This window comes from Nycticebus coucang, chromosome 10 (genome assembly GCF_027406575.1).
Source record: "Nycticebus coucang isolate mNycCou1 chromosome 10, mNycCou1.pri, whole genome shotgun sequence".
NCBI lineage: Eukaryota > Metazoa > Chordata > Mammalia > Primates > Lorisidae > Nycticebus > Nycticebus coucang.
In genome coordinates, this window is record NC_069789.1 from 56282625 (window position 1) to 56353771 (window position 71147).

At 45.7% G+C, this 71147-nt stretch overlaps 2 protein-coding genes across 2 annotated transcripts; both read left to right on the top strand.

The window, feature by feature from the left end:
* The first annotated feature begins 9942 nt into the window (after positions 1–9942).
* Positions 9943–22231, top strand: CTSE (cathepsin E). The gene is made up of 9 exons (XM_053605278.1): positions 9943–10010; positions 10662–10818; positions 11415–11532; positions 12487–12608; positions 16209–16408; positions 18464–18586; positions 19585–19729; positions 19841–19965; positions 21683–22231. The coding sequence occupies exons 1-9, from the start codon at positions 9943–9945 to the stop codon at positions 21816–21818; spliced, it is 1194 nt and encodes a 397-aa protein (XP_053461253.1). The 3' UTR covers positions 21819–22231.
* Positions 22232–27315: 5084 nt separating this feature from the next.
* RAB7B (RAB7B, member RAS oncogene family) lies at positions 27316–60175 on the top strand. Its single transcript, XM_053605280.1, has 6 exons — positions 27316–27485; positions 40826–40894; positions 41405–41531; positions 42236–42451; positions 49825–49950; positions 58152–60175. The coding sequence occupies exons 2-6, from the start codon at positions 40842–40844 to the stop codon at positions 58227–58229; spliced, it is 600 nt and encodes a 199-aa protein (XP_053461255.1). The 5' UTR covers positions 27316–27485; positions 40826–40841; the 3' UTR covers positions 58230–60175.
* The last annotated feature ends 10972 nt before the right edge of the window (positions 60176–71147 follow it).

Here is a 71147-nt window from a genome sequence, read left to right on the forward strand (position 1 = left end):
GACTGAATCATCCAGGGTCTCCTTAAGGAGCACCTTCCATGGGCAGGCATAATAGAACATACAAGTGAGTGGGCGAATCCCTGGAGACTCATCCCAAATGACACGAAAATGAAGCCACATGCTACTGGTGGGGGAAAACTTTGACCTTGGAGTCAGGCACACCAGGTCTCAAGCCCTGACCTTGCACTTCCTACGAGGGGCATGATTTGGGGCAAGTTATCAGAGCTTTAAGTCTCAGTTTCTTCATCTGAAAAAAATAAATAAATAAAAACAGAGGAAACAATGCCTATACCAGGCTGTGGTAAAAATAAACTTAAGATAAAATTTGTAAATTTTAGGTGTTCAATTAAAGTTAGTTCCTCTCTTATTTGCTGCTGCCTGAATTTTTTTTACCCTAGAAAAAAAGATGCAATTATAGAAAAGGCTTAAATAACATGAGCAATGCCTTTGTTAAGGCGTTATAATCACTGATTGAACAAACATAAAGGAGATCTTAGTCTGGCCAATAAAAGATTGTGAAGGCTTTAGATACCCAGGGAGAAGGGTGTCTCCAGTCTGGTAGAGGTTAAGGGCAGCAAGAAAGGGCAGGCAAGGGGAGGCCAGGGAAATAAAGACCAGAAATGTTCAATAGAAATATCATGTAAGCCACAAGAGTAATTTAAAATGTTTTAGTAGTCACATTTTAATAAGAAGAAACATGAAACAATCTTAATGGGAAATTTTATTTAACCCAATGTATCAAAATATTATTATTTCAACTTACACTCAATAGAAAAATTATTAGGCATTTTCTGTTCTTTTTTCCTAGTAAGTCTTCAAAGTCAGGGTGTATTTTATGCTCGGTGCACTTCTCAATTCAAGTGCTATACAGCCAGGTGTAGACAAATCTTCGTGTCCAACAGCTGTGCTGAGTGTTAGGGTACCAAAAACTCTAGCCTAGAGCCTGGGTCCTGCCCTTAAGGGATTCAGGATCTAGTTTGAGATCTAGAACAGATGGGGGAAATTCACAACAGTATACATTTGCCTGTAAGTTTTCAAACTGTTTAGCCTAAGGCACTAAAGCAATAGCTCAATCCTTTCCCTAACAGCCTTAGCCATACTCCAACCACAATATTCTTTCCATTGTCTACGTAAGGAGTTGTCCGACTGTATATTTGATTTGGGGGGTTGGGGATATACAGCACGCTAGAAAACAGTTCAAAGAAAGGGGAGATGCCCACCCCCCTTGGGCCACATGGTATTCCCTTTATACTAACTGAGCCCCAATTCCCCACAAGTATGCAGGGAACCGAAAGAAAGTCTCAGCCCTACCCAGTACTCTTTACCTGTTCATGGCAGAGCAGTAGCAGCAGAAGGAGCCATCCAAGTTGAAGAGGCGGCTGCTGTCACGGCCTGCTACACCCGCACTGCCTTCTTTCCCCTGCCCCTCCCTTGAGGGCCTCTTCATTTCCTCCACTGCCTGGCTCAGCTCGCAGGGAGACTTGTATCACCCTGAAATGAAAAGCCAGTGACTGATATTGCTTGCAGAGCAGTCTTCATGCTATGAAGGCATGAGCCTCGAGCAAAACCAGGAATCGAGATTTGCTTTAGATTTCTCAGAATTTGGCGGAAACCCTTTTCCCCTTTGGGCAACCCCAACCTTACCCCTACCCTAAGACTCTTCCTTAACTATTTCTGTTGAGAAACTAATTCATACTAAATGTTTAATGTCTGCATGGGCCATTTTTTCCCAGGGATATTTGCATTTTTAAAAGACTGAATACTAATAAAAAGAAGAGCTAAAATGTATTGAGTGTTTACTGGCTGCTAGGCACTGTGCTAAGAAGGTAAGGCCTCACTCTAGGAAATGATGGGATAGAGGTATCTTCCTGGTGCTTTGAAGATGCTCAGTAGACAATTCCTGTGCAAGCCTGCCTATGGGGAATAGTTGGTGGTGTATATAAGAGAGTTGTGCTCCCCGCCCCCATGACTTATCAATTTTAGAGACATTTTCTTTGTTTATGGATTGAGGGTAAAGGGATCAAATTTGTCTTCATCTATTCATTCATGCACTCATTCATTCAACAAACGTTTATTGAGTGCCTATGCTGAGCAGGGCACTGAACTAGGTGCTGGGGATATAGCTGTGATCAAGCCAGGCAAAGCTCTGCTCTCATGAGACTTACAAAACGGTAAAGAGAGACAGGCAATAAAAAAACCAATACAAACAGAGGAATTACACATTGTGATCATCCCATGAACCAAATGAACAAAGGGGCATAGGCTGGAAGCTCTTCAAATTTGCTCTGCAGGGGGAGTCCTCCTGGAGGAGGCAGTGTGGTTTCCCTGCATCCCCACTGGTGCTCCTTCCTGGCCTCCTTTGCTTCTTTCTCCTTTCTCTACCTGTGGGCTTCACAGCATCATCCTGGGGCTTCTTTTTTTTTCCCCTGGGGCTTCTTTTCTTCTTAATCCAAGAACTCTCCCTGAGTGCTCTTGGCCAATTCTGCAGTTTTAATCACTTCCTATATGCTGATACTCCCAAATTTATATCTTCAGACCCAGTTAATCTGATGAGCACCAACCCACAAACTCAAGGGTCAAGCTGATATCATCCCTGAAAACTCCACTGGTGCCTCAAACCTAATAAACCCAAACAGACTATTTCTCCCCACCTGTTTCTGCTCCCTTGATCCCTGTTTTTGGTAAACATGCTACTACCCAGAGGCTCAAATCAAAAGTTTGAGACGCACTATTCTTTCATTGTATTTTAAATTGTTTTTGAGTTGATAACTATGGTAGGCAGAATAATGACCCCCAATGATGTCCATATCTAGTCTCTGAAATTTGTTAATAGATTGTTGTCTTACATGGCAAAAGGGACTTGGCACATGTTAAATTAAGGACATAGAGATAGGAAAATTATCTTGGATTATCTGGGTAAATTGAATCTATTCATGGGAGTCTTTCAAAGCAGGTAATCTTTCCCAGGCTGTGCTCAGAAGGAAACATAACTTCAGAAGAAGGAAGGGGCCATGAGCCAAGGCATGCGGGCAGCCTCTAGAAACTAGAAAAAGCAAGGAAGCACATTTTCCTTTAAAGCCTCTGGAAAGGAACACAGCACACCCATCCCTTTATGTTAGTCCTGTGAGACCTATGTCAACCTTCTAACCTACACAACTTCTAACATCACACAATGATAAATGTGTATGGCTTTAAGCCATTACATTTGGGATCACTTGTCAAGACTGCAATAGAAAACTAATAAAGTAATACAGCCCCATAATTCAAAATTCAAACAAGTGCAAAATGACATACAAGCCTCCTCCTCACCCAGCTCTCCTGAAATTGACCTAATGCTGTCAATTTCTTGGGATATTCCCCTAGAGATATTCTATGCATATATAAGCAAATGGGGCTATGTATATTTTCACCTTTTGTTTTATACAAATGATATATGCTATACACACCACTCTACATTTTCAACCCAACAGAATATTCTAAAGGCTTTTCTTTAGAGCTTGTCCATTGTTTTATGATGGAACCACAGTATTCCATTACATAGATATAATTATTCTATTTAGTTAACTCTTATTGTTGCCTGTTTTCAAGTTTTCCAAGCACAATCGATGCTCCATGTATGAATGACCTTGAGTCTGCAGGATTTCACACAGGACTAAGTGTGTCAGTGAGACAAATCCAGGCATCACCCTGTCTTTCATCCCTATCTGATCCATTAGCCTGCCCCATGGGTTCTACTTCCAAAATAAGCCTCAGCCCACCGCTTTTTTCCTTGTCCACCATCCCTACTCCATTCCAAGTTACCACCATCTCTCACCTGGGCCATTGCAGAGGACATGTCCACATTGAGAGTTAGGTCAGGAAGACTCTGAGTGTCCTACACTAGCATCTTGCCCTTTTGAGGGAGCACTCTCTTGGGGCCTCAGATTTGCCAAGACTTCAGCCATGGGGCCCCCTTCGGAGGCTCTCCTATAAAAGAAACTTGTTAAACCTGAAAGGAAAATCCAAGGGATATCTCAGTGCCTTGAAATAGACAAAATCTTAATTGCATCTTTAATATGTGTTTTCCTCCTGTAGGCTTACCAGGGCACTTAATGGACTGGGGACAAGACAAGAGTTTTTAGGAACAGAGATAAATGCACCTTATGCAACCCCCTGAGGTTAAACATCTTGCCTTTATCTTACTTAGCCCTACTCTAAGTCCTTCCCTGAGGGCTCTTAAGAAACTTCCAGGATGGAAACTGATTCCAAAAGACCAGCAGGAAGTAAAACATTAGAGAAAAGAACACTGTGGAGGGAGCCCCTGTCACTCTAAATTTAAAATGAGACTCATGAAGGGGAGGAACCAGGTTTATGACACCTTTGCCTAGCATACTCTCTCCTCTTATGATAAAATTTTAATCAATCATTTCTGAGCACTTACTACATATTATACATTCTTACACATGATTTTAATTTTCCTAAAAACCTCATGTTACAGATAAGGAAACTAAGGGTCAGAGAGTATTTTTGTTATCTAGCCTTCTAATGGTTAAGCCCTTGATTACAGATGAGAACTGAGGAAAGGGAGAAGCCTTAGTAATGTTCCCGAGCAATTAAAATGGACATAAGAATGAATGACCTTCAGAATGTATTTCAGTGCATTAATGTATACAGTAACATCTATGTAAGTATACATGGGAGAAGTCACTCATCCTGAGGATGGTCTTATGAAATCCTAACACCATTCTGGAGGAAATCAACCTTCCCTTTCTATTGTGGAGGAATCTGAGGCTCCCAAACACCCCTGATGTCACACAATTCTCTATTAAATGGCAAAGTTGGAAGTCAGACCTTGCTTTTTTTTTTTTTTTTTGCTTTCAAAGCTGGACTCAATAATGAGTGCAGAAGTTGGTGTTGGTAGTGTGTAGTCCTGCTCTCTGGCAAGCCTGAGGCATGAACCACTCTTCCTTATAGGTATGGACAGGGACACACACACACACACACACACACACACACACACACACACACACACAATATTTAGGTGAGACACTTCCCCCAGTGCCTGCGCCCTCTGCTGACTGTGCTGTGGCAATTTCTCGTCTGAAAGGTAATTTTCTAGAATAGAATTGCTAGTGGTTTTGGAAATGACTCAAACTAATTGAATTCTTGACATGGTAAGATGCTAGGGACTTCGGAATCCTTCTTATTTGCAGTTGCATGAAAAAAAGAGGCTTTGACAAACCAAAGCAGATCAAGACATGGAAAAATAAGCATTTCATGCCAAGTGCTCTCTTTTAACAATAAACAAACGGTTTGCTCACTTTAAACTTTAAAATTTTTCATAATTCAGTGTGTGTGAGGGACTAGTCAGGGAGCGCATGGGGTTTTTTGCACCTGTCAGCAATACAGTAATGATCCTTGTGGAGGCTTCTTAAAGGCAGAATAGAAAATGTTTGCAAAAATCATGACATGCGATTTCTCATTGCATCTTCACATCTCCACATCCCCCACTGCACACACTCTTCTCTTCTTACAATAAAAAGGCCTCACATTTTTCACTATGCAGGAAATTCTTCTCTCTCTCTCCTCGTTTCCCTCTTTCCCTTGCCCCTAACTTTCTCTTCCAGGAAGAAATTCTAGTTGTCAGGCCCTAGAGATCATCCAGCACAGTGCGATGGTTAGAACACCCACCTCAAAGTTGGGCAAACCTGGGTGTGAATCCTGCAGAGTATACTTCAACCCTCTGCGCCTCAGTTACCTCATCTGTAAAATGAGCTTAAAAATAATACCTACTAGTATTCCATGGTGTACATATACTACAGCTTGTTAATCCATTCCTGGACTATTCAGCCATTAAAAAAAAAAATGGAGACTTTACATCCTTCGTATTAACCTGGATGAAAGTGGAAGACATTATTCTTAGTAAAGCATCACAAGAATGGAGAAGCATGAATCCCATGTACTCAATTTTGATATGAGGATAATTAATGACAATTAAGGTCACGGTGGGGGTGGGAGAAGGGGAGAGCAGAGAGAGGGAAGGAGGCAGGGGGGTTGGGCCTTGGTGTGTGCCACACCTTTTTGGGGCAAGACCTATTGCAAGAGGGACTTTACCTAACAAATGCAATCAGTGTAACCTGGCTTATTTTGCCCTCAATGAATCCCCAACAATAAAAAATAATAATAATAATACCTACTAGATAGGATTGGAATGAGATTTGAATCTAAGTCCCTTAGCTCCAAGCCTGGTGCATGGTTTATGCCTCTAACATGTTCCTTGTTGTTATCCCCCATCTCAACATCTTCATTACATTAGACAAAGAGACTGGATTCAGAGAGAAGTGATTTATCTGCAGTCATATGGCCAGTTAGTGGCGGAGCCAAAACTAGATCCAGACATCCCATCTCAGTTCTCTTTCTGCTGTACCATAGGTATCATGGATCTTCCCTCTCTTATTAACTTTCAGCAAAAAGAGGTTGGAATATGTTCCAGTTGGTCAGGTCTGTGCTGAGCCAGTGATGTTGCCAGGGACGGGCACACCGGAGTGTGCCGTGGAGCACGGGTTTCTCTCCATCAGGACCCAGCTGTGTCTCACAGTGACACACTCAGTCCTGGGAGCTATGAAATCCTGATCAAGCCGATTTCCACACAGCACTGAGCAACTGTGCTCTCACTATCAATTTGCCTTCTGGAAGTCAAAGCTCCAAAAAGGAGAAGTTGATTTGGGTATTGTCACCACCAAGAGCTTTCCAATGTCCCAGAAACTGACAAAACCTCTGCATCCAGCCAACTCCCAACCGCATTCCTGAGGGTCTCCTCTCCCCAAAGACCCTCTCCCATGGCTGAGAGACCAGATGGTTGCCTACCTTATGCCTCATTTTTGCCTACAATTACTTGAGACTACTTTACCCCCAATGTTCCTCCCTCTCCCTTTTCTCACAGGACCCACACACATGCCCGAGTGTTCTAATGCATTCAAAAAGCTGGACAAATCTAAGAGATTGTTAATACTGCTGTAGACAAGCAGTTCTCAACTGAGACAAGCCAGGATCCTCCTCATTTTTTATATTCTCATCACACTGGCTTTTTTTTTTTTTTCCTTTTCCTGACATACACCAAGCTTTCTTGGGTCTCACCCACCATGCACCTTTTGCCCACCTCTGTCTCAAATTCTCTGGCCCTAAATCTCTGGTTGGCTCCTTCTCCTCCTATATATTAGCAGCATATATATAAGCAGCTATACCCTTATAAAATGTATTTCTTAAATAAGACCTGAAAGCTAAAATTATTCTTTGATCCCTGGGCTTGAGAATGGATGTTATGTTAGCAGGCATGAAAATAATAGCAGTTACATACCAATGCCAATATGGTATCTGATGAGCACCACGGGTCGGGGGGAGGTTAGTCACTGACCCAGAATAATCATTTGTATATTCACTGGAGTTGCACTTTTAATCTTTCAAGAACTTTTCCTTTGCATTCACAACTTGGCTAACCATTTGGCACAAGAGGCCTAGCTCAGCTTTTGACACACATTCCTCACTAAGCTTACCATTTCTAGGTTTTGATTTAACATGAGAGATGTGTGAAAATGTGTGACTCTTCCTCTCACTTGAGTGCTTAGAGGCCAATGTAGGGCTATTAATTAGCCTAATTCCAAAACTCTTGTTTCTCAAGCAATAGGAAGGCCAGAGGAGAGAGAGAGAGTTGGGAGAATGGTTGGTCAGCGGAGCAGTCAGAACTCACACAACTCTTAGCAATTAAGTTTGCTGTCTTATATAGATGAGGCTCTTGATGCCCCAAGACAATTATGATGGTTGCATCCAAGATCATCAATTACAGATCATCATAATGAATAAAATAATAATGAAAAAGTTTGAAATTTTGTCAGAATGACCAAAACGTGATGCAGAGATGTGAAGTGAACACATGTTGTTGGGAAAATGGCACTGACCAATTTGCTTGACATAGAGTGGCCATAAACCTTCAATTTGTTAAAAATGCAGTATCTGCCAAGCACAATAAAGTCGAGTACAATAAAATCAGACATATCTATACCTTATTTTGTAGACTTAGTCCTCCTTAAAATCCACTGACGTGGGTAGGGTATTTGGCAGATAACAAAAAGAAGGTATCTGGTGATTTTGCAATTATGGGCAAAGCATGGCAGAGCTTAATGCTGAAGCAAATTAGTTCAACTTCAAGCTCCTTCTGACTCAGGCTGCCTTTCAGGGGGTGGACCTTTCCCTCCAGTGAAAGTTCAAGAGACAGGCTCCTAGGAAATGGTTAAATACTAATGGGGCTTTGTTGCCTTGGGATCAGAGGTCAAAGGTTGAAGTTGTTCCTCAAGTCTTTTTCAGATCTTTTTCAAATTTTTGGACTCAAGGAAGAGTTTGCCTTAGCTCCACATTCCAAGTTTGCTTGTTTCTTGACCTTCAGAGATGAAAGTCAGAGCCCACAGCTGTTAAGAGATTTGCCAGAATACTGGCTTGTCAGGACGGAGCTAAACCCAGGCCACCTACTTCCCACTTCAGAGCGAGTGCCCTCCAGGAGCGTTGACATGTGTAACAGTGGTGATGGCCTCTGCTACCCTGGCTCAAAGGGTCTAATCACCTTGAATCTGGGTCAGAAAGGCTTTACTTGCTGTCACCCCTCCATCCCACCCAAGTCGCCCTCTGTTTAGTAGGCAGATACCCACCGAAATGGGTTGATGGTGAGGGGGTTTCCTGTGCTGGGATGACTAAAGCCTGAGCCCCACCCCTCCCTACCCCTGTCCTTAGTCCCACTTGACAGACTGAAAATCCTATGTCCCTGGGCACTGTTAAGGGATGAACTGTGTCTCCCAAAATTTATATGTTGAAGTCCTCTCCCTCAGGACCTCAGAATGTGACTGTATTTGGAGATAGGGGCTTTTAAAGAGGTATTAGAGTTAAATGAGGTCATTAAGGTGGGCCCACTCCAATGTGGCTTGTATCCTTATAAGAAGAGAAAGTTTGGACACAGTCATGAGAGTTCTGGACCCAGTCAGAGAAGAAAGAGGAATGTGAAGACGCAGAGAGAGGGTGGCTATCTACAAGCCAAAGAGCAAGGCCTCAGAAGAACCAACCCTGGCAACACCTTGATCTTGGACTTCCTGCCTCCAGAATCACGAGAAAATAAGTTTTTGTTGTTCAAGCCAGCCACTTGGTGGCACTTTGCTATGGCAGCCCTAGGACACTAATATGGACACCTGTTCCACACCCTGTCCCCACCTTGACCCTCTATGGCCACCTCTGTGTTCTCCTCCATACACACATGCACACACATGCATACACAATACACACCCAGCCCCTGGTTCATTAAGTCCTTGGGATCAGGAGAACTGGCTCCACAAATCCACTGCCAAATATCCCCATTTCTGGGCCTTTGAGAGTGCCGATTTCTGTTTTAAACTCCTCCCCAAAGGAGGATAAACTGCTTTTGGGTATCTGAGGGAAAGACCAGGAAATGCTGAGAAAAGGGACCGATAACTATTTTGAGTTGGAATCCTACCACATATGTATCAGTTCAGCTTCTGCCCCTTCAGAGTCTTCAACTAGACCATGGTGAGAACAGTGCAGTAGCGTGGTTCCCAGTGTCCAAGGATTGCAGTTGCTCTCAGTTAATTGCAGACATTCTTGGGTGCAGGTAGGCTGCAAAGGCCCTGGTAGAAGCTGAACCTCAGAGGGTGCACTGACCCCCAAGTTCTCACCCCAGACTCACACTCCCCTTGCAGGATGGAAAGAGACTGAGGGGTGGAGAGGAACGCCCCATTCCACAGGTTGTGTTTACTCTGGGCATGGCTAATGACTCCGGAGCCTTTTCATTGGGTCCTCGGACTGGGCTGGGCAGGGCAGGTGTGAGATTTAGGGACAGCCAGTTCCCACTGCCCCGTGAGAGAGAAGAAAGAGCAGCTGAGGAAGAAGCCACTGGTTAGAACCACAATGAAGATGCATCTTCTTTTGCTGCTGGTGCTCCTGGACTTGGGGCAGGCCCAAGGATCACTTCACAGGTGAGACCACATTCCCAGCATTGTGTCTCCCAGCCCCCAACTCAGGCTGCTGTAGAAGAGGTAAACTGATTGGAGAACGAGGAGAAGAGACTGAGGGCTTGTGGGAATCCCTGGAAGAGGGTCACCGAGCAGCCCCCTTGTGCACAGCCTTAATATCCAGTCCACAACAAGGCATCCCCCTGCCTCTGCCTCCAATGAGGTGCCTGCTCAAGCCCCAAGGAGCTTCTCATGTTGCTACAGAGCAGGAACCTGCAGCTGTGGCTTATAGCTCAAAGCACCCAAGTACTTCTGTAAGGGACTTACCATTGCTGTCCCCAAGAGTTTTTCTGTTCCTCTAAATCAGCCCTTCAAGGGGTTCAAGTAAAACTGAAGACCACCCTACATCTCCCATTTTCCTAGAGATCTCAAAGAACGAGTTTCCAGGAGGGACAGCCATTTCCTTTCTGAGATTCTAGGAGTCCATAGGCAGAAATGAGGCCAGGCAGGTGAGGATGCAGAGGCTGCTGATTCCAGCAGGACCCCAGCATGCTGCCTTGCAAGTCCCCTCCTGTTCCATTTCTAGTTAATCCCTGAAGAAATGGGATGGAAGGAGGGGAGGGAGGAAGAGGGAGGCACAAGTGCAACCCTCCCTCACCTGGGCTCTGTCTTCAGGGTGCCCCTCAGGAGGTATCCATCCCTCCGGAAGAAGCTGCAGGCACAGAACCAACTCTCTGAGTTCTGCAAATCCCTGGATTTGGAAATGACCCAACAGAACACGTCCTGCTTAATGGCCCTGGCTGTCAAGGAGCCCCTCACCAACTACCTGGATGTGAGGCATCCTGGGGCAGGGGCTGGGGAGGTGGAGAGGGAGGAATGCTCAGCCTTGGGATGTAGCCAGTGCCACCTCAGCAGCTTGGTGGCTGTGGTGCATTTCTTAGCTTGGATGACTCATATGAACTGATTCCGAGGGTCCTTGTGGACTTGGCTAAACAGGCCCCAAGGTGTCCACATCTGTAGAGCTCTCTGTGGGAGGAAAGCTGAAGGTGACAAACATCCCACACTATAGGTCCGGCTTCTGCTCTTAGCTAGGCAGATGGCTAGCTCTGTGACCCGAGGCAAGACATTTAGCCTCTCCCAGCCCGGGTCCCCTGATCTGTAAACCAGAGATGTTACTTCACCCTCTGCCTTGCTGACAATGTAGTTAGGAGATCAGGATAATGCAAGTAAAATCAAATGAAGAAGCCAGGGGGCTTGATTGGATTTCCTCCTTCATGGTCCTCCCTCTGCCTTTTACCTTTTATTTCCCACTCTTGCCGCTTCCAGACTCTGTAAGGTTCAGTCTGTTACACTCCAGCCTCTGGTCCCCTGGGGAGCATGCTTATCCCACCCTACCACCCAAACCCTCCTTCCTTCTCTTCCTTACAGGTTGAATACTTTGGCAAAATCTCCATTGGCTCTCCACCACAGAACTTCACTGTCATCTTTGACACTGGCTCCTCTGATTTCTGGGTCCCTTCTGTGTATTGCAAGAGCAAAGGCTGCCGTAAGTGGGGCCAGAAGGCCCAGCAGGGAACAGGTCCAGCACAGCCTGGTACTCTAGGGGAGGGGAGCTGGGGTTCTCAAAGGCTAGCCATCCCTACCACGCCAGCTTCCCTTTTTCATCTCTGAGTCTGCCCTGGAACAGCTTCCAGCAGAAATAGGGCTAGGCTAAGGCCAAGGAGAGAGAGCTAAAATTTGGCAGCTATCCAAGATAGCAACTTTCATCATGATCAAAATTAATAGGGTGAAACTCAGCCACTGAAAAGAGAAATCTTTGACATGATGATTCACATCTTTTGGAACACCCAAAGGAATGTGGGGGAAAGTTCCATTTGACTGGCTATTTCTGGGCAGCTGAGGGGGAAGGATTGGGGTCTAAAGCAGATTGTCTACTTGCCTCAAGAAGATTGGTAGCCTCTTTCTCAGTGTACCAAAGGAGGGACTGGTGAGGCATGATGGCTTGGGTGGGTCCATTTAACTCAGAGGTAATGGTAAGGATTGAAAAAGAAGACCTTGGTTGATACAGAACAAGTTCCAGAGACACTGTGTCTCTGAAAACCTCAAGGCTAGGTGTCCATGGATTCAGTGAAGAGTTGGGAGTAATTTCCTGGGGTGGCAATGGTTTATCCATGAGTTTCCTTTGAGAACCAAACTCTGACCCACACTTGGTGGCAGAAATCATGCTCGTGCCTAATAAATGGTCTTTATCTTGGTGTACTTCATGGGGTCATTGTGGACAATGACTATCCAGGGATAGCTATTTGGTTCCCAATTAGGCCACACCTATGACTAATGAGGTAAATGTAGCTGCTCACTAGGGAGGGTCATAGCTGGCCTTTCTAAAGGTTCTTACTCAGCTGATGGAAGAGCCCCTGCAGCTCTGGGGCAGTAGGGTTTAGGGGCAGAGATAAAGGCAATGAGCCAAAAGCCTAGGTAAGAGTTGTACCTTGTTTTCCAGGGAAACATGCCAAGTTCTGCCCTTCCCGGTCCAACACTTACACTCGATTAGAAGGGAAACATTTCTCCATTAAGTATGGAACCGGTAGCTGTTCTGGGATCATTGGAGCTGACCGAGTCTCTGTGAGTGCAAGTCTTCATCTTTTCTCTCTTGGCCAGAAACTTGAAGGACAGAACATTAATCAGAGGTCTTAGGTTTTAGGTCGGTCTCAGGAATAGATGGAAATAGGGTGGGAGGAAGTTTCTGGCAGAAAGAGGGAGAACTCTCCCCACCTGAGATGGTATCAGTGGGTGAATCTGCTTAGCATGCTGGGCCCTAGAGGGGCATCTCCTGGGGACTCCTTCAGGAAGCAGTGCCCAGTGCACAAGGTGTGGGGCAGGGTCTACAGCTGGAGCACCAGTGCCCAGGCCTCTGAGACAAGACCAGGCCTCCATCTTGAAGAATGAAGAAGTCCAAGCCAGGAGGCAAGGTGGGACTCAGTTACCAATATAAAGGGAAAGGTGTGAAATGAGAGTCCAATCACAGAGACAAGGCAGGATCCCTTTGTTTGTCAAAACAAAGGCCAAGGTCAGTGCTGAGCTCCTGAGCTACTCCCTGGGTACTTTATGCTGGTTAATAGGCAGCAATATATGCCTAGGCCTGGTGGATTGAACATCTCAAATCTGAAAATCTGAAACACTCTAATGAGCATTTCCATTAAGCATCATGTTGGCATTCAAAAAGCTTTGGATTGTGGAGCAGTTCAGGTTGTGGATTTTCAGATTTGGGATGCTCAACCTGTAGCAGAAAAAAAAAATGGAAAAAAAATTTTCTTTGGAACAGAGTCTCTCTTTGATACCCTCGAGCATCATGAGTGTCATGCATCACAGCTCATGGCAACCTCAAACTCTTGGGCTCAAGTGATTCTCTTGCCTCATCCTCCTATTCAGCTGGGATTACAGGTGCCCACCACAACTCCTGGCTATTTTTAGAGATGGGGTCTCACTCTTGCTCAGGCTGAAAAATAAAATTTTTTAAGGAAACATTTTTAAAAAATCTTTTTAAAATTTCTGCTTAATAAAAGTTTCACACAATTAGGTTATATTGTTTGTGTTTGTTAGGTAGCATCTGAGTTGAAGTTGAGTCCTTCACCCAGGAAGTGGGCCATATACCTCTACATTGTACCTGTTAGCTGGGAGCTTACTAAGCCCTTCTCCCCTTCCCCTCTTCTCTCTACTTGAATTTAACTGTGTTTTTCTCTTGTGTGGTCCTATACTTGTTCACCTACTAGTTTCAATTAGTGTTCGGTATATGGGGTATTTGCTTTTCCACTCTTGAAATACTTTACTAAGGAGAATATTCTACAACTACATCCAAGTAATACAAAGGATGTAAAGTTTCCATCTTTTTATGGCTGAATAGTGTGCCATGACATATAGACCACAGTTTATTAATCCATTGTGGGTTGATGGGCACTTGGGTTGTTTCCACATCTTAGCAATTGTGAATTGACCTCCTATAAACATTCAAGCACAAATGTTCTTATGATAAAATGACTTTCTTTTCTTCTGAGTAGATACCTAGTAATGGGATTGCGGGATCAAATGGAAGGTCTACTTTTAGTTCTTTGAGGAGTCTCCATTCTTCTTTTCAAAAAGGCTGTACTAGTTTGCAATTCCACCAACAGTGTATAAGGGTTCCCTTCTCTCCACACCCACGTCAGCATCTGCAGCTTTGGGACTTTGTGGGGTGGGCTATTATTACTGGGGTTAGGTGATATCTCAAGGTGGCTTTGATTTGCATTTCTGTGATGACTGAAGATGACGAGCATTTTTTCATGTTTTTTGGCCATTTGTCTGTCTTCTTGGGAGAAGGTTCTATTTGTCCCTGTCCAGTAATTAATGGTGTTGTTTGTTCTTTTCTTACTGATTTGCTTGAGTTCTTTGCAGATTCTGGTTATTAGTCCTTTGTCAGATTTGTAACATGTGAATATCTTTTTCCATTCTGAATGTTGCCTATTTTGATTTTTTTTTTATTGTGTTCTTAGCAGCTGTACAGAAGCTGTTAAGCTTGATCAGATCTTATTTATTTATTTTTGTTGTTGCTGCAATTGCCAGTGGGGTCTTCTTCGAACTCTTTCCCAAGGCCAATATCGTTAAGAGTTTTTCCCATACTTTCTTCCAGAGTTTTTATAGTTTCATGCCTTTGATTTAAATCTTTTATCCAGCATGAGTTAATTTTTATAAGTGATGAGAAGTACAGATCCAGTTTCAATCTTTTACATGTGGCCACCCATTTCTCCCAGCACCATTTATTAAGTAGGGGTTCTTTTCCCCAGTGTAAGCTTTTGGTTGGTTTGTCAAAGATCAGATAATGATCTGAGGCTAGTTTAATTTCTAGATTCTATATTCTGTTCCATAGATCTATATTTCTATTTTTATGCCAATATCATGCTGTTTAGATCACTATAGACTTATAATATTTTTAGTAACTGTTTTTAATACCATCAAAACCATCAACTACTTGGAAGTAAATTTAACAAAAAATGTGCAAGGCTTCTACTCCAAAACTTGCAAAACATTATTGAATGAAATTAAAAAAGACCTGCATAAACCGAAACACAAACTATGCTTGTAGAGTGAATGACTCGGTTTTATTAAAAAGCCAAATATTTTCAAATTGATTTCTGGATCTAATGTTACCCCAAACAAAACAATAGCAATTTTTGTTAGAAATTAATAAGCTAATTCTAACATTTATATAGATATGTAATGCATCAAGACAATCTTGTTGAAGACAAATACTATCAAATATTAAGACTTACTATAAAACTACAGTAATTTAGACAGTGTGGTATTGTCATAGGATTTTAAAAGTTGACAAATGGGACAGAACAGAAAATTCAGAAACCATCCAGTCTCCTGTCTTACATTGAACATGATATTGTGGAGTGTGGAAGAAATAATGATGTATTTATTAAATAGTAGTAGGCCATCTGGATATCCATGCAGAAAAACAGAATCTTGATTTTCACTTCACATATTATCAAACTTTAGATAGATTTGTAGATCTCATTGTGAAAGTAAACAATAAAGCTTTTAGAAGGAAACATGGAGGCCGAGAATGGTGACTCATGCCTATAATCCTAGCCTCTGGGAGGCCAAGGCAGGTAGATTGCCTGAGCTCATAGGTTTAAGACCAGCCTGAGCCAGAGTAAGACCCCATCTCTAAAAATAACCAGGTGATGTGGAAGGCACCTGCAGTCCCAGATACTTGGAAGGCTGAGGCAAGAGAATCACTTAAGCCCAAGAGTTTGAGGTTGCTGTAAACTGTAACACCATGGCATTCTACGCAGAGCAACAAGTAAGATTCTGTTTCAAAAAAAAGAAAAAGAAAAGAAAAAAAGAAAGAAGGAGACATGGAAAAAATGTCTTTATGTCCTTAGAATAGGCAAAATTTCCCAAAAGAAGTTACAAAATCCATTAATAATAAGGGGGACATTTTTATAAATTTGATAATTTTAAAATTCATATATTCTGTTCATTAGATTGGCAGGGTGCATGAAGAGGCTTCTGGGGTTTTGAGATATCCTGTTTGTTGAGAATATGGCAAAAATCTTTGTGTCCCTTTAATCAAGGGCACAAAGGAAAAGAATTGGCTTCTGTTCAGAGGAAAATTGAGGAATGCAAGACCCTTTGCCAGCAATTCCCTGTGCAATTCTCCTGCGGGCTTTCTCCTGCCAGGTGGGAGGACTGACGGTGGCTAACCAGCAGCTTGGAGAAGTTCTCGAAGAGCCAGACATGGTCTTTGACCATGTGGAGTTTGATGGCATTATGGGCCTGGCATACCCTTCCTTGGCTGAGAAAGGGGTGACCCCTGTGTTTGACAACATGATAAGTCAGAATCTGGTGGATCTACCAATATTTTCCATCTACATGAGCAGGTAAGGCCTGTCACACCTGCCAGTCTAAGGTCCCCTAAGACTAGAGGAAAACAATATGGTATACTGGATTGAACAGTCAAAAGACTTGGCTTGGCTCTCTTGCTTGACCTATGGCCAGCTGGGTGATCTTAGAAAAAAACACTTAACCTCTCTGAATATTGAGGAAATGAGATTTGCCTCCTAAAGTAGTTGTGAAAAGCACTTTGTAAATTCTACCATACTGGGTTTAATTTAAAAAACTCTGGGATTTGGTTGATAATTTATTTGGTGTCAATAAATATCAACAAATATCAAGCTCCTATTAAATGCTAGGCATGATGCTGGACAAGGGGGGACAAAAATGGAACAAAAAAGACAGTCGCTCTAGTGAGTGAGGGGGCCTGGGGAGAAGCAGAAAAAATTAAAAATTAAGCTAACAATAAAATAATTCCAAGTTAAAGAGAACGTGGTATATTCAAACAATGGAATATCATTTCCTTCATAAAAAATGAAGGAAATTCTGATGCACACTTACAACATAGGTAAAATTTGAGGACATATGCATGAAATAACCCAGTAACAAAAAGACACATGCTGTGTATTTCCACTTATAAGAGGTATCGAGAGAAGTAAAATTCATAGACAGAAAGTAGAATGGTGATTGCCAGAGCCTGGGGATTAGGAGGTCAGAGGGGAGTTCTTGTTGAATGGGGATAGAGACTTTCACTTCAGCAAACCGGAAAAGTGCTGGAAATTGGCTGTAGAACAATGTGGATGTACTTACTACTGACTATAGACTCAAAAATGGGTACGATGGTAAATTATGCCATGCCCATTTTAACTCATTGTTTAAAAAAATTGCATATTGTAGTTGGAAAAGATCATAGGCTCACCTGAGTCTAGGCACTCTTGCCTGGAGCCCTATCATCTTATCCTCCTACAGAGGAATGAGATTTCTGACCTCTCTGACTTCTTCCTGGCCAGAACTGGCCTGAGCTCATCCACTTTGGCACAGTCCTGCTCCCTTGGGTCCCCTGACCTCCAAGGAGGGGTCCTGAGTTTCCTCTGTCACACTGTGCTTCCTCTCCAGCATGACTGCACTTGGGACCAGGCTCGTGCAGAACTGTGCATAAGAGAGGCAGGTCATCTGGACACCTCTACTTCCCTTCAGAAAGGGTCCTTTGCCCTGGCCTGGGAGAAGTGGGCTGTGAAGGGAACAGCAGGGGCTTTGCAGTCAGACTGGCCTGGATTTAAATCCTACCATTTGGATCACATCATCTCACTGAGGCTCAGTTTCCTCGGATGGACAATAGATCGATGCTAACTAGGTTTAAGTAGGTAAAATGCCTAGCACAGTGCCGTGCACAGGGGTCATCAACAAATGTTATTTCCTGTCCCTGCTGCCTCTCTAAAACCACTTTCCTAAAATTCCTGCAATACTCAGTTCCCTCCTCACTTTACTCCTCTGCCTTGCAGTGCCTTGCAGTTTTGTATGTTTCTAATCCTTTTCCTCCTGATAATGAGCCTGTTTTATGTCCTGTTTCTTCAGAGTCCTGCTAAGTGCCAGAGCACAATCTGAGAAATCAATATGAATGAAAATGAATAAATACTCAAGCTGTAGTAAGTCGTTATAAATTCAAATTAGCTTCTTTGCCTTAACACAAAAGATTGAATAACACAGAAACTCCAGACACTGCCACACCCTAGTTAGGAAGGTACTTTAGGAAAAAAAAATATCTTTTGGGGGGAGATTTATATGCACCCAGAATGGTCCTGGCCTTGGTTCCGAATGACCAGACCTGTTGTCCCCATATCCCACCTTTACGACCTTTTTTGTTCAAGAAGCAGAAGGACATTCAAAAAATTTTGGATGGAACTGTTTCATTGTGCCAAAAGGCCCAGACCAATCAACTTGCAGTAGTCACAAGTCCTGGTCTCAAAGCCCAGGCTGCTATTTCTGCCGACTTCAATACTCAGTACGAGTGACCAAACCAAGAAGCAAAGGGTCCAAGCAGGGGTTCACCCTAGGGCTTACCAGTGGCCCTTCCTTGACAACTTGCCTTTCTTTCCATGTAGTAACCAAAAAGGTGGTAAAGGGAGCGAGCTGATTTTCGGAGGCTATGACCGCTCCCATTTCTCTGGGAGCCTGAATTGGGTCCCGGTCTCCAAGAAAGAATACTGGCAGATCACAGTGGACAAGTGAGTATCCTCTATGAAGTAGTCACAGGATGAGGGATGAATTCATAACAGACACCACTCCAGTGGAAACCAACTCAATGGGACTGCTGGTCACCAGAAGAGAATGCAGGGAGCCGGTGGTGTGAGTTGGGGGTCTGGGGTCCTGAGCAAAGGTGCAGAAAGGAGAGGCGGGCACAACTTCCTTCCTTGTACTGCAGTGGGCCTTCAACCCACAGGCAGTGAACACCATACACAGCCTGCTGCCCTCTGTTCTTTAACAGTCGCACGCAAGACAAGGGCTGAGGGACGTGGGGAACGCAAAGGCGAACTGGACTCGGATTTTACCCTCATGAAGCTTATACAGAAGATGAGACACACACAAATTGCTATCATGTAAACTGGAAGGTGGTCAATGCTCCAAGAAAGATGCCACCAAAATGGCCCAGCAGACAGGGCAAGATAGCTCTTAGCCAAAGAACTTTCAAGTGTTTCATGGAGGGGGTGGCATTGAAACTGAACCTGGAACCACCTACAGTATCTGGGCCTGGAACAATTGGGGAAGTGGGACCAGATACCTGCTACTTACTAAGTGTTGTACTGGGCAGTGCAGGGACTCAGGGAAGTGTATTTCAAGTTTCAGTTCAACTGAGACTGAGTTCCTGTGGGGTGCCAGGTGTTAGGAATATAAAAGTTTAAAAAGCCTGAATGCTTTCTGTCTACTGGGGGATTTTCCAACTGTAGGGCTTTACCTATTTATGGGTCATGACATCATTTTGGAAGATCATGATCTACATTTTTAAAGGAAACAGAATACAATATTATCATGCACTTCAACTGTGGTTAGGTGTGTGCATCTACTAGTTCAAGAAGGAACTGTATTTCTTTCTAAAGATATCAGTTCCCCCAAATTGAGGAACACTCAGGTGGTTGGAAATGGGTTCCATATACTAAAGAATCCAATGGGGAGCAGGAGTTGCCTGGGAGCAGGAGGTGGGCTCACCACGACCCTTTGCCCTCAGCATCCGGGTGGGTCGCTCTGTGATGTTGTGCTCCAAGGGCTGCCAGGCCGTTGTGGACACCGGGACCTCCTCCATCACTGGCCCTTCTGACGACATCAGGCAACTGCAAAAGGCCATCAGGGCAGTACGCAGGAAAAATGGAGAAGTGAGTGCCTGCCTGGGGTGAGGAAGGGCGGGAAGGGGAAGGGGCAGGAGATCCAGGCCTGCTCTTGGGAGATAGGAAGCCTCTAAATGGAGCCTCCATGTTGTGTTTTAGTATGCTGTGAGGTGTACCAACCTCAACGTCATGCCGGATGTCACCTTTGTCATCAAAGGAGTCCCCTACACCCTCAAACCAACTGCCTACACCCTGCGGGTAAGAACACTTTCCTTATTCTGCAAGTCATGGGGCCGACCATGTGCTCGCAGCTTCCCCTTTTTTAAAGGTAGCCACCTGCATTTAGGCTGCATCCACCCCAAACCCCTCCCAGCTCATACTGCTCTGACGTGGCAGTCCCTCTGGGAGGGACACAGCTTCCCGTGGTGGAAAGACCCCTGGGCTAGTTCAAGTTTCCAGTTGTGCCAGGAAATAGCAGCACATTTTGGGCAAGCCACTTAAGGAGGCCTTCTGATACTGCCACGTAGCATTTCTCAACTGACAAGTCACATGGGCAATGTTATGGACCCATTTTGCAGACGAGGCTATTGAGACTCAGAGAGATAAATAAATGGTTCAAGATATGAACTGTCTAGGGAAGGATAGAGAATAAGATCATACTTCTTCTAATATTCAAATTAGCTTTTCTCCTCAAGCAAGAAAACATCTTTTGTGGCAGTCAATTCTTAAGTTTATAGGGTAAGGTAGAAAGGGAACTCCCAGGCGTTTTGGACACCTATGAGCACGTCATGCCACAGTTGGCCTGGATTTTCAATATTACAGTTCTTTGGCTGCACATTTGAATACACTAATTTTGTCAAAGTCCCCCTCTCCCGCCGGCGTCTGGGCGACTGTGTCAGAATAGAGGTACAAAGGTGTAGACTAAGGAAGGGCTCCTCCGTGCCTTGATCTCCATTAACTCCTTCACCTAACCACCAAATAGAAATAGACACTCCAAAGAAAACTGTTTGCTTTCAAATAGAGCTTCAGGGTAAGCCCCCACCTCCCACACCGTAGGAATTCCAGAGCTGCCCCTGGGCACACCACGCAGAGGACCAGCTGGATGTTTAGACAGAGCCCTGTTCATCAGTCTGCACACCCCTCACAACCCCAGCACCCCACACTGTCCTACCTTCACCCCCCTGAGTCCCCACAACCTTCCCTGTGCCCAATACAGTGCAGTGCTAGGTCTTTCCCTTCCAGCAGATTTCAAACCACCTCACTCCATCAAGGATGCTGCAATAACTTTGACTTTTTATTCCCTTCCTCTCAAGAAGGCTCCTGAGGCCTCTGCAGACTTTCCTATACCATCATCAGCAACCTCAAATTTCAAATAGTTGTTGGAAAAAACCACACCTACCTGGGAGAGTACGAGTCTTTGCCAAACTAAAAGTTAAAGTTGAGGGAGGTTACACTCTTCTCCTCGAGCAAGGAATGCCAACTGCCTTTTATTTAAAAGGGGTTACTCAAATGTTTCTTCTCAGAACATCAAAAAGAAAATAGCCATGGCTAGCCACTTATAGAGCAATTTCTTTCCTTTAAAAAAAAAAAATGAGTATTGCTAGAAACCAGAAAAAAAAAACAAAAAAAACAGAATTTAAACCAAGGTCTCCTAGCACCAAACCTTTTGCTTTTCCTGCCAGCAATACAGTTTCAGTTTTCCCATGGTGTGGGGGGATATGGAGTGTGTAAGAGATGAACAGTTCTCAAAATTGTAGAACATCGATGCCCAAAACCCACATGGATGAACTTGAGCAAACTGGAGTTGTGGGATATGAAGCAGGAAGAAGAACCCACCTACCAAAATGATAGGACCCAACAGCTGTCTAAGACCATTCAATGTGGCCACGACGACCACACAGGACAGCCTCTAGGCCACACTACTTCCTTCTCCCCCCTGTATGTCATTTACACATTTCTTTCTTCTCAACCCCAGGAAAATTATAAAAAGAAGCTCTGCAGAAGTGGCTTTGAAGAATTTGATTTCTCGGATGGAATGGATCCCCTCTGGATCCTGGGGGATGTCTTCATTCGACAGTTTTACTCAGTCTTTGACCGTGGGAATAACCGTGTGGGCCTGGCCCGTGCAGTTCCCTAAGTAGGGGTCTGTGTCTGCGCCTGCTGCCTGACACCCCTGGGGGCTCTTGGATTGGGGGATTCTTTACACCTGTCCAAAAGTTGTTTTCCACAGAATGCTCTTATTCCCAGAGTTGCTACTTTAATTTCCACAGTGCAGTGCTGCGCTGACACACGCCCTGACATCCACACATACACATGTTCACAGTGTCACACACACTTCACATGTACATACCACCATCACGATGGAAGAATAAGTTATGTGTCCATATTTTTAATTGATTTTTGTTAACTTTTTGTTACAGAAATCTCCAAACATGCACAAGAAAAGGGCTATGTGCCCCCACCTAGCATTGCTGACCTATCCACTTATAGCCAGACCTGTTTAATCTACACTGTCACCTGCCCCTCTCCCCAGCTCCACATACTATAACTGGATTATTTTGATGCAAATTTCAGGCATCACATCATTTAGTCCCTAAATACTCCAAATATCTTTTAATATGCTATCAAAATTCAAATAAATCTCATTGCCTCACATATGTGTGGCTGGGTTTGTTTGTTTGTTATATCCATATGTAAATAATGTCCACGAATTGCATTTATTAGAAATGGCTCTTAACTCTTTTCATCTATAGAGTTTACCACATTTGGAATTTTGCTGGTTGAAATCCAGAGGTGTTATCTAACATGGCTCTCTGAGCCCATCTTTCCTATCAAATGGTACTTAGATTTAGAGGGCTTGTTTTACGATGAAAACACTTTATAGTGGTGCTGGATACTTCCTACTGTGTTGGGGCAGATAATTCCTGGTGCCCTTCTTTCACTATTGTTAAGACCGGTGAGTGGGTTTGGAATTGTCAGCCTTAATCACCTGTTACAAAGTTCCCTTCAGCATTTCACCTAACGAATTCAGCAGCCACAGATGAGCCTTACTGAGACCCACCTTAGCATTAGGGGCTGCAGACCAGGGGTCTGTTTCTAATTCTGTGTTTGTTAGTTGGAATTCTATGAAACATAACCTTTCCTCATCAACTATTTGCTTAGAAAAGAAGAAAACTACTTGGGGTTTTATTTCCCTCTACTTACCAGTTTTCAGAATGTGTTGGTGCTATAGAAAATCCCAGTGGATTTTAAACCTGTTTGTCTGTTTCAATTCACTGTAGTTTTTTTTTTTTAATGCTCAACTACCCCGTCTTTAGGCAGTGGGTGAGCTTGTGAACTTTTCCAGCCCATCTTACACACTGCTGGCCCCATGTGTGGCATCCGCTATTGTTTCAAGGAGTCCTGGTTCCCTATAGTGTGTGCACATGTTTGTTATAAGCACAAATATTTCATAGTACATAGGGGAAGGGGAGAGAAAGAGAACAAGGTGGCTGGGGACACCTTTGGGATTATAGGATCCATCTTGAGGGGTCTGACATGGAGTATCCCGGTCTGAAGTGAATTCCCATTCTGATGGTATCTATTGCAACCAGAAAAAAATGTATTTTTCTCTCCTTTTTTTTTAGCTTTTGCTTCTTTCAAAATGGAAGTATCTTCAGCTTTTTTCTTATAAAACATGTGAGATGGCTCCATAATCCTCCCCCTCAGGGAAAAGAACTGTTATCACTTTGAAGCTGTTTTATACAGACATTTTTCTTTGCACATGTAAACAGATAGAGAGGGCTATTGATAAAGAAACCTTTTTCTTTCTACAAAAAAAAAAAAAGAATCCTACTCTACATTTTCCTCTCTAAACTGCTTTTTCCATATGATAGTAGATTCTCTGTCAGTGCAGATGTTCTTCTAACATCTGCAAAGTGTCCATTTATTTATCAAATCCTTTCTTAATGAACATCAGATTCACTTGGGGTTTAATTCAATCCAACACAATAAATAATTATCTTATGCCAGCCAAGCGAGGCATTCTTAAGACTTGTAAGATAATGGGACAGGACCTGGCTGTCACATTTTGGCAACAGGTGTTGTAAAAACACACAGCCTGGCCAGGCTCACACCTATAATCTTAGCATTCTGGGAGACTGAGGTGAGAGGATCATTTGAGTTCTGGACTTCAAAACCAGCTTGAACAAGAGTGAGACCTTGTCTCTACTAAAAATAGAAAAATCAGTCAGGTGTTGTGGCAGGGGGCCCACCTATATGGAAGGTTGAAGCAGGAAGATCACTTGAACCTCAGGAATTTGAGATTGCTGTGATCTAGGCTGACACCAGGCACTCTAGCCTGGGCAATAGAGTAAGAATCTGTCTCAAAAAACAAAACAAAATAAAAACCCCACCAATCTGAAAGTCAGATAGCCTGGATTTACATCTGTGCTCCTCCCATCATCAATTTGGTGACCTTGGGTAATAACTTCATGCCTCTGAGACACTCATCTCTCAGAACTACTGGGGAGAATCGAGGAGCTTACCTGGGTGGAAGCACTTGGCTCAGAATGTTTTAGCATCCCTTCTCCTGTGGGTGTCACACTCAGAGTCGGTCATAGCTAACACACGTACATCATATGCACAAAATTATTTTGTTTGGTTTTCTTTTTACTCTTATTTTTGACTTTTTAACCAAATGACTGCCTTCATCATTGATTCAGCCCAGTCTAATTGAAAAAAGCTATCAAAGCAGCACAGTAGAGCAGATAACAACACAGGCTCTGGAATCAGGCCTGGACCTGACTCCTAGAACAAGCAGTGGGACCTCTGCACCTCACTTTGCTCATCTGTCAAATGGGCGTTATAATAGTAACTACAGGTGGCCCTTAAACAACGTGAGATCGAGCTGTGCAGGTCCATGTGTATGTGGATTTTTTTCCCAATCAAAGGCAAATTGGAAGCATTATCTGTGGGATGCGAAACCCGCATATGTGGAGGGCTTTGTGCAGGTCCTGCAGGGCTGACTACTAGACACAAACATGCTCAGATTTTGGAATATGAGGAGGTTCTGGAACTAATCTCCATGTACAAGGAACGATTGTACTTCATGGAGTTATGGTGAGGATTCGATGGCATGCATATTGCATGTGTGTAAGCAGCTTATATGCTGGGGCTCATCAGGAAACAGACCTTGACTTCAGCACAGGCAAATCTCATAAAATACAGATCTCCCTAGGCTAAAGGGCTTTATGACTCTCCCTCCAAGACAGGGCACCTCAAGAGCCATTGTCATCTAGCACCTCTGCAGCTTGGTACGCTCACTTCTATGCAAGGCCTACCCCTGACATGTGGAATGTGCTGTCTGGTGCTGAGGATTCTCCAGGGGGTAGCCTCAGTTTGACCCCTGTCCTCCTTGGACATCTAGTCCACCCCACATCAAACGAAGTATCTGCATTTTCTCACTTGCACACTTTGCTCCAAAGATTCCTTCTCCTCCGCTCACCAGAGGAGCATGCCCACTTTTCCCCCAAAGTGTCTCCTTTCCAATGAGTGTTAAAGTTGTGGCAACTGAAATCTCAGCCCGTGGGACACACTCCAAAGGCACCCGCCTATGACTTGGAGTCCTTTTTATGCACTCTCTCTTCTCCCCATGCCCAGATCACTTCTCCTTATATTGAATCTGACTGGGGCCTTCACTTACCGCACCTCTGCATACCCTATCCTCTGCATCCTTCAAGCTCCAGTTTAAATTCCTTCTTTCCATGAAGACCTCTTAGATGCCCCCTAGCTGGAATTAATCTCATTCTCCTCCAGATCCCGACAGCTCTTTGGCCGTGTTTCTTATACCATGATTTGCACCATATCTCATTTCCTTGAATAAATGCAAGTATCAACTTTTGTGCCCCCCAAAGGATCTGACATACTCAGATTATGGAATGAAGGCGTGCAGGAGGGCAGGAAGGAGAAAACTCAAAGGAGAGAGAGGGGGAGAGCCAGGGAGAGACCGGCCTCACGGTGAGGGAGAGACTGGTTGTCATTCTCCATCGGAGCATGTGTCAGAGGAAGAAAAGGGAAGTTGCTGACTTTCCATCCACGTGGCTGAAGGAAGTGGGGCCAGAGGGCGTCTGGCAACTTCACCTTAAAGGTGTTAGGAATAGTTCTGCAAATGGCCTCTGAAAGTACCACTTTCAGTCCTGTGTTCAGATGCTGCAAGGACTAGCTGAGGACGGTTCACTTCCCCTATCCCAAAGCCCCCTTGGTAGCAGCCGGCCCCAGAACTTTCCCTTATTCTCTGAAGGAGGCTCAAATGTGTCTCTACCTCTCCGTGGGCATGGCTCTCTCTGTCTCTCTCACACACACATACACACACATATACACACACACACACACAATGTTCATTGATAATAAAACCTAGTCTCAGAAAAAAGTGAAAGAATGTGGGAGGAAAAATTCCAGCGGGTGACAGTTTAGGAACAAGTCAGCATCATACATCCCTGGGCGGCCTGAGGAGGGACTGATGCACACTTTACCAAAATAGAACATTGTGGGTCAACACTCGCTAGAATTTTTCCAACTTCAGGGTACGCTCTCCAATATTACACTCCTTGGAAATCTTTGAGTCCTCCCTCCAGGCGTGTTTGCTAACTGAAACAAGGAAATGAACTTCGACTTTTGTTCTACCAAAAACTCCTTAGCAAGGCCTCTGTCTGGCACTGAGAGGGGCCGAGAGAGATTCAAGGGTACCCACTCTGCCCTTCGGGGATGTATAGTCTACTTGACCAGATTAGACACAGATGGTAGCAGTGACGCAGCATCAAAGACTTTTTGGATAAAAGGAAGAATTTTTTGACAGCAAGGATTATTAAACAAAGGAATAGGCTGCCAAAGAGGCAAAAATCCCATCTCAGAAGGAATGTGAGGATGGAGGGGTGCGTCAGACGCGTTACTCACCTTCAGGGGATCCCTTGAGGTCTGATGATCCACTTAACTTGGGCATGTCTAAACTCACTTCATTCCCCCTTCATCTGCCAACCCCGGTTGTTCAAGGCCTGGCTCCAAAGTGATGACAAAATTAGTCTCACGCTAACAGCATTTTGAATTGCTGCTGTCTCCTGGGTACTTCATGATGGGTTACACATCCTCACCTGAGAGGCCCAGGACATGTCACAACTTGTCTGACATCCTAGAAGCCTGGTGTGGTGTTTGTGTGTGTGTACGTGCTCGCGCATGTTGTGGAGGGAGGAAGGGTCTGTGTGTGCAGAGTACCGGGGGAAGGAAAGGTGTAAGGATGAGAGCCTTTTCCTATCAGGCCAGTGGTGGGAGCAAATCTATTACATATGCTGTACATCTAAAACTTCAACAGACAGAAGGGCCCCATTACCGGGTGGCTGCCAGCAGTACAGGCAGAAGTTCCTGAAGCAGCCGGAGGCTCTTTATGGTGCCCACAAATTTGGCATGTTACCCTGCAGGGCCCCGCAGCTCCCAGCCTCACCCCCACAGGCGAGAGTCCCTGCAAACCAAATTCTCAAGAGGCTCCAAATCCGGTCCGCTCTGAGCCCAGCTTTCCCCTTCTACTCCACCCCTCCACCCACACAGCTGAGGTCACCCGGCCCAGCCTCTTTTGCAACTTTCCCAGCTGTGTGCAGGAGAGGGAGAGGGGGAAAACTCAGAGGGAAGTAATCTGGCCTCAACAAACTCTTTTTTGCTCCCAAAGTCCTTTTTCTGTGACCCAGCCAAGACTGTTTCTCTAAGAAGAGATCGCCTGCCTGGGAGAGACCCCCCCTTCCTGCCCTCCAAGGCCAAGTGCTACACGGCCACAACTGTAAGTGCCCTGGAAGTCTTTCTCAGTCTGTCTGTCTCAGTCCCGGCAACCCCAGGACCTCTCGGGGAGTTTGGGTGGAGGAGCGGAGTCAAGGGGTGCAAGGATGAGGATTAGAATCTGACAGCTGCAGGGGTTAGATCTCGTCCAGAAAACTCCACCCTGGAGCAAGAAAGGACTTCCGTGCCTGCCCGGGGAGCTGGAGCGGTGTGGGGACCCAGGCAGGACGCAGCTGCCCTCAGTCAGAAGAGGGCAGTGCTGCTTTCTGGATCCTGAAGGGATGGCTAGAAACTAGAGCCTTTCAGGCAGGCGCATCCTGCCAGCACCCAGAGTACACTTGCCACGTGAACAGGATACCTTCTGGGACAGAGCTATGTCGGCCCAAGAGTCTTTTCAGGGGAAAGTTAGCCCCTGGAGTGGGAAATTATTCCTCTTGTTCTAAATCATAAATGCTTTTCCAGAAGCAGGGCTGCAATGCTAGGGGAGCCAATGAACAGAGGTGGACAGATCTGGGTTCCAGACCCACCTTGCCATTAACTAGTTGTTCTTGACTTAGGAATCCACTGGGCTATAATGGCATTTTGTAAACTGCAAGTGCTCTGTAATTGCTAGGCATTATGTATCAATAAAAATAATTTCTTAGGGCTTAGATCAATCTCCCACCACAGGAAGATAGTAACTTGTCTGATCCTCAGACCTACCCAGTGCTGGTGCATACCACATAGTAGGCAGGCACTACATGACCTGGGTGGGGGGATGGATGGATGGACAGACAGATGGACAGGTGGCTGGATGGCTACTTAAGGCAGCCTCTATAATCCCAGCATCAGCAGGCTCTTTGGAGAAAATACAGAGAGGTGTGAGTTCTGGCCCCACCCTACAGGCATGGACAGCCTACTTGGGGAGACAGGACTAATACTTTCAGAGACCTTGAAGAACAAGAGTGCTGAGCTGTGGGTATACATCCCCGAGGGAGCAGGTCTGGACCTGTTAGGGGTGGTGTTGTGAGTGATGTGAGTTGCAAGAGTGTTCTTGGGAGCAACAAAGGCTTGTGCTCCCTAGAAAACCTCTTTTCATAGACAATAAAGATAATAAGTCCCATTATTTTTCAGGGTAGTTATATTTATTTTCCAAAGTATGGGATCTGGAAGGGGAGATGCTGAAAAGTGGGGCAAGAAGCCAGGTAAGATAGTGTGATCGGGGCCGGGAGACCATGCCAGCTTCAGAATTCTCACCTGCCCTTTCCTGTCAGCAGAAATGACTCCTCACCTGACTCCTCACTCCTCTGCACAAATGAAGCAGAAGTGTGTGTGGGAGTGCTGGCTGGGACCAGTGGGGTAGGGAGAGTGCCGGCTGGGACCAGTGGGGTAGGAAGAGAAGGGAAGTGAGAAGATGAACGCACAGCAGGTCAGAGTTCCTGTGGGACTGACTGGCCAAGTCCTGGGCCTGGCAACAACCCAGTCTGTCTTTCTGCGCAGGGACTCAGCTGCACTGTAGCTTTGGCAAATGGGCAGGGCCAAGGCTCAGGGCTTAGAAGAACTGCCAGGCAAGAGCAGGAGGTTTAGTCACACCCAGTGGAGAGTCGGTTGCCGCAGGCTCAGCCCTGGTCTGGCTGAAGGCAGCAGTCAATCCTGCATTGCCATCCCTCCTTTTCACTATTACTTAACAGTGAAGAATGACTCAGGCTGGCCTCTAGGAGGATGCCCTGGTTAGAAGTATGAGTCAGCTGAGGGAGTGGGAGGAAGCTTAAAATGACAGTCATTGCCAAATCCCAGCAGAGAGAACATGGGAAGGGACTCCAGCCACCATGTGAGATCTGCATATGCCTTCTAGCTGAGCCGGCCTGTGTCTGTCCCCAAGCCGACACCCTTTGCCACTCACCAGGGCCGAGTCACTCGCTGCTGCTGCCGCTGCTGGTCCTGGACTACTTTTAAACAGCAGCCTTAGCACATTCCTGCCCCCACAGGAGTAGGGTAGGGCAACCTGCAGTGGCAGCACGCTTTGAGGGCCCATCCGGGGGATTCAGGGTGGTGTGGGCTGGGGCAGCTCAAAGCTAAAGCTGAGACAAGTTATAAGGATTTGGAGAGAGATCCAAAGAGAAGACAGCACCTCGGAAGGGTTGGCACATGGCAGAGGAAGAGAGTAGGGCAAAGAAGCTCCATGTGGCAGGACTGGTTCTGTCTTTCCATGGATGTGAAGGAGGGGACTCTGGCACTGTGCTAGACTGGATTAAGTGACCTTTGAGGCCCCTGCAGTAGGGAGCTGGTGCAGGCTTCACACGGATGGCACGAAATCAGCCATTGTGGGAATATTTACCTCCTATAAAGTGACAAATGCTACAAATCAAGTCTCTGGCCCCTAAACACCTCCCCCTCTCCCAGTTGTTGAACATTTATCTGGATCTTTCCCAACTTGTGCTGTAAGAACGTGACACATGCTACCTGCAGAGAAGGCTGGTGACATCCTTGAGTGATACCCCCTTTACCCACGAGGAAACAGGCTCCCCAAGGCTAAGTAACTCATCCAAGGTCAAAAATGTGCAGAGTTGGGATGAGAACTCTGACTCCAAAGCTTAAGATCTCTCCATGGTACCAGGCAGCCTCCATCTCCTGCCTGGACACTAAAGTGATTCTTTATAGTATGACTATTAGGAAGTCATACTCAGATGCCTGTGGGCTGCAATTCATTCGCAAGGTCTTTTTAGAAAAATTTTAAGTCTTTATTTGATATTTTGAATTATACAAACTTAGCAAATTAAAAACAACAAATAATTAAAAAGAATAAGGCCAGACGCGGTGGCTCACACCTGTAATCCTAGCCCCCTGGGAGGCTGAGGCAGGTGGATTGCCTGAGCTCACAGGTTTGAGACCAGCCTGAGCAAGACCAAGACCCCGTCTCTAAAAATAGCCCAGGCATTGTGGCAGGTGCCTGTAGTCCCAGCCACTCAGGAGGCTAAGACAAGAGGATTGCTTGAGCCCAAGAATTTGAGGTTTCTGTGAACTATGACTCTGTGGCACTCTACTGAGGGTGACAAAAGGAGACACTGTCTCAGAAAAAAAATTTTTTTAAATAAAATAAAATTTGCTTTTAGTTTCTAATCTAAATTTCTCATGTCTCTTATTAATCATTCAGTATGTATCTGCCCATAGCTTTCTGGTTATTCATAGGATAAGCATATATGTAAAATTAAACATATATAGTCACATACATGGGGTTATTGTTTGTTTTTATACAATTAGCATCATACTATACAAAATGTTCAGTGATTTTTTTAAACTGAATTATCATGCTTACCTTTCTACTTAATTACTTCATCTTTTTAAAATTACCCAGTACTGCACAGTATGAGCGGATTAGGATTTAGGGAGAGAGTCTCTTACTGAGACAACAATGCTTTAGCAATCATCTTTGTACAAACATGTACATTTCCGTAGGACAAATTTCTAGAGTTCCTAGGGTATGTGCATAATAATAATTTCCCTTCAAAAGGACTGTGCCAATTCATCAATTCATACTCTATCAGCAATATTAGAGAATTTCCCCCCCATGCTCACCAACACTTAAATAGAACCTCTGTAAGTTGACCACCCAAGGGACTATAACAGACTGGTCAACGTAAGGAACTAGGCCTTCTGTACTGATACATACACATGTGCACATCCAATCTACGAAAACTAGGTCAACTTAAGGAGGTGGTTGATGTAGGGAAGGTGGTCAGGGATGTATTAGCATCAATCTTTTTAAATTTTTGCCATTCTCATGGGTGAAAAACAACAGTATTTTGAAAACTTTTATTCCCATGATAATTAGTAAGGTTGAGTATCTTTTTAAAGCTTACTAATGCTTCATAAGACTTCAGCTGGTTTCTTGTTCATGTCCTTTGCCCACTTTCCTGCTGGTAGGAGTGCCTTACGCATGGTCATATCCATCCTCTGTTACGTGTGTCCCATATGCTTTCGACCTCCCCTGCCCCTCCCCCAGATTTCCCTTCAGAAAAACACAGCGGGGCTCCTTGTGTCAAGTCCTCATGCATCCAGCCCCTAAGCTTTCTGACAGGGCCGCCATAGAGCTGAGTGTGTGATTCCCATTCTGGTTTTGCAGACAGACATAATTTAGCAGTTAAGCATGGAGTCCCTGGACTTAGGCCTAGACTCAGATCCCAGCCCCAAATTCAGGCTCTACCTCTTACAAGCTTTATGTCTTTAGGGATGAGCTGCATAGGTTCACTAAACATGTTTCTTCAGTGGGAAAATAGAGATAATAAGAGTGTCAATTCCCCAGGCTATTTATTTTTGAGCAAGACTAAACAGCTAACATTTCTCGAGTTAATTTGCACCAGTGAATACATCATAATGATGTATGTATACGCACTAAATGTATTAAATAATGTATTTATTTAACCCTCATAATGATATGCATATTGTTTATCTGTGTGATCACAAAGCCCTCAGCATGGTGCCTGCCGGATAAATGTTGGCTCCTGCTGCGTGCGAGATGGCCCCCAGCAGGGCTGCATGGTGAGGTCCCAGCATGTGGAGGATGCGTCCCCTCTGCCTGCACATGGGTCTCCATCCTGCGGTCAGGCCTCACACCCAGCTCCTTGTCAGCAGCCACAGTTCTCTGCACTCCTCCTGTGCCCCTTCATCACTGTGGCTGCCTTTTTCTATCTCCTGCACATCTAGGTTTTTGTTGAGGTTCACCGATCCTAATCCCAGCACCTGGATTCCTGTGAACACAGATTCCCCGGGTTCAATCTCAGGCTATCAGGCGGCAGAGAAAAGTCTTCTCTAGCCTTTGATTCTAGCACTAGCTCTCCCTTTTGCTCCCTGTGTGGCCTTGGGTGACTTGTGAATGACTCGCCTCTGGTGAGCCTTGGTTGTCCTTGTCTCTGCAGAGTGCTTAGGGCAGCCCAGTGCGGGTGCTCAGCCAATGCTAGTTCCTCTGCCCTTCTTCCTGCCTCCCTTGTGTCCTGATTCCTTTTCTGAGGCATCATATTAGCTTTTTAAGCTAAGTTAGCATGCTGTGCCAACGTCTTTAAGAAACAGCTCCCTCAGGCTCCCAATCCCCTTCCAAAGTGACAATTGATGGTCGGAGAGCATGCCTTTCAGGAAATTCTGAGCCATTTTTCCCCTAGCTGGTTTCCCTTGTGGGCAGCAGCAGCATCCATTGCAAAACGCCAGCCCAGGTTAATGCCTGGCGTTCCCTCCCTCTGCATGTCTGCAGCATAGGAAATGTTTGCTGAGGGAATGAGTGAATGTCGGGATCCTTGGTAGGAAATTGACAGCCCACCCTAATTTTGCTTCCTCCCCTGGCTTTTCTCCTTCCACATCCTTTGCCTCACCCTTCTCTGAAGCAAATCAGCCAACTTCTCTGTTCACAGTTCCAGTTGGTTACTTCATTCCCTCCCTGTGAAATAACCATCTCCAACCTCATGCCTCATTTCTCCAGGCCCAGTGCAGTTGAGTTGGCACACTTTCTCTGTGCCTCTGTTAGGAAACTGTATACTTTCTCTCTGGTGTCATCATTCAGCCCCTTACTTTCTTCATTCACGACTCCTGATGGTGGGTTCCTGTCTGCTTTGTGTCACTGCTGCTCCCACTGTCCAGTGCAGGGTTCAGTGTACTGTAGGCGTGCAGGCCTTTGCTGACCGAGTGCATCAAGAGGACCTATTGCTTACCATGCCAACACAGCCCTCCTGGTTTACAGCAGAAGCTCTGGTACCACTATCTCTGGCTCCTGGGACAAGCAACTCTGAACAGAACCTCAAATCACCTTTGGTCTGTGACCTGGCTCATGAAGGAGACGCTAACAATCCTAGATCTCTGGGAGTTTCCTGTTTTAACTTTGTGCTAACTAGATGCTTGCTCTCATGGCCAGTGAGTCTAGCTCTAATAGATAAAGCATTTTTCAACCAGAGGCATCTTGAGTCTCTGGGAGTCAACTGGCTCGTTCTCCAGCTGGAAAGCCATGACTCAGAGAGGGAACTGTCCCAGGGTCACATGGTAGCAAAGTGAGAACCAAGGCCTCAGGATATCCAGATTACAACTTTTCCCAGTACCAAGGGAAACACCAGCTGGCCAACCTTTGACACCTTAGCTGAGTCAGAACAAGGTTTACGCAACATGCTCAGTGTATCCAAGTATAAAAGACGCAGGAGTATATGTATTAATATATGAGCATATACGGGTGAAGCCCAAGAGCCAGTTAAGCACAGAACTCTGTGACGGTTTCGTTTTATCTTGTTAAAAAAATACATGTATATACACACACATATATATATATTCTTCTATAGGAACAAGATTTGTTTGTTGTAAAAAAAATCAGAACATACTAAAAAGTATAAAGAACAAAATTAAAATCATGTAATTTGCTACCAACCCAGAATTAATCACCTATATTTTTTAGCTGACAAAAATTAGACATGTTTACTGCATAACATGTTTTGAAATATGAATACATTGTGGAATGGCTAAGTCAAGCTAATTAGCATACCCATTCCCTCACACACTTACTATTTGTTGTAGAATGCTTAAAATACACTCTTAACAGTTTTAAAGAGTACGTTGTTATTGACTATAGTCACCACTTCGTACAATACTTCCCTTGCGAGTATTCCTCTCCCATCTAACTGAAATTTTGTACCCGTTGACCAACATCTCCCCAGCTACCCACCCACCCCATCCCCTGGTAACCACAATTCCACACTCTATTTCTATGAGTTTGACTTTTCTAGATTCTGCATGTAAGTGAGATCACGCAGTCATTGTCTTTCTGAGCCGGGCTTATTTCACTTATCACAAATTCCTGCAGGTTCATCCATGTTGTCATAAGTGACAAAATTTCTTCATCTGTGGATGAACACTTAGGCTATTTCCAGATCTTGGCTAGTGTGAGCAGTACCACAACAAACACGGGAGCAGGTATCTCTGCAACTTACCGATCTTATTTCCTTTGGCTGTATACCTAGTAGTGGGATTGCCAGATCTAAATTTTTTTTTTTTTTTTTTTTTACTCTTTTACTTTTTTTTTTTTTTTATTGTTGGGCATTCATTGAGGGTACAATAAACCAGGTTACATTGATTGCAATTGTTAGATAAAGTCCCTCTTGCAATCATGTCTTGCCCCCATAAACTGTGACACACACCAAGGCCCCACTCCCCTCCCTCCGTCCCTCTTTCTGCTTCCCCCCCCATAACCTTAATTGTCATTAATTGTCCTCATCAAAATTGAGTACATAGGATTCATGCTTCTCCATTCTTGTGATGCTTTACTAAGAATAATGTCTTACACTTCCATCCAGGTTAATATGAAGGATGAAAAGTCTCCATTTTTTTAATGGCTGAATAGTGTTCCATGGTATACATATACCACAGCTTGCTAATCCATTCCTGGGTTGGTGGGTGTTTAGGCTGTTTCCACATTTTGGCGATTGTAAATTGAACAGCAATAAACAGTCTAGTACAAGTGTCCTTATGATAAAAGGATTTTTTTCCTTCTGGGTAGATGCCCAGTAATGGGATTGCAGGATCAAATGGGAGGTCTAGCTTGAGTGCTTTGAGGTTTCTCCATACTTCCTTCCAGAAAGGTTGTACTAGTTTGCAGTCCCACCAGCAGTGTAAAAGTGTTCCCTTCTCTCCACATCCACGCCAGCATCTGCAGTTTTGAGATTTTGTGATGTGGGCCATTCTCACTGGGGTTAGATGATATCTCAGGGTTGTTTTGATTTGCATTTCTCTAATATATAGAGATGAGGAACATTTTTTCATGTGTTTGTTAGCAATTCGTCTGTCATCTTTAGAGAAGGTTCTAGTCATGTCTCTTGCCCATTGATATATGGGATTGTTGGCTTTTTTCAAGTGGATTAATTTGAGTTCTCTATAGATCCTAGTTATCAAGCTTTTGTCTGATTGAAAATATGCAAATATCCTTTCCCATTGTGTAGGTTGTCTCTTTGCTTTGGTTATTGTTTCCTTAGCTGTACAGAAGCTTTTCAGTTTAATGAAGTCCCATTTGTTTATTTTTGTTGTTGTTGAAATTGCCATGGCAGTCTTCTTCATGAAGTCTTTCCCCAGGCCAATATCTTCCAGTGTTTTTCCCTATGCTTTCTTGGAGGATTTTTATTGTTTCATGCCTTAAATTTAAGTCCTTTATCCATCTTGAATCAATTTTTGTGAGTGGGGAAAGGTGTGGGTCCAGTTTCAGTCTTTTACATGTAGACATCCAGTTCTCCCAACACCATTTATTGAATAGGGAGTCTTTCCCCCAAGGTATGTTCTTGTTTGGTTTATCGAAGATTAGGTGGTTGTAAGATTGTAGTTTCATTTCTTGGTTTTCAATTCGATTCCAAGTGTCTATGTCTCTGTTTTTGTGCCAGTACCATGCTGTCTTGAGCACTATGGCTTTGTAGTACAGAGTAAAATCTGATATGCTGATGCCCCCAGCTTTATTTTTGTTACTAAGAACTGCCTTAGCTATACGGGGTTTTTTCCGGTTCCATACAAAATGCAGAATCATTTTTTCCAAATCTTGAAAGTACGATGTTGGTATTTTGATAGGAATGGCATTGAATAGGTAGATTGCTTTGGGAAGTATAGACATTTTAACAATGTTGATTCTTCCCGTCCATGAGCATGGTATGTTCTTCCATTTGTTAATATCCTCTGCTATTTCCTTTCTGAGGATTTCATAGTTTTCTTTATAGAGGTCCTTCACCTCCTTCGTTAGGCATATTCCTAGGTATTTCATTTTCTTTGAAACTATGGTGAAGGGAGTTGTGTCCTTAATTAGCTTCTCATCTTGACTGTTACTGGTGTATACAAAGGCTACTGACTTGTGGACATTGATTTTATATCCTGAGACATTACTGTATTTTTTGATGACTTCTAGGAGTCTTGTGGTTGAGTCTTTGGGGTTCTTTAAGTATAAGATCATGTCGTCAGCAAAGAGGGAGAGTTTGACCTCTGCTCCCATTTGGATTCCCTTTATTTCCTTGTCTTGCCTAATTGTATTGGCTAGAACTTCCAGCACTACGTTGAATAGTAAAGGTGACAGAGGACAACCTTGTCTGGTTCCAGTTCTAAGAGGAAAAGCTTTCAGTTTTACTCCATTCAGTAAAATATTGGCTGTGGGTTTGTCATAGATAGCTTCAATCAGTTTTAGAAATGTGCCACCTATGCCTATACTCTTCAGTGTTCTAATTAGAAAAGGATGCTGGATTTTATCAAATGCTTTTTCTGCATCTATTGAGAGGATCATGTGATCTTTATTTTTGCCTCTGTTAATATGGTGGATAACATTTATGGACTTGCATATGTTAAACCAGCGTTGCATCCCTGGGATGAAGCCTACTTGATCATGATGAATGACTTTTTTGATGATAAGCTGTAATCTATTGGCTAGGATTTTGTTGAGAATTTTTGCATCTATATTCATGAGTGAGATTGGTCTGAAATTCTCCTTTTTGTTTGGGTCTTTTCCTGGTTTTGGGGAAACCAGGGTGATGTTTGCTTCATAGAATGTGTTGGGAAGATTCCTTCTTCCTCAGTTTTTTGGAATAATTTCTGCAGTACAGGAATAAGCTCTTCCTTGAAGGTTTGATAGAATTCTGGAGTGAAGCCATCTGGACCAGGGCATTTTTTGGTTGGAAGATTTTTTATTGTTTCTTTGATCTCAGTGCTTGAAATTGGTCTGTTCAGGAGCTCTATTTCTTCCTGGCTGAGTCTAGGGAGAGGGTGTGATTCCAACTATTTATCCATTTCCTTCACATTGTCAAATTTCTGGGCATAGAGTTTCTGGTAGTATTCAGAGATGATCTCTTGTATCTCTGTGGGATCGGTTGTTATTTCCCCTTTATCATTTCTGATTGAGGTTACTAGAGATTTTACTTTTCTATTCCTAGTTAGTCTGGCCAATGGTTTATCTATTTTATTTATTTTTTCAAAAAACCAACTCCTTGTTTCATTAATTTTCTGAATGATTCTTTTGTTTTCAATTTCATTGATCTCTGATTTGATTTTGGATATTTCTTTTCTTCTACTGAGTTTAGGCTTAGATTGTTCTTCTTTTTCCAATTCCATAAGATCTCTTGTGAGATTGTTGATGCGCTCTCTTTCTGTTTTTCAAATGTAGGCATCTAAAGCGATGAATTTTCCTCTCAAAACTGCTTTTGCAGTATCCCACAGGTTTTGGTAGCTTCTATCTTCATTGTTGTTATGCTCAAGGAAGTTAATGATTTCCTGTTTTATTTCTTCCTGCACCCATCTGTTATTCAACAGAAGATTGTTTAATTTCCATGCCTTTGGGTGGGGTCGAGCATTTTTGTTAGAGTTGAGTTCCACCTTTAGCGCTTTATGGTCTGAGAAGATACAAGGTAAAATTTCAATTCTTTTGATTCTGTTGATATTTGTTTTGTGTCCCAGGATATAATCAATTTTGGAGAATGTTCCATGGGGTGATGAGAAGAATGTATATTCTTTATCTTTGGGGTGGAGTGTTCTATATGCGTCTATCAAGCACAGTTGTTCTAGGGTCTCATTTAAATCTCTTATATCTTTGTTTAATTTCTGTTTAGAGGATCTGTCCAGCTCTGTAAGAGGAGTATTAAAGTCCCCTGTAATTATGGTATTATCAGATATCATATTGCTCAGACTGAGTAAGGTTTGTTTCAAGAATCTGGGAGCATTTAAATTGGGTGCATAAATATTTAGAATCGAAATGTCTTCTTGTTGTATTTTTCCCTTGACCAATATAAAGTGACCATCTTTGTCTTTTTTGACTTTAGTTACTTTAAATCCACATGTATCTGAAAATAAGATTGCAACTCCTCTTTTCTTCTGAATTCCATTTGCCTGAAAAATTGTCTTCCAACCCTTGACTCGGAGCTTTAATTTGTCTTTTGAAGCCAGGTGTGTTTCTTGCAGACAGCAAATGGATGGCTTGTGTTTTTTAATCCAGTCAGCCAATCTATGTCTCTTCAGTGGGGAATTCAAGCCATTAACATTTATTGAGATAATTGATAAGTGTGGTAGTATGCTATTCGTCTTATTTGGTGAGAGTCCATTGCTTAGTTTTATCTTTTGCATCAGTGTGGAGGTTAGGTTCTGTCCTTTAATTTCTGAGTTCTTACTTTGCTGCTGATCCATTGTGGTGGTCAGTGTGCAGAACAGGTTGAAGTATTTCCTGTAGAGCTGGTCTTGTTGTGGTGAATTTCCTCAATGTTTGTATATCCGTAAATGATTTGATTTCTCTGTCAATTTTGAAGCTTAGCTTAGCAGGGTACAGAATTCTGGGCTGGAAATTGTACTGTTTAAGTAGATTAAAGGTAGATTACCGTTGTCTTCTTGCTTGGAAAGTTTCATTAGAGAAGTCTGCGGTCACTCTGATGGATTTGCCCCTGTAGGTCAACTGGCGCTTACTCCTGGCAGCTTGCAGAATCTTTTCTTTTGTCTTGACTTTGGACAGGTTCATCACAATGTGTCTTGGAGAAGCTCGGTTAGAGTCGAGGTGACCTGGGGTCCGATATCCCTCTCAAAGCATTGTGTCAGAATCTTTGGTGATATTTGGGAAATTTTCTTTTATAATATTCTCTAGTATGGCTTCCATTCCTCTGGGGCATTCTTCTTCCCCTTCTGGGATTCCTATAACTCGTATGTTGGAACGCTTCATAAAGTCCCATAATTCTGACAGTGAACGTTCTGCTTTGTCTCTCTTCTTTTCTGCCTCTTTTACTATCTGAGTTATCTCAAGAACTTTGTCTTCTACCTCTGAAATTCTTTCTTCTGCATGGTCTAACCTGTTGCTGATACTTTCCATTGCATCTTTAAGTTCCCTAATTGACTGTTTCAGTTCCTTCAGCTCTGCTATATCCTTTTTATATTCTTCATATCGTTCATCTCTTATTTGATTCTGTTTTTGGATTTCCTTTTGGTTATTTTCCACTTTATTAGCAGTTTCCTTCATTGTTTCCATCATTTGTCTCATTGTTTTCAACATGTGTATTCTAAATTCCCTTTCTGTCATTCCTAACATTTCTTTACGGGTGGAATCCTCTGCAGAAGCTACCTCATGGTCCCTTGGCGGGGTTGTTCTGGACTGGTTCTTGATGTTGCCTGGAGTTTTCCGCTGATTCTTCCTCATGAGTGATTTCTTTTATCTGTTTCCTTGCCCTAATTTTCCTTTCACTTCCTCTTGCTCTTTAAGTTCTCGTGCCTGTGGAAGTTGCAGGCGAGTTTAGACGGATTGCACACACGTGACCACTTGCCGGTTTTCCACTGTTTTAGTCCTCCTTTTGGGGTCCAGAAGTCTCTCACTGACTCCCTGTATCCTCGCAGGGGTGATGATAGGCAGATCCCACCAGCCAGAGATGCCTGGAGTCCTATCTCCCCAGACTCATGGTGCCCAGATGCAAGGAAGCTGTTACTCGGCCGCCATCTTCCAGATCTAAATTTTTTATGCATTTCTTTTTAGGCCTTTTTCGTGCAAATAGGAACTCACCTGCATATTTGGGGTGGTATTGTAAGTATAGTTCACCATCTTCTGATTTTCATTTGGACCCTATGGCATGAGCATTTCCCCTCATTATTATAATATGCTCAAAAACTCCATTTTATTTATTTATTTTTTCTCAGACATCAAGCGGCATCAGAAAAAAAATCCATTTTAAGACTGCCTAATAGTTCACTGTTGGATGTTTATAAACACTACTGGGAAGAACATTCTTGAACAAGAGTCTTTGCCCACATTTTGGATTTTTTCTTTAGGATGAATTCCTAGAAGTGGAGGGCAGGGACATTTTTAGGCTCTCAGGCTCTCAGCACTTGCTGCCAATAGCTTTCCAGAAACATGTATCAATTACACTCCTGCCAGCTGCCTGAGAGAAGAGCCTTTTGATTCTGCAATTGCATCCTTGGGCTGGGGGATGGGTGCTCTTCCATCCAAAGCCTCTGGAGTTCCTGACAATGGACGGCTTGTCCTGCCCACCCCCATCTCCCCTTCTTCCCGCACTGCCCTCCATTCCCAGCTCCAGGCGTGGCTGTCCGTGTGGCCTCTGTACAATACTATCTTGCCTCCGAGAATAGGGTTGGTAGTGCTGAAAGAGGAGAGATTTTCTTGTCCTGTGGGGAAAAGGGGCACCATCCCTCCAGCCCTTGGGAGCTCCCCAGGGGAAATAAGGAGAAAGGCATACAAGGGTGCTGAATTATGCACCTTTTTCAGAGGACAAACCCACCCAGTCCTGGGCCACGCACTGATCTGCTTGTGGAGAGGGGCAAAGCAAAGGCCAGTCTCAGTGATAATGACTGCAGGGGATATTGGCTAGCATATGGATGACTTCTGTTTCCCTACAGGCTCTGAATCCCCTCCATGAATCCTCAGAAGAAAGTGGACCTGAAACTCATCATTGTTGGAGCCCTTGGGTAAGCTCAGCTCAGCTCTGGGAGTTGGGAAGTAGCCTCTTACCCAAGGACAGGGAGACCTCCTGGGTATTTTCTCACCTCCCCATGAGTCTCTTTTTTATTCAATGTGGCACCAGGAAGTGCATCCCATCCCAAGGAAGGGAGCTTAGTTGGGGGGGAAAGGGAGTAAGTAGATGGTTTCTGACCCCAGCTCTGCAGTAAATAGCTGTGTAAATAAGGCAAAACATAGAGCATCTGTCTGCCCTTCTAATCTGCCACACACCTGCCACATGGTAAAAACCTGACCATTGCTATAAGATAATCAGCTCTGTCCTAAATTCTCTCTAGAAATCAATTTCTAGTCCCTTGCTACTCCAAGTGTGGCTCACAGACCACAGACATTAGAAGTTCAGGGTCTCAGGAAGAGATAGTGGTGAGAGGGGCATGGTAAGATTCCGAGGATAATGTGAATGTGTTAACATGTGTTTGCGTGTGTGTGTGTGTTCACATGTGTCTGGGGTTTTTCCTCAGTGTGGGAAAGACGTCTCTCCTTCATCAATATGTGCATAAGACGTTTTATGAGGAATACCAGACTACTCTGGGGGCCAGCATCCTCTCCAAGATTATCATACTGGGTGACACGACATTGAAACTGCAGGTGAGCAGCCCTCCTTTTCCCGTTTCAACTCCTGAAAATCACCCTATTCTCTTCCTGGACAGCTGCTAATGTTTCTGCAATGTGCACCGGGAGCTAGAATGGCCTAGGGCAGAGATGGGCAGACTTCAACTCACGAGCCAAATCTAGTGCCCCATTTGTTTTTTGTAAATAAGTTTTCACAGGGCACAGCCACACCCCTATTTGCTTATCTGTCTTTTGCATGACAATGGCAGAGTTGAGTAGTTGCCACAGAGACTTTGTGGCTTGCAAAGCCTAAAATATTTACTATCCGGCTCTTTACAGGAAAAAAAAAATCGCTGGGCCTGATCTAAAAGGCAAAGCACTAATCCAGAGGTTGGGAGACCCCATGCCTGTCTCAGGTTCTCTGGAAAACTTGGCAGGTAGCCATGGGCAAGTTACTCCTCAGGGCTAAGTTTCCAAATTTGTCAGATGAGAATAATAAGATCTGTCCTAATAACCCAGAGGAAAGATGAGAGCGCAGTTAGATGTTACTGCCAAGGTGTGGCAGTGTGCATGGGTGGGACAGTCAAAGGGGGAGTGTGTGAAAGGATCACGTGCACTGTTCCAGGGCCTTCTGCTCCCTACTCAGGAAAAGAAACTGTGACAAAGATACAAACACCCTGGTTGTGTCTGCCTCCAGCCACTCACCGCAGCCCCGTGGGGCGGCTGCTCTTCCCCTGCAGATCTGGGACACAGGTGGTCAGGAGCGGTTCCGCTCCATGGTGTCTACGTTCTACAAAGGCTCTGATGGCTGTGTCCTGGCTTTCGATGTCACTGACCTGGAGTCATTTGAAGCCCTGGATATCTGGCGGGATGATGTTCTGGCCAAGATTGTCCCCACGGAGCAATCTTACCCCATGGTGTTGCTGGGGAACAAAATTGATCTGGCAGAGCGGAAGGTACTGTTTATTTGTTCATTCATTCATTCGACAAACATGTGAGCACCCACTATGTGCCAGGTACTGTTTTAGGTCCTACACAGACAGTGCTGAATCAGGTGCAGTCCTTACTTCAAGAATTTCTCAGTCTAGCCGGGCATTGTGGCCTGCGCCTGTAGTCCCAGCTCCTCGGGAGGTTGAGGCAAGAGAATCACGTAAGCCCAAGAGTTGCAGGTTGCCGTGAGCTGTGACACCACAGCACTCTACCCAGGGCAACACAGTGAGACTCTGCCTCGAAAAAAAAAGAAAAAAGAAAAAAATAATTTCTCAGTCTAGTAGTGGGTGCAGACAGTTTAAAGGACAATTGTGGTACTAAATATGGCAAATACAATGACAGAGACAGATACATCTTAGATATAGGGGACCACAATAAAGGCGCATCTACCCAAGCCCAGAATACAGGACAGCGTCCTATAAGAGGTCAGTTCCAGGCTGAGGGAATAGCATCATGGTGTCTAGATCATTTTGTCTAGAAACAAGAGTGGAGGAGTTTAGGCCTCAGTGGTAGGCAGGAGTCTGGTCTCTGTGGAATCTGAATTATTCTGTGGAACAGCAGTATTTCTGCCTAGGGCCAGGCGAAGGGTCTGCAGTTATAAATTCTTGGATCTGTGAGTTTTCTGGGAAAGCAGTAGAGTTGTATTTTAATGAGCTTAAGCATATTCTGAATCATTAGGCTAATCACCTGAGAGCTGATGGCAGTGGCCTGACTTGTGTAGGCACTTACCTTTACAGGGCACTGCAGAGAGTGCTCTAAATCATTCCCTGCAAATGAGGAAAGAGTATTATAGGTAGACTTAATTTGTAAAAGATGCTCTTGTGTAAGATGAAGCCCAACACCAAAAAGAAGCTGTACTGTTTGAACTAAGTTTTCTTAGTGTTTCAAATAGAGAACTGAATCATGTTTGAACGACATTTTCACAGTGGTTCAAATAGAGAAAAGAACTAGAACAAAGGCATTATTTGGCACAATTAAGTGTGTTGATGGACAGAAGGAGGGAGGAAGGAGAGAGAGGAAAGGAGGAGAGGAAGGGAAGGAGGGCGGGAGGGATGGTGCTTCCAACTGAGCTATCACCTAGAAAGTCTGTGAGTCGGGTGGCGCCTGTGGCTCAGTGAGTAGGGCGCCGGCCCCATATGCCGAGGGTGGCGGGTTCAAACCCAGCCCCGGCCAAACTGCAACAACAAAAAAAATAGCCGGGTGCTGTGGCGGGCGCCTGTAGTCCCAGCTACTCGGGAGGCTGAGGCAAGAGAATCGCTTAAGCCCAGGAGTTGGAGGTTGCTGTGAGCTGTGTGAGGCCACGGCACTCTACCGAGGGCCACAAAGTGAGACTCTGTCTCTACAAAAAAAAAAAAAAAAAGAAAGTCTGTGAGTCATCAGTTCTGTGGTCACTTCAGGTTGGAAACTCGGGATCGATTCTCTAATTACAAATATCCAGCCTCAGATAACAAACCAAGGTCAGGGGCCGGGCGTGGTAGCTCACACCTGTAATCTTAGCACTCTGGGAGGCCAAGGCAGGTGAATTGCTTGAGCTCATGAGTTTGAGACCAGCCTGAGCAAGAGCAAGACCCTGTTTCTAAAAATAGCCAGGTGTTGTGGCAGGTGCCTGTAGTCCTAGCTACTCGGGAGGTTGAGGCAAGAGGATCAGTTGAGCCCAAGAGTTTGAGGTTGCTGAGTTATGACACCAGGGCACTCTACCTAGGGTGACAAAGTGAGACTCTTTCTCAAAAACAAACAAACAAACAAACAAAAAACAACCTAAGGTCATTCAAAGGCAAGGGGTCTGTCCCTTCCTTTCCCCACTGGAGCCAGCTGCAGCTGAGAACACTGAGGTGGTCTAAGAAGGGGAATGGGTCCTTATGATTTCATTGCTCTGTGGGTCCACACTTCCTCCCACACCTGGGACAGTCACTCTGGCTTCAGACCCTGTCAGGAGTAAAGCAGGAAAGGGCTGGTCAGCCAGACAGGACAATCCTTATTTGCCTGGTTCTGCTCGTCAGATGATGTTGTGCTCTCCAGCCTGGCAAGAGTTACAAACTGTCTGTTCTGTGGGTCATGTCTTTGGGTCCTTGAGAAACCTCCACTGGGAACATTTCACTGTGCCTCCCCTACAAGGATCGTGCATTCTCCTTCTCTCCCTCCTCAACCCCTTTTCAGTCACTCCCACCCCGTTGGGGTCACTTCCTCCTCTAAGCAGCCCTGTGAGTGGGATTTCCAGCAGCTCCAGCCTGGCCAGCTCTCTGCTGAACTCACTTCCTTCACAGGGTGCACTCCCCTCTCGCATTCAGGCTCCATGGCAGGACAAGGGCCACTAGTGCTCAGGGAAGTCTGTTCCCTCTTGGCCTCACTGCCTTTCACCTTGGATCCCCAGGTGTTTCAGACCCCAGTTCACTGAGTCCACCAGACTCCAGGGGTCATATGTTAATGACTTTCCTTGAAGTCATCTTTCAGCCAGACATGGAGCCTTACCTGTTTCCCTTCTTGGTGTAGTTATGCTCGTTATACTCACAACGCTCTCCAAAGAAATCCTTCTGATCCTCCTTTTCAGCCTTTAACACCCATGCTGTGCGTTTCAGAGTCATCTAAGAGATTCTTGGCCATGGACCTTTAGAAGTGTGTCCCATCCCAGGCTGGTCTGACTCCCAACCCATTTATATCTGGCGTCCATCAGATCATCGTTCCTCCACCAAAGCTTCCAGTTTGGCATCTTCTTTCATACGTCTGAAGGATATGGTGGGTGGGAGAGGAGTTGAGGAAGTGCAGGACTGAGACTGACTTTTTCTCAGTGAAATAAGGGGCATCATCTTCTATTGAGAAGAAGGAAACCAATAGGAGGCTGGAGAATGATGGCGAATCTTGGCAGTTGCAGAAATGGGAGGAAGAGCTCATCAAGACTCATAGAGGTGACAGCAAGGGCTCAGCAGGAGGAGCCCAGGGCCTTGAGGTGCAGTCTGTGGGGTGTCTTCTTCAACAGCTCTGCCTGGGGTACAAGCCAGGAGCAAAGGACCTGGGACTGAGGCCTTTCCAACCATGAACAAAGGACAGAGCTGTGAGGGCACTGAGACACGTGAAGGGAAGAAGAGGGACAGGAGAGGCTGAAGGGCCAGCGATGGGGCATCAGAGGCTACAGCACAGGGAGAGAGTGAGGGCCTGAGGGATGGAGGGAAAGGAGACCCTGGGCACAGAATGGAAGGCTGAGGGGGGGTTTTGTTTTTGTTTTTTTTGAGACAGAGTCTTACTCTGTCGCCCTGAGTAGAGTGCTAAGGCATCATAGCTCACAGCAACCTCAAGCTCTTGGCCTCAAGCCATCCTCTTGCCTCAGTTTTTCTTTCTTTCTTCTTCTTCTTCTTCTTTTTTTTTTTTTTTAGTAGAGACAGGGTCTTGCTATTGCTCAGGCTGGTCTCGAACTCCTGAGCTCAAGTAATGCACCCGTCTTGGCCTCCCAGAGTGCTAGGATTATAGGCTTGAGCCACCAAGTCTGGCCTGAAGGCTGGGTTTCATGTCACAAAGTCCCTGGGAAGGTGAGGCTGACATGGAGAGATGATGGCAGGGGAAGGAATCCTGAGGCTATCAAGAGAGGGGGGTGATGTTTTTTGCGAGGAGGAAGAAGCCTCACCAGATGGCAAGTGTTCAATGAATGAGGGGGTACCTGGCAGGGCCAGAAGGGGCCCGATCCAAGGATGGGGGGTGGTGAGCTTTGAATAACAGAGAGAGGAAGAACAAAGGTTTGAAAGAAGCAGTGAAGTACCGGGCAAGCCAGCACCTCTGAGTAAGACATGCGAATAGCCCCAGCAGAGAGGGCAGGAGGGCAGTGGTGACCTGGGAGTTTTGTCTTTCAACAAAGTAGGCTGAGAAAGAGTTTGGAGGGAGGTGGAGCAGGATGGGCAGAGGTGGGGAAGCCATAGTGAAGTAGCCAGTGGAGAGGAGGAAGGGCGGGAGAGTGGAGAGAGCAGAGGACTGTAACTCCCAGACTCCAGATTGTAAAGCCCAGGGGAGAGGCTAGGGAGTGACTGCTCTCCAGGGCCCTTGATCCCCACAGACTTACCCAGGTCTCTGCCAGGCCCTGGCCTGCATGAGGAAATGGAGAAGATGCAGCTGACAGGGTAGGACTGAGGATGGCTGCAGGAGCATCATCTCTCAAGCCAGCCCAAGAGCCAGTTCACACTCGCTGGCCCCATGTGCCTCCCGACCTCCTCCAGGTTTCTGCCTGTGGAATGGAGACCAGAGTACTGACTTCCTGAGAAGTCATGAAGGAGATGATAGGGTCATTATCCTCCTCCTTATGATCTCCACGGGATGGGCTGGGGAGATTCAGCAGCTTTTTCTACTTAATACAAAGACAATGAATATTTTAAAATATGTTGCCAGAGGCCGAGTACAGTGGTGCCCCCCTGTCAACCCAGCTACTTGGGAAGCTGAGGTGGAAGGATCTCTGGAGGTCAGGAGTTCGAGCCCAGCCTGGGCAACATAGCGAGACACACCTCCCCCCACCCTGTTACATGAATGTAACTAATTAATGCCCTTGAAGTATATGCTTAAAATGGTAAATTAAAATGGTAAATTTCACGTTCCACGTATTTTACCACAATGAAAACATACACAAGTATATGTGTGTGTTTATGTATGTGTATATGTGTATATAGATACATATACACAATTTGCCAGAATGATTTTAAAGAAAAAATTTACATTATTAGAAATAACAGTTTTGCAAGCATCTATGCTATAAGGAATTTATTTGCAGGGACGTGAATTCTTTGCTCTATGCTCAGGTGGGTAATTTCTGACTTAACACTAATTCATTGAATTAGAATCATGATTCTTGAAAATGTCTAATTTAGTTTTAGGAATGGTTTAATAATTAGTATTTGACATGCTAATTTTAAAATTTGTATAATCAATCATTTTAAATACATATGAGATGGAAAACATCATAAATAAAATAATATAAACTGGACTAATTTTGTCAAAAATATGGCCTCCAATGACCGAGCAAAAGTGTAACAGGAAAAGTAGAATGTTAATAACATATTGTCAACCAAAAGCAAAATTAATGAAAGTTAACACTTTTAGAATTTTCATACTTCCCATTGCTCTCCAAGTACCACACCCTGAGCTTGTTTCCAGAGTCACAGCCTGAGTTATAAATAACTTCCATTTTATAAATAAAAGATGAGATGATTTTTTTTAAAAATCACAAAACTGTAGCTGGAGTTGGAAGAGAAAAGAGAAAAGCAGTGTCTGGGTGGCTTTCTTCCCAGGCCAGCTTTGCAAGGTTGAGTAGGGGCAGGATATAAAAAGAATGCTAATTTACAACATAATCTCAACTGATATTTTGGAGTCTGTAGTCAATCATTTCATATAAAACCAATAGAGAAAGAACAGGAAAAAATGAGGTCCAAAGTCTGTCCTGGCTGGACACTCAGGCAGACGCAGTCATGATAAGAGGGCAGGTTCAGCCAAGGTCAGTGGACTGGAGCTGTTAGCATGTTCCTGGTAACTCTGGGTGACCTTGGCAAGGAGCTGCAAGAAGTTTAAGCCCAGGTCTTCCCTTCAGGGATTTAAAAAGATACAAAATCCTTGGTGTTCCTAAGATGCTATCAAGGCATACGATGTTAATTTCTAATGATTATTTGCATGTTACTAGTAAAGCCAATAAAAATCAGTGGCACAACTCTCCTTTGTTTTTCCTCCAAATAGTTCAGGATTTGAGGCTTCTTGGTTATTCACCATGTCTGGGGCGTCTGTGCCCTACAGGAGGGAGTACTCTTGGCCAATTCCAGGATCACTCCTCCCAAAACCAGGAGGATCTCAGAGGTCAAAGGCCAAGACTAGGGCCTGCAAATTCTTTCTACTGTGCTCAAGTTCAGCAGTTCCTGGGCTCCTCAAAGTTCAGGCTGCTTAGCTGACCCCAGCCTACACCTTCTAGTTTTGGGTTGCAAACTTCACAATACCAGAGTTACTGCTGGTGGACAAAACAGGCATTGTGAAAGGATGCCACAAGCCACTGGGCCCTCCTGTCACTTCTGAGGCTGAGGAAGCAGGGACCAATGAGACAAAGGACAGCAATGATATTTTTTATCCCAGTAAGATAGATGGATCCAGAACCTGCAGAAGCCGAAGAGGCAATTTGAACAGGGTATTCTCTGATCTCCACCTGCCTGCACTGTGTTCTGAGAGAGGGCAGAATGATCCTTTCTCCATGAGAGAAAGAATACATTGAAATAATGTATTCATTATTCACACAGCAAATGCTCAATATGTTGTCATTTCCCCCTCCCTGGAATAACTGGACATCAAACTCAGTGGTATGAATCAACTTTGGAAGTAACTCATAGAGCTCCCATAGCATTTTTAATCCAGCATCGCCAAACTGGGATCAGCCATTTGCACTTGGGTAGAGATGTATTTATTCAGCCTGCGCTGCCTGGCTCATGGGTGTCAGGCCAAGAGCTGAAAAGGTGACCCTGAGCTTAAGGAACCTGCACTCCAGGAGGAGAAATGGAAGCTGGGGAGCATGATTCTTTTGCAGCGCCCTGCAGAGGGCAGCTCAGACACGGGAATTGGGGTGAGGGCCGGTGCTGAGCTGGGGCTGCATCCAAGCTCTGCCTTCTCCCAGTCCTGGGATCTGGGGCAAGTCACAAAACCTCTCTGAGCCTCAGTGCTCTTGTCTAGAAAAGTGGAGCTAATAACACCCATCTCGCAGGGTTGTTGAGAGGATGAGATGAGGTGATGTAAGATAAAGTGTCTAGCACAGTACCTAGCCCATAGTATGAGCATATTAACTCCCAAGATTCTACCCAGGGAAAAAAGCATCAGCAGGAACCCAAATCTCTGCTCAGAAATAGGTCTCCTAAGTGTGGGCCTGGCTAGCTGGCTCAGGGGAAAGAAGTCCTCCCTTCCTGCCCTTCCTGGCTAGTGTCTGTTATGGACATCTCCCTTCAAAGGGACTGAAAAAGGAGCCAAGGGCAGGAAGCAGCTGTTAGGTTAGACCTTAGGTAGGCCATACAGTGCAGTGGGCTCTAAATCCAGGCCTGTGTTCAAATCCTGCTCAGCCTTGAATATTTTAAGCAATTTTTTTTTCTTACAGGTTTTACTTTCTTTATCTGTGAAATTGAGCTATAGTACCCACCTCACAGATTATGTTGAGGATTTAAGAGATAACATGTGTAAAGTTATAGACATGTAGAAGGTGCTCAATAAACATGCGTGGTGATGGCGATGGTTATAGTGCTAAGGTAATGATGGTTATGAATGTGGATGTGATGATGGTGGCAATGGTGGTGATGTGACCGTGATGATGATGACACAACGGTGATCATTTCTTCCCTTCATGCAGGTGCCCCAAGAGGTAGCCCAAGGCTGGTGTAAAGAGAAGGATATTCCGTACTTTGAAGTCAGTGCCAAGAATGACATCAATGTGGTGCAAGCCTTTGAGATTCTGGCCAGTAGGGCTCTGTCCAGGGTGAGTGGCTGTGGTAGAAGCACTGGCCAAGACTGCCCCCTGGGTGAGGGAACTCAGGAGCTTCCAGAGAAGAATATCTTGAGTATGGCAAGGGACATGGGTGGACAGAGTTGCTCATTGTCCTAGTTAAATAGTTTTGCTAAATAGGGTCTGGTTCCAGAACCTGAAAATGCCAGGGGTCTCCTGCCTTAGACAATATAGTCAGTGGTCCCCCAATCTGGCTATCAGAATTTTTTGTGGAGTATCTACAAATTCCAGTCCTATACCTCACTCCCGAAGATTCTAATTTAGTAAGTGTTTGAAAAGTGATGATCCTCTCTGGCAAGAAGAAAGCTTCATGGTGCCACTCATTCATCAGGTGAAGTATCAGACATGCAGGAGTTGCTGATATCTCCTAGTCAGAAAGATGCACAGGGCCGGGGGTGGTGGCTCACACCTGTGATCCTAGCATTTTGGGAGGCCAAGGCAGGAGGATCGCTTGAGGCCAGGAGTTTAAGTTACCATCCTGAACAACATAGTGAGACTCTATCTCTACAAAAAATTAGAAAATTAACTGGGTGTGGTAGTGCACACCTGTAGTCCCAGATACTTGGGAGGCCAAGAATCACTTGAGCCCAGGAGTCTGAGTTACAGTGACCTGTGACTGCACCACTGTACTTGCTGCCTGGCCCACAAAGGGAGACCCTGTCTCAAAAAAAAAAAAAAAAAAAAAAGACACAGGTCACTTGGTGGTATGGCTGTTCCACAAGCACTCGCTGAGTGTGTGCAGGCCCTGCGCAGGCCCCTTCATGTCATGAGGAAGGCAGACAGGCACCCAGAGGTTGCAAAGCAGTATTATGTGCTGGGGCAGGCGTGGTGATGGGGCCCAGAGGAGCGGTACGCGGATAGCCTGGGGGAGGGAAGAGGGGAGAGAGAAAGACAAGATCATGGAAGGCTGCCTGGAAGCAGTAGAAGAGTTTTACTGCCAGTGTGAGGTGAAGTTCAAAGCTCAGAAGAGGGTCTGTGAGAGATTAGAATGGGGAGAGGCTCAGCTTTCCTCACCATTCTGCTATATTTAATCAAGGTGGGCTTTTTAGAAGAGGGAGAAGATAATTGTGACAATTATTTTGAATGAGCAAATGAAGATTAGAGATTTCCAGTATGTGGAAGTAACCGCGGTCATCATGGGTGACCAGCCTGCCTGGCCCTGCATTGCCAGCTGCCCTGGAGGGAATTGCTCCAGGGCCCAGCCCCAGGTTGTCCCAGAGAGAGAGGCAGAATCTTCCTAGGGAGAAGATTCCAGCTAGACACGCTTACACTCAGAGCTCAATCGTAGGGTCCCTCCACTCCCGTGAGCTCTTCTTATGCCTCCCTGCCAGCCTCCCGTCCTCCCTGTCTCCAGCTAAAGGGAGCAGCAGGGCCACCCTCTCTTAGTGCTCGTTATACTCAGTAGAGTGGCTCTGAAGGTACACGCGTGACTGTTCTTCCCACACAGCTGTCCCTGGAATGCTGTGGAGTGCCGTTTGACCTTGTGTGGTGCTCTGTGATAAATAACCCTCCACAAACACAGTGCAGTGACTTCCAAATCTTTAGTCCCAGCAGGCTTCCATCAGCCCCATCCCAGGTCTGGGGATGGATAGTATCTAACCTTTCTGAGGAAGGTGGACCCTGTATTCTTGAAAGTTTGTCCTTCCTATTGTGTCACTTTTATGACATGGTGCTGTAGTAGACTGTAGCATGTCTGCTTATTGGGGGTTGGGGGGTTTGTTTTGTTTTGGCTCTTTTTTTTTTTTTTACATCCTTTCTCTGCAAAAGAACAGGTTGGCAATCCCATGTCAGTCCTCCACGTTTATAGTAGAAATTTACTGATCAGAAGCATGGAAGTCACAGATGTGGTGTCTGCCATCAGACTGACCTGAATTTGAATCTTGTCCTAGTTCTTTTGAGTGGACCCCTTGGCAAGACATACGACTTTTCTGAGCTTTGGTTTCCTCGTCTATGAAATGGAAATAATTTGATTCCATAAGTATCTCTTGAGTTGTCTGACTAGGACTGGAAAGACAGACATCAGTGCAGTCAAAGGCTGTGGCGTGAGACATTCACAGACAACCAAGGAGGGAGGTGAGCCGGGCAGGGAGGATATGACTGAGGTAAGGAGAGGACACTGAGGGCGCTGGTACAAGGGTAGATGAGGGGCCTCCCCAGAGAAGTGGCCTGTGAACAGGGCTTTGAAGGCAATCTGTAGTCTGCAGGTGGAGACAGACAGCCACCAGAGGCGAGAATGGGGGAGAAAGGGCAGAGAGAAGGGCAAGGCCAGAGGCCCAGGCATGTATCCACAGGCTCAGAGGAGAAACCTACAGTGGGTCTCATTTACAAAAGAAATAAATGTAGCGTGGAGGGATCTGGGGACATGGGGACACAGTGAGTGATGAAGCCAGCAAGGTCAATGGCACTAGATCACAAAGACTTTGTGAGCCAGGAGTTCAGACTTCATGCTATAGGTCCATGCTGCCCAGATGGTGCTGCCAGGCCAGCCATGGCACTTGGGACCACCTGTGTCCTGGAAGCCCACAAGGGCACATCTTTCTGTAATGTCTTTATTACTCAGAGATTTGGAGGAAAAACAGTTTCACATTAAAACAAACATACAGGGCGGCGCCTGTGGCTCAGTTAGTAAGGCGCCGGCCCCATATGCCGAGGGTGGCGGGTTCAAACCCAGCCCCGGCCAAACTGCAACCAAAAAATAGCCGGGCGTTGTGGAGGGCGCCTGTAGTCCCAGCTGCTCGGGAGGCTGAGGCAAGAGAATCGCTTAAGCCCAGGAGTTGGAGGTTGCTGTGAGCTGTGTGAGGCCACGGCACTCTACCGAGGGCCATAAAGTGAGACTCTGTCTCTACAAAAAAAAAAAAAAAAAACAAACATACATACTTCCTAGGGTATAGAATATAAAATTCACAGGGATTTTTAAGGTGGAATAGAAGTTTGCAAATATATATATATTTATATAATATATAATATAGTAATATATATATTTATATAATATATAATATAGTTATATATTATATATATTTATATAATATATAATATAGTTATATATTTATATATATATATATACTTTTTTTTTTTTTTTTTGCAATTTTTCGCCGGGGTTGGGTTTGAACCCACCACCTCCAGCATATGGAGCCAGGCGCCCTACCCCTTTGAGCCACAGTCACCACCCTTTAACTTTTTTTTTTCCTTTTTGCAGTTTTTGGCAGCAGCTGGGTTTGAACCCACTACCTCTGGCATATGGGTCTGGCATCCTACCCCTTTGAGCCACAGCCACCACCCGCAAATATATATTTTAAGATCAAAGAAGAGTTTTCAAAAGACATTTTCTTCCAGGACCTTTTTCTCCTCCGGACGGAGATTGTGTGCTCCCTCACTCTAGCCCAGGGTATTTTGGGAGGAAAATGGGAGGTGCTAGTAGTGTCAGGAGAGAGTCCCATGGGGGTGGAAAGAGCTGGGGCTCTGAAGTCAGAAAGAACTGGCCTTAAATCCTGGCTCTGTCTCACTGTGTGTCCTTGAGCAAGTTGTGCAGCCTCCCTAAGACATCACTTCCCTATCTTTAAACTACGAATAATAATATCTCCCCATTGGGCTGTCCTGGGTGTTAAATAAAATAATATCATAGCACAAAGAAGGCATTAAATAAAAGGCAGCTCTTTTAAAATAGGGGCTACTGGGCAGCGCCTGTGGCTCAAAGGGGTAGGGCGCCAACCCCATATGCCAGAGGTGGCAGGTTCAAACCCAGCCCCAGCCAAAAACTGCAGGAAAAAAAAATAGGGGCTACAAGACCAGGTACAGGGGCTCACAGTGTAATCCTAATTCTCTGAGAGGCTGAGGCAGGACAATGCTTGAGCTCAGGAGTTAGAGTCCAGCCTGAGCAAGAAGAAGACCACATCTCTACTAAAAATAGAAAAACTAGACAGGTGTAGTGGCACACACCTGTAGTACCAGCCACTCAGAAGGCTGAGGTAAGAGAATTGCTCAAGCCCTAGAGTTTGAGATTGCTGTGAGCTATGATGATGCCATGGCACTCTGCCCAGAGCAACAGAGTGAGACTCTGTCTCAAAAATAAATAAATAAATAAATATTATATGTATATATAAAATGGGGCTATGTATAAGATTTTTCAGCAGGAGAGCTTCGTGCTGCAGAGAGGATGGGCTCAGTGGGTACAAGTGACTACTGTAACAGTCCAGGCATTGAGAAGATGGAATTGGCAAGAAGGGGGTGGATTAAATAGACTTTGTGGTAGAAAGGGTGGATGATGGTCAAATGTAAGAGAGAAGAAAATAGGAGCAGTCTGGGTTTCTAGCAACCAGGTTTCTGGCCTGGCAAATGAAGGGGCAATGAATTAGTGATGCCAGGAAAGAAGACAGGAAAAGAGGAGAAAGTGGGGACTTCTGAGAGGTCAGGGTAATGCAGTTCATTTGGGCACATTGCATTCGAGTTTTCTTGAGACACCAGGTGGAAATGTCCAAGTTCTCCAGTGAGCTCTGGACTAGAAATAGCAATTGGTGAGTCACCGACAGAGAGGCCAGAGTAGGTGCTCAGTCAACATTCTGAAAGAAAGGAAGGTGGGCAGGTTACTTTAGTGTGCCAGTTTGGTCACATTCAAGGGTTAGGGTACTTAGTTCTTCCAAAATATGTCTAAGAATACTCCCAATAATTAAAGAAGAGGCACCCACCTGCTCTGGGGAATTGGGTTGGTGAGATTTTGGACCTGGAAAATTGTCAATACCATCCCTGTGGGGCTTGTCAGGCCCAGGACAGCGGCAGGGAGGCTCAGCTCCTTTGGGGTTAACTGGAGAAGAACAAAATCTCCACATTCGGGAGGGAAGCAATCTGGCTAACAGCTCAATGAAATCACAGCAGCTTTAGGTCCTCAGGATGCAAGACCTAAAGGCAGGGCCACTGAGGTGACCAGGCTAGGGACACAGGGACAGACTCCCACAATCACACCTCCCTGAAATGCACACATTAGAATACCACTGGGTTACTTCCTGGTTAGATGTACATGTTGCCAAGAGGACTGGGGCCTGGGGAAAAGAATTACACGGGAAACCTAATTATGGCCTGGAAGGTCTGCAGGAAGTCTCCAGAGCAAGACGATGCCATTTTCAAGTGAAAATGATGTCATAACGTAAATGGACAGCTCAGGGTTAACTTGGACCTGGGAAGGACGACCCTGGCCTGAAAACCTCAGGCTTTGCCCATGCAGTGAGTGAAATTTCTCACACCTACCTGAGGCAGCACTTGGGTTCTTAAAATGCAAAGTTGGTCAGAAAGCCTGTGGCTGCTCTGTGCACCCTGATCTCCTTCCCAAAGGGCATGGGTCTCTCTTTGTGAGGGGCACAGGGTTTGGGCTCCAGCTGGCCTTTGCATGTACCTGAGGTCAGGGCACACTCAGGGGTGATGAATAAACAGGCCCTGCAGCCTGGGTCCAAAAGACCCAGTTAGGAAAGTGCTTGACCTCAGTCAAGGCCTCCTTGGCTTGCATGATGAGAGAGAAGACCCAGAAAGTGCCAAATCATAAATGAATCCTTTCAAAACCCTGTCTCACTTGAGAGATGTAACAGTGGAAAGGAGGACTAAACAGTCATGCTCTGCTCCCCCTGCTCCCTCACTGGGAGGTCCGGAAGTGTCCGATTTTAACTAAAATTAGCTCAGTGGAGGGAGAGGATCCTGCCCAAAGCAGAAGGGGCCACGTGGAGAACTGGACAATTCCCAGAGCTGTGTGGGCCAGAGCCTGCACAGCAGGCCAGGCCAAGCTGGGGATGAGGTGCCTCTCTGGGCCATTTTCTCCTATCAGGCACTTCAGGGTGAGATCTGGGGCAGGTCTACAAGCAGGGGGCTAGGATCCTCCATAAAGAGGGGAGAGGAGCTGAGGTGTGAGGACATCCTTAGAGCTTCCATGGAGGACAAATGAAGCTGCTCATTTGCAGAGCACAGAATGGCCCCACACCTCAGTACCAAAATCTCACCAACCCAATTCCATGGAGCAGGTGGGTGTCTCTTCTTTAATTATTAGGGTATTTTAAAAAATAGGCAGGGTGGGATGGCTCATGCTTGTAATGTTAGTGCTCTGAAAGGCGGAGGCAGGCCAATTTCTTTCTTTCTTTCTTTTTTTTTTTGAGATAGAATCTCAAGCTGTCACCCTATGTAGAGTACTGTGACATCATAGCCCACAGCAACCTCCAACTCTTGGGCTCAAGTGATACTCCTGCCTCAGTTTTTCTATTTTTAGTAGAGACGGGGTCTCGCTTTTGTTTAGACTCAAATTCCTGAGCTTAAGCTATCCACCTGCCTTGGCCTCCCAGAGTGCTAGGATTACAGGTGTGGTACCACATCCGGCCACGAGCCAATTTCTTGAGCTCAGGAGTTCAAGACCAGCCTGAGCCAGACTGAGTCCCCTTCTCTACTAAAAAGAGAAAAACTAGCCAGGCATTGTGGCAGGCACCTGTAGTCCCAACTGCTTGGGAGGCTGAGGGAAGAGGATTGCTTGTGCCCAAGAGTTTGAGGTTGCTGTGAGTTGTGACACCATAATTGGCATTCTACCCAAGGCAACAGAGTGAGACTCTCTCTCTCAAAAAACAAAAAAAAAGAAAAAAGAAAGAAAAGGAAAGGAAAAAAATATGTATATCAAATAAAATTCTAGTAATTAAAAAAAATTGCTGAAAGATAGTCGAAGTCCACCATCTAGGCTGACTAAGGGCATTAGGTGTTCTGCTGGCCCCAAGTCCCCTACCAGGAAAAGGTGAGATGAGGGCTCTCCAAGAATAAACCATGAAGAAGCACTGCATTCCAGGGCCAGTGCCCCACGCTCTGTCATCTGGGGGTGCAGTGAGTGATGGAGTGTCAGGGGATCTCATGTATCTTGGGGGAGCATGTCATCAGAGTACAGCAGGTAGACTGGACACTGCCACCTGAGGGCCGGGGACATGGGCATTAAGAGTTTGATTGACATTCACCAGCTGGGGAGCTGGAGAGATAAAACCAGAGAAAAGGCAGGGCCCCTGTCCCTTGGAATTACCCCCTGAGAAGGACACTTTTGATAAACCCCTGGGTACAGTGTTGCCTGACAGGCAGGAGGCTCCACGGAACGCACAGCCAGCTCAATCTCTCTGAGACACAGTGCTGGCTGTGGAAGGAGCATGACTGTTCTCCAGCTCTGCAACTAGTAGAGGCCATGGCAGAGTAAAGAGATGTGACCCCTTAAAAAGGAGCCCATCTTCTTGAGGAAGGACCTCTCCCCCATTCCATCTTGACCCGTGAACCGAGTAGGGTGGTCTCTTGTCAAGGAGTGGGGCTAGCTGGGAGCCAGAGGCTTGTCAGCCCAAGAAGGGTCTTCCTCCAGAATCTTACTGGGACAGGGGAGTTTGAAGAGTGGGCAGAGAAGCACAAAGCCCCCATAGAAACTTTTCTTTCATTGTTGTTGTTTGTTTTAGTTTTTGTTTTATGTTTTTTGAGACAGAGTCTCACTTTGTCACCCTGGGTAGAGTGCCATGGTGTCACAGCTCACAGTGACCTAAAACTCTTGGGCTAACGCGATTCTCTTGCCTTAGCCTCCCAAGTAGCTGGGACCACAGGCACCCGCCACAATGCCCGGCTATTTTTAGAGACAGGGTCTTGGGCTGGCTCAGGCTGGTCTCCAACTCGTGAGCTCAGGTAGCTCAAGATTACAGGTGTGAGCCCTGCGCCCAGCCCCCATAGAAACACTAACTCTACTTTAGGAAAGGTTCCCTGGACATGGAGGTACAGAGGACTGACAGTTTTTCCAGGTGCCCAGTGAGGGGAGTTGGGAGGTAGACAGTGCGGAGAGGAGATTGGGAGTTTGGGAATGTTTGTGGGAATGGTCCAGCAGAATTGAGGAGTGGCTGTTACCATCTCTGCCTGAGCCCAAAGGTCACCTCAGCCATCCCCCCTGAGAAGAGAAAGCTGGGAGACTTACTTGGAGGTCATGAGTCCCGTGCTGCTCTGGGCTCCTGGGAAGAGCCAGATGGGGAGGCAGAGAAGGAGGAGGATAGAGAAGACTAGTGGCCTCCCCCTTTGTGCCTCATTTTCCCAACAGTACAAGAAGGAGGGGGGAAAAGCCCAATCCCATGGACCATTAAGAAGCAGAGGGCAGGTAGTGCTCTTGCATCAGCACGTGAATGAGGATTTCTCCTTTCCTTCCCCAGTATCAAAGCATCTTAGAGAATCACCTCATAGACTCCATCAAGCTCTCACCAGGCCAGTCAAGGAACAGCTGCTGCTGATCTCCAGATTCCTGCTCTGGATGCCCAGAGAGTGTGTCCACCCTGGGCCTGGTCGTCCTCGCTGGAGAGCAGACAGCAAACCCCTCCAGCCCTGCAGCCAGCCCGGGCTCGGCCAGAGCCCTGAAATCTGTCACTGGGCCTCAGGTTGAGTGTAATGAGGGCAGAGCTGGGCCCTTGGGTCTGCATGAAGCCCTCAGTGTCACAGCCAAATCCTGACCTGGAGAAGTCACAATTTCCCCGGTGGCTCCGCCTTGTCTGCCACCCATCTTCCCCAAAGACACTCCCACTCCAGAATGCACATCTCTGCAGACAGGCCACTGTCTCTAGAGTCTGGTTATATTTCCCTGTGGACAGACATTCTCACTCTCTCCCACCTCAGGCCCCCATGGCCACCATAGTGCAGCTCAACCTCCCTGAGCAATCAGACCAAGGAACGAGGCTTTGAACACCTCATGCAGGGCCTGCCTCGATTCCTGGCAGAAGCACATCAGGCCTGAGCACCCAGTAAAGAAGAAGGAGAATGAGCTCGGGCTTACATGGGTGCTCAGACACTCATAGAAATCTCTGAGTCTCAGTTTGTTCATCTGTCAGATGGGGGTGATATGTGGCTTTGAGGACCAGAAGCTGTGTTTAATCTCAGTTGCTGGTGTTAATATACATTTATTCAACAAGTATCTTTGAGTATCTACGATGGACAATGAATGCACTGAGGTCCAGTGACAAACAAAACACACCAGGACCCTGCCCTCCTGGAGCCTATCTCTGGTGAGGGAGAAAGACAGTAGACACAGAATTTAATCAGATATTTTCAAAAAGCATGTAAGTGCTATGAGAAAAGTGAAATCGGGTAATGGGATAGAAACAAGGGCTGGGATGAGATGCTACTGCCAACAAAGTAATCCAGGAGGGCTTCCCTAAAGAGGTGATGTTTGCTTGAGGGCTAGAAAGTAAGGAGGCAGCTGTCACCTGAGACCTTGAGGACAAACACTCCAGGGAGAGCGAGAAAAAAGGTACAAGGCTCCAAGTCAAGAGGCCATGGTCTAGGGACAGTGAAAGGGCATTCATTGACCTGAAGACTCAAACCTGCTGTCCCAAAGACAAGGCAAAGTGGACCCAAGACCCCTCTATGCCTCCTTGATGTTCTGTGGTCTGGCCAGCAGAAGGCAGCAGTGCTCCTTCTCGTCCAGGTCAAGAGGCAAGTGGAGGCTCCGCCAACACTTGGTATTTTTGGTCCTGCAGGTGCTCAAAGCTTGTTCACTGGCTCAGGGCATGTTCAGCCCTTCGAGATCTGTGGGGCAGAGAATTCTAATTTCTTAAGCTTAGCGAGAAGCGTAAATACTGCAACATACGTGATTCAGGCAAGAAATCAGCATCTGTGGCAAATCCTAGGGCGATGTGCCTGGAAAGCTCATGGATTCTCTGTCCCTGAAGACTCCAAGGCCATAATCAGCTTTTCACTTCTGGTTCCAGACAACACAAACAGGGCCCAGCATGGAGCAGGGGGACAAAATGTCCTTGCAGGGTTTTCAGTGGCCGAGTCCATGCCCTGCACAGGTCTCCTGTCCACACAGAGGTATCCTTCCCTGAGTTCCAAGCAGGGGTGGGAGATTAGCTTATGGCTGCCAAGTGTCATCTGACTCTGAAGACATGCCTAGAGCTAGGGGAGTGGGGCGTGTCAGCAAGGGGGTTTGGAGGTCCCATCTTCCCCTCCGTTTCTGGAGCATGAACTGGCTTGTCCTGGACAGGAGCATTAAGCTGGTGTGGGAGCAGGATAGGCCTGGTGCTCTCCTCTGTCTGTGCCTTTCAGAGCTCCCAAAGACCAGCAACGTGCTCTCATGACAGGGAGAGGGTGCCGTCCTGGGGGGACTGGACTGGATGTGTCCTGTGTGGGTATGCAGCAGCCCCTGAACCACAGTGGACACATGGACCCTACAACAAATAATAAATGTGCGCTTTTTGTTTTTAATCTTTTGTGGCATTTAGTTTTTATATTTATAAAACACACCTATACAGTTCAAAATGCAAAAGATACTCAGGGAAAAGCAACTAAGAGTAAAGTAAGACTGGGTACATGATTTGCAAGGCCCAGTGTAAAATGAAATCACTTGTTCAAAAATGATTAAGAGGCTCAGTGCCTGTAGCTCAGCAGCTAGGGCACCAGCCATACACACGGGAGCTGTGGCAGGTGCCTGTAGTCCCAGTTACTTGGGAGGCTGAGGCAAGAGAATCGCTTAAGCCCAAGAGTTGGAGGTTGCTGTGAGCTGTGATGCCACGGCACTCTACCCAGTGACATAGTGAGACTCTGTCTCAAAAAAAAAATTATTAATAATTTCAAGCCATGAAATTAACCCATAACCAACCCATGAATTGATTAATAAACTGTGGTATATGTATACCATGGAATGCTATTCAGCCATAACAAAAGATGGAGACTTTGCATCTTTTGTATTAACCTGAATGGAGATGAAACACATTCTCCTTAGTAAAGTATCGCAAGAATGGAAAAGCAAGTATCAGATGTACTTAATACTAACATGAAGCCAGTAGACGAACTAATAGATGCCCATACAAGAGAAAAACTCAATTCAATTCAAGTTGGAGAAGTGGGGGGAGGGTGGGGGATTGGTGTGCTCCCACTTAATGGGCACAATGTAAGGGTACATGGCACACCTCCTGGGACTTTACCTACCAACTGCAAACATTGTAACCTAATCGTTTGTACTCTTATATTAATCTGAAAATTTTTAAAAAGAATTTCAAGATGACAACAGACCCTTGGCCATGCATCCATGAAGTCCATCCTGAGCAAACAATGAGTTGAGTTTTCAGTGCCCTCCAGAATGATAGCCGCCATGGCCAGGGCCAGCGTGCCCCAGCGTGCCTGGGCCTCTGACACACTGCAACTGGAAAGGAAAAGAATTTGTGTTTGCAAGAGCCGGAGCCATACTGAGATTCAACCCTAGGCCCAAACCACACCTTTTTTTTTGCTGTTTTTGGCCGGGGATGGGTTTGAACCCGCCACTTCTGATATATGGGGCCAGGGCCCTACTCCTTTGAGCTACAGGCACCGCCCTTACACCTTTTGAACCTTCTTAGAGTCAGGAGGCAGCCAGGACAGGATGTTCCACATAGGGTGTGGGGACTTGGGGACCTGAGAACCCAGAGAATCCTTCTTATCACAACCAGAGTACGCAGTGAGCCATCCCTAGGGCAAAGGGAACTGAACCAAGAAATGATCAGGGCCACAAGAGGCCCTCCCTATTAACCACCCCCCACCCCATTCCTGCCCTGCTCCTGAGTCTGAGGCTGGCCCTTGGTAGGTACAGGGATTGGTGGAGGCAGCAGCATCTGGGGCTCTGGCTTCAGGCTGGGCCAAGTGGAGCCTGCTGGAGGCTGAACGGGGGTGTGTGGCAATGCTTCTGGAGCCCCTTCCTGGCCATCTCCTCAAAGAAGAGGACCAGGATGAATCAGGCCACTCTCCCCTGCTTGAGGAGCAGCTCCAGGCTGCCTCTGAGTAACAGAGAGAACCCAGGCCAGGGCTCTGGGTGGCACACGCCCTTGGGGCTTGGGAAAAAACAAAACCAAATCTTATCACCAATTAACCTGGGCAGGGCCAGCAGGATGCCAAACAGCCCAAAGGACTTTGGGAAATGCTGTTTCTGCTGTTCGCTCCCACTCAGCGGAGGTCCCCAACCTTCACTGTCCATTTGGTGTCCTGCCCTGTCCACCAGCCACAGGCAACTCCTCAAGCTGTTCCCAGTGGAGTCGGGCACAAGGTGGGCACCAGTGTGTGGCCTGATTCCTAGGGTTCCACGGTCCAGTGGGGGCTGTGGAGCAAGCCCTGCCACAGTAACCCCCAAACTGACTGGGACGCACACGGCAGTGGGCTGGGTGTGGCCCTAGAGGCTCCTCCAGGCAGGATGCTGGGGAAGGGGGCCCAGGTGAGGCAGGAAGTTTAGCTCATGTCGAGGGCAGTGGCCTATGCCAGGACTGTGTGTGTGTATGGGGGGGTGTATATGTGTGGCATGTGTGGTGGGGGTGGGGTATAAGTGTGGTGTGTGTCCTTGTGTGTGGTGTGCATATGGCTCCTGGTGTATATGGGGTATGTGTGTGTTATGGTGTGTGTGTGTGGTGAGGTATAGATGGGTTGTGGGGGGCCTGTGTGCTTGCGTGTATGTTTGTGTGGTGTGTGTTCATGATGTATGGTATGTGTGCGTAGTGTGTGGTATGTGTGTGTGATGTGTTGTGTGTTTGTGATATGTGTCTGGGGTGTGTCTGTCTATGTAGTGTGGGGGGTGTTTGAGGGTTGGTGGGTGAGTGTGGGTGTGTGTGGTGTGTAAGCTGTGTGTGTGTTGTGTGATGTGGTGTGCATGGTATATGTATTTGCGTGCTGTTTAGATGACAGGCCTGAGGCTTCCTCTCCCTCCCCTTCGCATCCAAACAAGTCCTGTCAACACCACTCCATCCTTATGGCACAGATCCATTCCCTTCTCCCCCTCTCTGTCCCGGCCTCCCCACAGCCTCCTGCCTGCCTTCTTGCCCCTTTCTTGGTCCTTCCACACAGTGGTCATCCCTGCGGCATCCATGAGAACAAAATTCTTGTGGACCCCAGGGCCCCCCACTGCCTACGGGTCAGGCCTCAGCTCCCTCAGGGCTCCTGAGGAAGGGACGTCTCTCAGTGCCCAGGCTGCTGGGCTACTCACTCCCCACCCTGACCAACAGGAACCTCTGTGGAAGGAACACTGGCCCCCTCTCACCCTTTACCTGGCTAATCCCTCCTTAGCTGTTGGTTACCAGCTGAAACACCATTTCCTGCCAGTAGATGTCCCTGACCCCGTGCCCTGTCATAGGCACTGCCTTGAGCCTCCACCTCCCCTGGTCTTCCTTAGCACAGTGCCAACACATCAGCTCCACTGGGCTGGGCGTGGGACAGGGAGGTTCATGGTTTTATTTACTGTCATCTTCCCTACACCAGAGCAATGCCTGATGAGTGTTTGGTACTCAGTATTTTTAGAATGAATAGCACCTGCAATCTTTATTGCAACTGTTTGCCCTAAGACTATAGTCTCTCTGAAGGCAGGGCCTGTTTTGATTCACTTTGGCCCAGCACCCAGCATAGACATTGGTGCACAGTGAGTGGAATATTGTAGGAATACAATAGAATATTACACAGCTATTTTTAAAAAGAATGATGGAATGTTCTGTGAATCATGGAATTGACACCCAAGATGCAGTATGTGAAAAGGCAACTACAGAATCACGTGTATAAAATGCTCTCTTTTCTATACTAGGAGGCTGAAATAAGACTGGATATTCATTTTTGTTTGTACATAAAACTTTAGAAGGATACATAAGAAATTAATAAAAGTGATTACCTTTCATAAAAGGGACCAGGCAAGTGGGAGTCCCTAGTGGGAGCGAGTCTTTTCCTTATATAACTTTACACTTCCAATTTCCAACTCTTTGAATGTATTACCCAATCAAAATGTTGGAAGAAGAAAATAAATATTGGTAGAAGGAAGGGGGGAGAGCAGGAGGAAGAACTAGCTGAGAGGGTGTGGGATTCCAACCAGAACCCAACTGCCGCCAGTCAGCACACCACGGCCTTGAATCCAAGGCTGACAAAGTTAGATTCTGTGGCAAGAGAAGGACACTGGCCTAAAAATCCCCCTTGGCATCTGGTAAAGATGCCAAGTCTCCTAGATGGGGAGAGATTGCCTCAATTGTTCTTGGTTCTCCTGTATCAGAGAGGAGGCCAGTTTTCTCCTGGGATGTTGGCCAATAACCACAAGTATTTTCAACCTCAGAGGTTCTGCTCTGGAGATAAACTATCCAGTGCATGTACTCTCTGTGAATTACCATGTAAATGGCTATGCATAGGGTGGATACTTCTCAAGGTTAATCTCAAGGCCTGCCAGTGAGGTGACACCTTAGAGCCCCCTTTCCTAAGCTCAACACTGGCCCCTCAAAAGACCCTCCTGTAGCTTCTAGGCTCCAAGGTAAACCAGTAGACTGCTTTGAAGAGGTATTGAGTAAAATGCACCACAGAGAGGTCAGCGACTCTGCAATTCCAGCCCTGCACATATACAGCCCTGTCGGGTACATCAGAGGAAGTGATCAAGAATTTTCTTTGTAGCGTTATTTGTAAAACAAGACAAAACAAAATAAAACTGGAAATGAACTAGATATCCTTCTACAGGAAATAAAATGTGGTGTAGAATATTTGAACAATGCAATTTCACAGCAGTGTAAATCAATAAACTGAAGCCACATACATTGGGTGAATCTCAGGAGTGAAAGACAGCAAGCCAGGGAAAAAGACATACTGTGTAACATTTATAGAAAGTTCAAAACCAAGCACAAGTCAGTGGTGTATCTACACACACGTTTATCAGAAGCACATATGATAAAAACAAGGGAATGGTGAAACTAAAATGTAGGAAGTGGTTAGCCAGAGTAGGGGTAAGAGTGGGGCACACAGGTGATGCTATTGGAAATGATCGATTCCTCAGTCGCCAGCAGACATTTTGTTATTCTTTATATTTTAGAAAATATTCTGATTTGAAAATCTAAACCACAGCCTGAGCTTTGCACTCAGGTAGGCCTGGGTTTGAAAAGTATATTTTTCATGGGCAAGTGACCTTGAGCATGTCACTTATCATTTGAGAGCGTCTGTCATGTCACCCGTACAGCAGGGGAGAATAATGCTTACCTTGGAGGGTTCTAGTTACATGATGTAACATGCCCAGAATATAGTAGATACCTAATTATTGGTTATTATTGGGCCAGGAACAATTACAGGGGTGTTTATTTTAAATCTATGTGTGAAAAGAGGCATAGGACTCTGGGATCCCCCATCGTAAAGAAGCAATTAATGAGGCTGGATGAATGAGCAAGTGAGCAAACAAGAGAATTCCAAAACTCTGTTCCTACCTTCACATCTACTTGCCTGAATGAGGGAACTGGAATCATCTGCTTAGCATTGTGGTCATCTAAAACGAGATTTAAAATGCAATTCCTACACCTATTTAGAGTCTCTGGAAGTAGATAGCTGATAAGCTTAGCCCCAGGAAGATGCTGCTTCCACCCTCCAACCTGGACGAAAGACCTCCTGCTCCCACGGCACATCCTGGCACATCCTGGGCCCACCAGCTGCCCGTGAAAATAGCTGCTCATCAGGAGGAGAGCCAATTGGCAGGGAGCTCCAGACAGTTACAGGCTTAAATCTGTTGCTCTTGAGCCTCTACAAGTTTTCTTTGACCTTAAAATTTCTTAGCAACATTTGTCTTCTTCACAACAGCCCATGATCAGAGGACGTGAAATGGATTTCCTAACCCTAAAAATAGGCCTTTCAGGCCTTCTGAGGATCTCTACCCGCCTCTGATACTTTTTATTTGTTCTGTTTCAGGCTATGTGTGGGGGAGGGAATTACCTGTGGAATCCTGGATACAGCAGTAACTTTAAATCAGATAGACTTAATTAAAGCCTGCGTTTGACCTTGAGCCAGACTCATCATTTCTGGCTTCGGTTTTTCCTCTGTAAGATGGAAATAGTAATTATTTCCTGCTTACTTCACAAGGATGATGTCAAGGTAAAATAAAATCATGAATTAGTTGGAAGTTTGGAAGCTATAAAGTTCTATGTAGCTTGGTACAGAGAAAGAATGCTGGATTTAGCATCAAGATACCTTGTCTGGTTTTTTAAAGTTCCCAAATATGTATTGAGGCCGATCATGTACCAGGCACTATTCTGAGCACGTTATGGATGTTAACTCACTTAGTCCTCATAAAATCTTGTGAACTAGGTGTATATTATCATTCCCATTAGGCAGACAGGGAGCTGGGGCACAGAGCCGTCAAGTAACTTGTCCAAGTTGCACAGCTAATATGCGGCAAGGCCAAGACTCAAACCCAAGCTGTCGGGCCACAAACTGGGCCCTTTAAGTAACTATTCTGCCTCCTGCTTGAGAGGTTGGAAGCCTAGCTCTGCCATTCATTAATTCTTCTGCCCTTCATTAATTCATTCCACATATATTTATTGAGTGCTCACTATGTGCCCAGACACTGTTGTAGGGTCTGAGGACGGGGCAATGAACAAAACAGATTGTCGTAGAGCTTGCATTTTGTGAATAGTAACCACATAAGGTGTCCAGAGGGGTAAATGCTGTGGAAGAATAAACCACAGTGAGGGGACAGAGCGTGAGCGTGGTCCAGTGGTGTTGTCCTTTTGAACCTCTGTTCTCCTTTTGTGAATGGAGATGCTAAGGCATGCCCTGCCTGCTTTAAAGTTTAGGGGGAAATCAAGGGATCTCTGGAGGCATGCACAGTATATAAAATGCTATTCCAGTGAAGAGATTGTAGAATTCATGGCTGTCGCCTCCTTGGTCTTATGGTGCTTGCGTCAGAACTACTCAGTACACTCGCACACTTCGCCCAGTTGGGCAGACAGGTCTCTGCATCATTCAATAAACTGGATCTTTGAGGGCAGGAACAGATCCTGACACCAAGTAGACGTGAACCAGAGGTATAACTATTAATAGTAATAATCACTATTGAATGAGCCCCCACTAGTGCCAGCTACCACAGAGACTTAGACGCAATGCTGAATTTAATCTGCGGGAGAGAAGAGTATCATTCCTGTTCTAGAGGAGGAATGGAGGTTCCAAGAGCTGAGTGACCTGCTGTGACCCTCCACCATCTGCCGCCAAGCCCGGACTCATCCATACTTACCCATTCTACAAATATTTCTTGAACACCTATTATATTCTGGGTGTTTTGGCAGATGCTGAATGACAAAAGAGATGAGGTCTCTGTCCAGATGAAAGACAGAACAAATAAGTTACCATAAAAAATTAAAAAGGCTCAGATTGGGTTTCTAGATTTCTTAATTTCTGCATCTAGAAATCAAGAACTTTGCTCCTGAGGAGAAGGGGCTGGCTTAAGAAGCATCTCGTTGTGTGCTCTTGGCTGCCCTACGGGGAAAAGGGAGGCAAACCCAGCCTCATCCCTGATCCACTCCCATGGATGGAAATAAGAACCCATAGAACACCGAGGTGTAATCCCATTAATCCCCCTCCCTCCACTTCCCTCCCCCCTCCTCCCCTCCCTTTCCCCCTTCTCCCTATTCTTAGGTTGTAACTGGGTTATAGCTTTCATGTGAAGGTCCTAGATTAGTTTCATAATAAGGGTGAGTACATTGGGTACTTTTTCTTCCATTCTTGAGACACTTTACTAAGAAGAATATGTTCCAGGGTATATGTGAATCTTAGTAAATGTAGAATGTAAAGGTCTTAGCAAAATAACTAAGAAAATGCCAGGAAGGCTATGTTAACTAGTGTGATGAAAATGTGTCAAAACATCTATGAACGGTCATGGTGCCCCATGATCATACAAATGTACACAGCTATGATTTAATAAAAAAAAAAGAGAATAAATCAGTGACACAATGATAAAATAAAAAATTAAAAATTAAATTAAATTAAAAAACTTAATTCAATGAAGATTTCATGTACCAACTACACAGGGTGTTTATAAGGCCTTTTCTTTCTTAACTATATTTACCTATGGTATAAAACTGTCATCATTTCAGTTTTTAAAAAATCAATAAATAATTTAAGAAAAAAAAAAAAGAACCCATAGAACAGTGGGGGAGAAAAAGGAGGTTTTTAACAAAAACATACCACACACCTGAGAATCCTTGGGCGTCATGGATGGGACAGTGGAAGTAAGAAATGGCCCAGCTGGGACTTGGCAGAGCGCTCAGATGTCCACACTGCCCACCTTCTTGTCCAACTCGGACGTCTACAATGCCTGTCTTCTCCCCCCACCTGCTCACCATGCTCCTCCTCAGTCCTCTTCTCTCTCCTTAGGAAACCGACAAGAAGACAAGGAACAAAAACTCCAAAAAAAGAGGAACTTTTAGGAAGCAAACAATGGAATTCAAACGTTTCTGGAAAATTGAATAACCCCACCCTTGAAAATTACATAGGATTATGCAAGTTTATACAAATCAGTCACATTTCTTTCTTGTTCTTTCCTACCCCGCAATTTTGCACACCTGGTGATATCTGTTGGAGGTGAAGAGCTCCTGACAGAGCCCCCTGTGCTAATCCAAAGTTTGAAGATGGAGTTTTTTAAACTCTACCCCTCCTGAGATTACTGATTTCTTCCTCTGGCTCTATTTCAGCCCACTGACCCCAGGGGAACTCTTTTACCAACCACCCCTCCAGATTTCCCCTGTCCTGGTGACTGGACAGGACGTGGATATACTATATTTGTAGATGATGGAGCAGGTTTGGAGGAGGGAAGAGCTCAAAATCGACTCTTGCAAATATAATCACTTTATGCTAATGAATGCAAATATAGTCCGTTTCCCTTTCCTTGGCCGTGAAGCCAAGAAATGACTTGTCTGTGTGCAGTGGACCAAAAAAGAGGCCAGGAGAGAGAGCGCTGGAGGGAGGAAGAGGGGAGAAGGATCTGAGAGGCCTCGCTGACACCTACTCCAGCCCCACCCTCTGACACAAGTGACTGCTGGGCAAAGGACAGCTGACAAGGCAGTCCAGGCTGCCGGGACAGACCTGTGGCCCCAGGCATGGAGCTCTTGGTGCATGGGGGTGCTTGGGAGGGTTGCCCGTGTTCTTAAGCTTTCAGAACAGGTGCTGCCCCATTTCGCCCCCGTGGGGAGTGTCTCCCACCACTTCCCTCCACCTGTGTAGAGATTGTCTTCCTCTGTGCTATTATCTCCTACAATTGCTCATAAATGACAACACCGAAGGGGCCCGCCCAACACTTGAACCCCTTCTGGCCTGCTGCTTGCTGGAGGATTAGCTCCTCTTTTGGAGAGCCCACAATAGCCCTCCACATCCTTTGTGCCTCTGTTTGCAGCAAATATTGAAGCTCTTTCCTGAAACCCATTATAGGCCACTAGGACAAAGGCTTTCCGCAGGTCTCTGGGACACAGCCGGTGCCAGGATGTCCCTTGATTCTGTACCTGCTGCCTCACCTGCTGCTGCTTCTCCAGTTACCCCTGGAGGAAAATGATCCACGTTCAGACTGGGCATTTCTGTGCCAAGGCAGTGGGCAGAGCAGATGCAATGGTGCCCACACCTGGGTTTGCCCATTGGAGGGGACCTGGGGAGCTGAGCAACCTGGGGGTGAACAGGGGTCACAGTAGTTGGGAGACGGAGGATCAAGGGTAAGGACACAGCCACAGGTGTGCTGCCTGCCTTCACCATCGGGGCTTCATAATGTTTCCTCTGCCTGGAACGTCCCTCCCTCCCACTCCCCAGCCTAATTTTCAGGGGCCAGTTTTATTACTCCTTCTGGTCTCAGCCTAGACTTCATCTCATCACCTCCTCCAGGAAGCCATCCTTGCCTCCCAAATTTAGGTGTTCCTCCTCAGTACTCGCAGGTGATATTTTAATTACCCACTCACTTTCTACTTTCTTGTCTTTCAGATGTCCTAGTGTCTGAGTTCCCCGGGCAGTCCATTACCGTGCCCACAACAGCCAACATGACTAAACATGGCAGATAAATATGATGGAATAAATGAGTGAGCAGAGGAATTCGGCAGGTGTGAATTCTGCCTCAAGGCTGTTGGGTTACGAAGGCCCCCAGGGGAAGGACAGAGAACTGTTCATGGCCTTCCACATGGACGACTCAGTCTAGTGAAGAGAGTACAGGGCTGAAAGTCCCTGGTTGAGGCTCTGAACCAACCTGAGCAAAATGTTCTGTGCAGGTGAGGGCGGGAGAGCAGGCACCGGCAGGGATGTTATGGGCCCTGGCTGGGGGTGGGAGAAGAAAGGAAAGAGTTCTTTCGGCAAGTTGTGTTACTCTGGCAATCACCCAGAAGCTAATCTGTAACAGGTGCTGGGTGGGAGAGGACTCGGGGGTCCTGCTTCCAGGTCAGGGAGGCATCTCTGGGGCTGGGGATTTCGGGAGGCAACCCCAGGGCCTGAGAACCACTCTGCCCTTCCTTCTGATGACTGTAAATAAGGAGTCTGGCCAGGCAGGCTGAGGTCTGATTCCAGCTACCTCTTGGGCAAGTCACTCATTCTCCTCACCTCAGTTTCCTCCTCTGTAAAATAGAAATAATAACAGTGCTACCTCATAGGGTTGCTAAAAGCTTAAATGAGGCTTGGCAGCCGCAGCTCAGCAGTTAGGGTGCCAGACATACACTGGGGCTGGTGGGTTCGAAGCCGGCCCAGGCCTGCTAAACAACAACAACTACAACCAAAAAATAGCCAGGCATTGTGACAGGGGCCTATAGTCCTAGCTGCTTGGGAGGCTGAGGCAAGAAAATCACTTAAGCCCAAGAATTTGAAGTTGCTGTGAGCTGTGACACCACTGCACTCTACCAAGAGCAACATAGTAAGACTCTGTCTCTACCAAAAAAAAAAAAAAAAGAAAATTTAAATGCGATAAACCATAAAAAGTCACCAGCACCACTCCCAGAACTTAACAAGAGCTCAGTAATATAATGCATCCTTCCCGTCTGCTCCTTCACTCACCCTTGCCTTGGTTCGGGGAACCACAGGGATCCTCCTCCCATCCTACAGAGGGAGAATCCAGATAGGTCCTGGGACTTAGCAGAGGTTATTGGAAATAGGAGTTACACTCAGACCTGGGGTGCCCACGTGTCTGCTCCCATTTCCTTGTGGTTTGGAAATCATTCTCTCGTTGCTTCATGTGTACAAGTTCGGGCTACCCCACAAGGCAGCGACAGAGGCTGCTTCTCTGTTCCTTTCACCTCCTCGGCAGTGATGGACTATAGAAACACTAAAAAACTAAATCATGGGATGGCTGATATACTGAGAGATGGACTGCAGGGCAGAAATTGTTCTCTGATCCCACCAGCTTCCCCCAGATAAAGCTGAACTGATCTAAAGACCCCTGGGCTGAAAAGGAGTGTCTGAGAGGC

Excerpts from the sequence above, each read along its gene's own strand:
- CTSE (XM_053605278.1), top strand. The coding sequence starts at position 9,943 with ATGAAGATGCATCTTCTTTTGCTGCTGGTGCTCCTGGACTTGGGGCAG. Across the intron at positions 10,011-10,661 it reads GCCCAAGGATCACTTCACAG|GGTGCCCCTCAGGAGGTATC; the intron begins GTGAGACCACAT and ends CTCTGTCTTCAG. Across the intron at positions 16,409-18,463 it reads TTTTCCATCTACATGAGCAG|TAACCAAAAAGGTGGTAAAG; the intron begins GTAAGGCCTGTC and ends CTTTCCATGTAG.
- RAB7B (XM_053605280.1), top strand. The coding sequence starts at position 40,842 with ATGAATCCTCAGAAGAAAGTGGACCTGAAACTCATCATTGTTGGAGCC. Across the intron at positions 41,532-42,235 it reads ACACGACATTGAAACTGCAG|ATCTGGGACACAGGTGGTCA; the intron begins GTGAGCAGCCCT and ends CTTCCCCTGCAG. Across the intron at positions 42,452-49,824 it reads TTGATCTGGCAGAGCGGAAG|GTGCCCCAAGAGGTAGCCCA; the intron begins GTACTGTTTATT and ends CCCTTCATGCAG.